This window comes from Panthera pardus, unplaced genomic scaffold (genome assembly GCF_024362965.1).
Source record: "Panthera pardus isolate Hobbes unplaced genomic scaffold, ASM2436296v1 HiC_scaffold_20, whole genome shotgun sequence".
In the NCBI taxonomy this organism is placed as follows: Eukaryota; Metazoa; Chordata; class Mammalia; order Carnivora; family Felidae; genus Panthera; species Panthera pardus.
This window is the reverse complement of record NW_026526766.1, coordinates 88,162,347-88,220,235: the sequence shown is the minus strand read 5'-3', so window position 1 is coordinate 88,220,235 and position 57,889 is coordinate 88,162,347. Positions and strand designations below refer to the sequence as shown.

Sequence of the window (57,889 nt, the reverse complement as noted above, 5' to 3'; positions counted from 1 at the left end):
CAGGATGTGGGTGGTGATCCCATCTGTGTGGGGGTGGTGATCCCAGCTAAACGAGTTGCAAGGTTCTATCTGAGGAGGAGTGTGCAGGGAAGCCCAAAGTCAAGACAGGAGGTGAGAGGAGACACTAAGAGAATTTGAAACCACAGACGCTGGCAACTCCAGCAAATATGACATAGTCTCACTCGTAGGCAGACTCACGTACTCCTTACTCTGCAAGCCTATTTACCTCTGTTCCTATTCTCTGCTACAGCGGGTTTGGCTCTCAACAGCAAAAAAATCACAAGGCATGCCAAAAGGCAAAAACAAAACGAGAAGACAAAACAAACAACAGACACAATCTGGAGAGACAAAACAATGATCAGAACCAGACTCAGGTATGACCCCAGTTCCAGAATGATCGGACAAGGAACTGAAAATAACTATGATTAATATGTTGAGCACTCTAGTAGAAAAAGTGGGCAAAGGGGAGAACAGATACGCATGTAAGGAGAGAGATGGGAACTCTAAGAAAGAAACGAAAGGAAATGCTAGAAATTAAAAACACCAGAAGGGCGCCTGGGTGGCTCAGTCGGTTAAGCGTCTGACTTCGGTTCAGGTCATGATCTCACAGTTTGTGAGTTCGAGCCCTGCATGGGGCTCTCTGCTGTCAGCACAGCACCTGCTTGGGATCCTCTGTCTCCCTCTCTCTGTTCCTCCTCCCCCCGCTCTCTCTTGCACACGCATGCTCTCTCCCTCTCTCAAAAATACGTAAACATTAAAAAAAAAAAAGCCACTGTAACAGAAATGAAAAATGCCTTTGGCGGGCTCATCAGTAAGCTGGCTGTGGTGGGGGAACGAATCAGGGAGCTTAAATATGTGTTGATAGAAACTTACCAAACGGAAGTGCAAAGAGCAAAGAAAAATGAAAGACACAACAAGATAGCCAAGAACCGTGGGACAATTAAAAGGTGTAACAGATGCGAAATTGCAGTCCCGGAAGGAAAAGAAAGAGCGATGGGGCAGAAGGAATATCTGATGTGATAATCCTGGCCACGGCGAGGTGGTCTGTCTGCTGGAGCCTTGCCTGGCATCTGAGTCTGGAACTCGGTAATGAACCTTGTGGTATGATTTTGCTGGAGGCCCGTATTCAAAGCGCAGTCCAGAGTTAGAACATCCCTCATCAGGAACGTGACCAGCGACGGCATAGCCAGATGGAAATGGGTCGTGAGCTATTAAGTAGCACAAGTCAACATGTTGTGGGCCTACAATGGGTTAAATTACGATTTATAGATCGGTTGTTCTCATGAATATACACGCAAAAATTCCAAAGAAAAATGTTAGCAATTCAATCCAATGATATACAAGAAACACTGATAACAGATTGTGACCAAGTGAGGTTTATTCTAGGAATGCAAGGCTAGTTTAATATTGAACAATCACTGTAATTTGCTATATTAATATTAAAAAAGGAGATGAATCATAGGATGATTTCTTTAGATGCAGAAAAAGCATTTGAAAAATCTGGCCCCCAGTCATGATAAAACAGAAACAGAAAGGAACTCCCTTATCTGATAAAAAGTGTGTATAACAAATGGACAGCAAACATAATTAATGGCGAATTATTAAAAGTGTTCCCGCCGAGATTACGGATGAGACCAGCCAGGATGCCCTGTCCCTACTACTTTTGCTGAACTATGTACTGGAGGCTTTGGACAGGGCAGTGAAACAATCGATTTTTTTTTTTAATTTTTTTTTTAACATTTATTTATTTTTGAGACAGAGAGAGACACAGCATGAATGGGGGAGGGGCAGAGAGAGAGGGAGACACAGAATCAGAAGCAGGCTCCAGGCTCTGAGCCATCAGCCCAGAGCCCGACGCGGGGCTCGAACCCGCGGACCGCGAGATAGTGACCTGAGCTGAAGTCGGACGCTCAACCGACTGAGCCACCCAGGCGCCCCAATCGATTTTTTTTAAATGGCACAAAGATTGGAAAGGAAAAAATAACACCGCTGTTATTCGTGAATGACATGATTTAGAACAAAGAAAATCCAAACGAATCTACAAGCTATTAGACTTAATAAGGAATTCAAACAAAGTCATTGGAATCCAGGTCAATACATTTAAAAACGACTTTTCTAAAACCAGCGACAAAGAAATGAAAAGTGACATGTAAAAAGTACCATTTTCTAGGACCCTGATCACTTAGGGAGGTGGTTTTGTGGTAGAGTTTTTTTTCTTACGGTCTAATTAATTACTAAGCAGTATCCTTTCAATTATGATAGTTGCCTGTCTACACGGATGAAAACACTGCAAAAAGAAAAAAAAAAGTACCACTTATTTATTTGTTTATTTTTGAGAGAGAGTGTGAGCAGGGGAGGGACAGAGAGAGGGGGACAGAGGATCCCAAGCAGGCTCTGGTCTGACAGCAGAGAGCCCAATGTGGGGCTCGGAACTGTAAACCGGGAGATCACGACCTGAGCTGAAGTCACTCAACCGACCGAGCCGCCCACGCGCCCCCCCCCCCCCCTTGTCATCCTTCTCCCATCCGACTCCCCCGCAGTGAACTGAAGGTACGCGGATTTCTGGAGTGTCGTGGGAACTCAACAGAGTGGCCACAGTGAGTACAGCTGGGACAGTTTGGGGCCCAGGTCCCTGCTTCCCAGGGGGTCCCGATTAGAGAATCTGAGGCAAGAGGGCCAGACACAAAGGATCAAACTCCTTCTCGGTGTGCCTGAAATAGGATTGCCTTGAACATCAGCTTTCAGGCCAGAATGGAGCCGCCTTGATCCACACCCCCGCGCGCTGGCCAGCCCACACGTCTGTGACACACGGCGATGTGTGTGTGTGTGTGTGTGTGTTTGGGTGGGTGGGTGGGGTCCCGGCTTCTCCCAGAGTTGCCTCACCTGCCCACGAAGGCCGCTCTTTCCTAACGGCCTGGCCGCCATGGCTTTGGGGGACCAACAAACTTGATCTGGGGGTCCTAGGATCCTGGGGGAGACCGGGAGAGCCCAGAAGAAGCCAGAGAGAGGGTCAGTAGCGAGGCCGATGCCTTTTTCGGATCGCACAGTCAGCCCCTGGCACTCGCCGCGGAACGGGAAAAGCCACCGGAGCAGAGGTCCAGGACTCAGTCATTACCACGAGCTGCCATGTTTTGAGTGCTCATCACGAAGCAGATGTCAAGTGCTGTACATACTTGTCATCGAATCCTAACTCAGCCCCTGACCAGGTGGATAGTTCTCATCCCCACGCTGCAGTTGAGGGAGCTGGGGGCACGGAGTGCTGAATAATTCTGGCCACAGCGTTTCACCCACCGGTACGTAACCGTGTTTAATGCGTGTTTCCGTTCAAAGACACCTTATCTGGGGGCGCCCGGCTGGCTCTGTCGGTTAAGCGTCCGGCTCTGGATCTCGGCTCAGGTCACGATCTCACGGTCCGTGCGTCTGAGGCCCGCGTCGGGCTCTGTGCTGACCGTGTGGAACCTGCTTGGGATTCTCTCTCGTCTCCCTCTCTCTCTCTGTTCCTCCCCGGCTTGTGCGCTCTCTCAAAACGAAAATAAGCAAACTTCATAAAACAGTAAAGACCCTTATTTGGGGCGCCCGGCTGGCTCGGCCGGAGGAGCGCGTGACGCTTGAGCTTGGGGTCGTGAGTTCAAGCCCCACGTTGGGGTGTAGAGATTAAATGAAATAATTAGGTATAAAAAAAATGAAGACCCCTTATTTCATATGTATTGTCGGTTCATTGACACCGACTGCCTGCTTGTACTTAGGGCTACTGGACGGCACCGTGCTCAGGGCCATTTTCAGCACAGGAAGCACAAACGTTGCAAAACCGTGGCACTGAATAGACCGCCAGACGGACACTTGCCTACAGCCCCAGAGCCGTGACGGGCAGGCAGCGCGTTGCCTCTGTTTCCCTCGGCGAGAGACCCGTGCGTCGCGCAACTCCGATTGTATTTTTTTGGCCGAGGACATCCACGGAAGCGCGGTGGGTGTTCATCTGGAGATTATACACAACCGTTGGTGAGCAGGGGCATTCGTAAATGCGGAACGGAAGACAACGGGTGGCTGTAAGGGCCTCACAGGGCCTGGCCCACGGTCGGCGCTCAACGCTAACTTTCCCGGCCGCTCCCCCACCGTCTTGGCTGCCTTGCTTGGCGGTCCTGACGCTCCTGGGGGCTCTCGAATGCAGCCCTGGATGAGCACAGCATAGAACTTGGCACAGAACCGGCCCCTCCACTTGTCTGAACGAGGGCAGATCATCTGGATGACCGCTCAAGTCACGCGGAGCCCTCGGCTGTGAAACGGGAAGAACCCCCCTGTCTACCCTCCAAGACGTGGAGACCTTCATCCGTCTCCTCTGGGAAGGGACCAGAACTCCCTTGCCAGATGCTGCCAGAAGTCCCTCGGGACAAAGGCCAGCAAGGAGCTTCGTTGTTACGGGGGTTCCTCGACTTCCCCTTCCACCCCATGCCAGGCACGGACCCAGGGCCAGCACCCCCTGCGGAACTGAGTGTCAAGCCACTTTCTGGCCATTAATCTCTAAGAGTCTGTTAGGACCATTTGCATTAGCCTGTCTAAAAAAAAAAACCAAACAAACCCGGCTGGGTCCCCGGGGACCAGAAGTGGGGCTCGGAAAACTGTGCCACCGCAGCCGGCTGGGAGCTGAGGCTCCGTGGCGTCCAAACGCCCTCGTGGGCCGGGTCCTGTCTCATGCCATCTGGGCCCCAGCCAACCCGACTGTGGGGGCCGCAGGGCACCACGGACGGTCACCCCTGAAAAGGGACACTGAAAAGACGGCACCCCCCCCCCCCCCACCCGCTGAGAGGGCAGGGACGTCGATGGAGCACGCTGCCGGGAGCACTCCCCACCCCCAGCCCAAACTCTCGGGTCGTTCGGTAACAGCCCAGCCCGGTCCTTGAACACTGCCCTCGGGAGGCGGGCCGAGGCCAAGTCCGGGGGCGTGTGGTGGTGGGTGGGAGACGGGGGGGGGGGGGGGGGGGGGCAGGGTTCTGGAGTCAGACTGGGCACCCGCCCCACCCCCGCCTCCCCAAACCCAGACTGTCCTTTCAGTGATGACCATGCAGCTTTCTTAATGGAACACAATCGCTGAACTTGGTACATTTCAAGCACTTTGGCCTTCCTTCCAGGACACCAGACAGCTGATGAAAACCATCTTCTGTGGGCGCCATGTTAATGAAGGGCCAAATTTCATATGCTTGCAAACTTTCCCCCCTGCCTCCTGCTGTACTATACCCCGCCTTCCCCCGCTTCAATAAAAGTTTGCATCAGAGACAGAGAGAGAGAGAGAGAGAGAGAGAGAGAGAGATTTCCATAATTTATAGTATGGGCATTTCACTGGGGACGAACGCTAATCTGTACTTACCGATACATTTAAGAAAATGCATCCTCCCGCAAGCCTGCACCATTTACGACTCTTGGCACGAACCGCAATGCTCAGTCTTCAATTAAGGGACACCTTAGGGTTCATTATCACACAATCGCTCCCTGTGAACCATGCCAAATGCTGTTTTGGCACAGAGCTTGGAAGATGAATTAGAAGGAAGTCTTCTCTGTAATGCCCTCTCCCCAATTCCCATTCCCATCATCAGCGTTTATGCCCTCCTCCTGCCCGCCCCTCCTTCTTTCCAAGTGGCTTTTACTATTCAATTTCTCAACGTCAAACTCGATTCTCTAGAGGTGTAGTTAAAGATGCCACATCTTTTTGTCTTCCGGCTCTCAACAGGCCTCCGCACGGCTGCCGTCCACACCCCTTTTCGGCCTCGAGGAGCCACAGATGCTTTCCCCCCCCCCCTCCTCTTAGAGCTCGGGGTGAAGAGAAAAGGGACCCACACTGGAAACGCACGCACCCCCCACCACACCGAGGGTTCTCTACACGGGGTGCTCGCAGCACCGGGCGTCTACACGAGGCAATGACTCACATGTAAAGCTAGCGGCCGTGGGAGGGTGTTTTCAAATATTAAAAGTCGGGAGCTGTGTCCAGAGCCCGTTGCTTTAACTGACCGGAAAGGAAAGGAGGGAAGGAGAAAGCGGAGTACAAGGCTCCTCTGTCTTCCTCAGTCCCCTCTAGAGCGGGGCCCGCACGGTCACGCCCTGTCCTGAAACACAGGGCCCTCCGTGACTCGTGACTCGAACCTGTGGGTAAGGACCCTCCCCGCCCCCGCTTTTGTTTCCTTAACGGGAACACGGAAAGAAGGCTGGGGCTTTCCGGGTCTCCCAGCCCCCGGTATCCCTCGGCCGGGCAGCCTAGGACAGCGTGGAAGGCAGGCCAAGGGCACCGGGCCCAGAGCAGCCCTGACGTCCCCGGCCTGGCCGCCCCGCGTGCCCGGGAGGGGTGTGGGGAGGCGGGCGGGCGGAGGGAGGCTGTGTGCCGACTCGGTTTCGGGAAGCGTGCTGATCTGGCTGCAGAGCTGGTCCCAACCTCCCTCCGATGAATCTTCCGGCTCCGCTTAGCCTGACAGCCGTGAGGAAACTCGCTATTGACGTCTCGGTGTCACAGCCACCACCCCCCCCTTCCCCCCCCCCCCCGGCCAGATGGGACAGGTAAGAGGGGCTGGTGGTGATCGAGGCTGTCCCGTCAGACCGTCCGCTCCTGTGAAGCCTTTAAAATAAAATGAGCTGAACGAGCCGGGCCCCAGCTAAGTCGGGCTGATGTTCGCGCAGGACGAGCGGGCTACGAACTGCAAGAATCTTCGCTCGATTTTATGGCCGGGGGCGGGGGGCAGGGGGGCAGGGGGGCAGGGGGGCAGGGGGCAGAACGAGCGAGAGGAAAGCGAACAGACTAAAAATACTTCGCCCACAAGACGTCTTGTGGAAATTTTATTATATAGAGTGTAAAATGAATTGTCAGTCAAATAAAAAGAACACTTTTTTTTTAAACAACATGCATAACATTTTCCAATTGCCTTTTTTTTAATAGTTAGACATTTCAAGCATTATAAGGAAAATAAGGAGAAAAAAAACAGAGACTGTAACGTCGGTACATTTCAAACGGAATGTCCCTCAGATCAATGAAAAATGCAAGGAAAAACAGCTTCGATTCCGTTTTTCTTTCCTTTAAAAATACATGTTATCTGTACAAGATACACTACAGTAAACGTCGGAGATCATATTATCCCTTTTATTAAATCAAAATCATTTAATTCATATTGTGGTTAATACTAGATTTATTTATTCATCTAGTTAATTTGACAAATATTAAGAAAATATCTCAAAGAAAAAAGGAAGGAAACACCTTGGAATTAAAAAATAGTTACTACATTTTTATGCGGTTTAATGTTCCACAGTGTTTGTTAAAAGTTATATCGGATTTCTTTTTAATATTAAAAATAACAGTATTTATATTTCTGAGAGAAGAGAGAAAGGTTTTTCGTTTGTTTTTAAAACCAGCTTGGAGGTCTTAGATACACAGCTGCAATTGTAATGGAGACACGAAAAAAACCGTATGCTAAACACAAGAACACGTTTTTATATTACCCCTTTAGCACTCTAGAAATTATACAAACCCTATAAAACGCCCCCTCCCAATCCCTGTTGGACAGCAATACAATTCTCTGTCTCAATTCAGAATTCACATAATTAATTACAATACATAATAGTTCAGTTTTTTTAAAAAATGCAGTAAAACCAGACAGCCAAGATACGAGAAATTAGAAGTCAAACATTTAATGAATTTACACATTTAAGAATATTTAAATACTGTTTAAAAATTTTTAAAAGAATTTGTTACATACCACCTAAGATTTCCAAGCCACTTTCTGTCGCAACAGAAAAAAAAACCCAAAAAACTGTAAATAAAAAGACGCGCGACGAAACGAAACGAAACGAAACGAAACGAAAACACACCGTGTTGAAATGTCACTGCTCTGAGGCACATTCTGGTGCCTGAATTTGCAGGCACTGCTCCAAAAAGAATCCCAGAGCTTACACGTTTGAAATAACAAACAAGAACAATGAAACAGAAATTATCAGCAATTTTTAGTAACGAATTTTTCCCGATTTTTAGAAAAGTCCTGTTAATCTAAATATAGTGTTTCACAGAACAAAACAAAGTTCTTCATCAAAAGGTTTGCAAATCTATAAACCTCTGTTACAAACGGGTTTTCGCTCACAATGATTTCGGGGAGAAAAGCACTGCGGGCCGCCGTCCTACTGCTCCTGGGGAAGGAAGGGGACAGAAGTTGGTCTGTGAGGCCACCTCTCATGTCCTCGTCTCTGTCGGCAGGGGGTGACAGGTCACCCTCCCCCCTCTGGCCCCTCAACAGGCGTGGACACACACACACACACACACACACGAGCCAATGGCTCTGCGTCTCCCCGGGGCCCCGCGTCATGGGACCTGGCCCAGACAAACCCTCTCCTGAACAGGAGGTCCTGGGCGGCTCTCCAAGCAAGGGACACCGCGGCGTGGGGCAGGGGAGCGGGCGCGAGAGAGCTGTCCTCGGCCACCCATCAGCCCCGTCCCCTGTCTCCGCGGGGCCCCGGGCACAGAGGGCCAATTTTGGCGGTGAGATGACCGGCGAGCTTTGGGCCCGGGGCCTGTGGTGACCGACACGCCGTCCACAGGGACCTGGCTGGCGTCGGGTCACCTGAGAAATGCTCTGTGGGAGGATCTCGCCACGTTCCCCACGTTAATAAGAAACCGGTTTCCGGCCTCTGACCGGACGAGAGCCGAGCGGGTTTCCGCGCGGGATGAAGGCCGGGCGCCCTGCCCTGTCCGGCCGGCAGACGCCGCGGACTCGCCCTCCTGCCGCCCGCCCCTCACCGCTGGCCGGGGCCAAGGGTGACAGTGAGGCCACGCCGCCCTCTTCAAGGACCGTGACGCCAAGCCCGCCCCGGGTCCTCCGTCTGGGCGCCCTCCCCGACAGCTGGGGAAGCCGAGTGCCATTCGGCACCGGGCGTGAGGCGCCTTCCTCCCAGGGGGCGCCCAGCCAACCCCTCCCCCGCTGGCCCAAACCCGCTCTCTCCGGGGCGAGGAGGGGGCCGGCGTGGCCGTGGCCGGGCGCACACCCGGGCTCCGGGGAAAGGGGCCAGCGACGCACCTGGCTGTGGGCCTGAGCCTGTCCTAACGTCTGCCCGTAGAAAGCGACCTGCTGTCTGTAGTATTCGGCCCAGGCCATCGTGTAGTCCGGCGGGGAGCTGGCCGGAGGGGCAGCGCTGGCGGCGTGACCTGACCGACAGAGGAGAGAACAGGGGTGACCGGGGGCGGGCACGTGGCGGGGGGAGGTCGGGGACACTGCCCTTGGAGGGGTCCCTTCCCAAAGGCTCGGGGGCGGCCGGAACAAGCGCTGGACGTCGGCGGGGCCGGGGCGGTCGGGCGCGGCCCGCGTGCCTGTTGCAAGAAGGTGCCATTAGCCTCGTGCTCCTGGCCCTGCTCCGCCCCTACGGGACCCTCCTGTCTGTCTTCTCTCCAGAATCAACTTCTCTGCATGTCTGCCTGCCCCGTCGGCTGCCAGTGCCAGAGAGAGAGACAGAGAGAGACGGAGAGAGAGGGAGACAGAGAGGGAGAGAGGCGGGAAGAGGGAAAGGAGTGGAAGTACCTGGCTTGGGTGTGGGGTGCGCCTGTGCGGAGGGGCCGATCCCACCAGGGCTGGAAACACAGGCCCACGTATGTCTGGGAGTCTAGACTCGGGAGGTCTGGGGAAGACGGGGCATCTGGCCTTTCAGCAGGTGCTTGGGGTGCCGATAACCTCCCCGACCCCCCATCGAAGTCCCTGGAAGGGCTATCCACCTGGTGGTGATCCCAAACCAGGGATCCGGACCCTGGTCCAGAGACCAGGGCGAACGTCTCCTCAGCGGCCTCTGACCTGAGCTGCTCCAACCAGCAGGTAATACCCTTCGAAGTCAAGGCCCGTGAGCCGTCTTCCCCGACAGCCACTGTGGCTCGGCAGTTTCAGAATACATACAGAGGATGTCGCACGAGTTTTCAATGAGTTATTTGGGGGCTTTTCTGGTTGCTGTTCCCAAATCTCTTCCTTCTCTCGTTAAAAAGATGGGTTTTGCTTCTGGCACAGCTAAGAAAATGCGCTTCCTCGAGGCGGGAGGCCAGCACCTCAACACCCCCTCCAATTTTAGACTCCCGCCCTGAGTTTTGTTCCTCCTCTTCCCCACCCGGAAACGACCAGAAAAAGCCGGTCACGGAAGAGGACGCCTGGCTGCTCTGAGTCCTGGCCAAGTGGTTCCAAAGGGGGTGGCCGAGGCAGGGACAGCCGGCCCTGAGCCGTCCTCAGGCCCTGTGGCATCCAGAAGGGGTTGGGGGGCGGGGGGGACGTCTCCTCTGACAGACACACAGGGACCCGGGGAGACAAAGGCAGGACTGAGATCGAGTCACACAGGGAAAGCGTTGAAGAACAAAGGTGACGGGGAGGCACGGCCGACGAAGCCTAAGGCGTGGGGCCTCTGGGCCCAGGGGTCTGCTTGCTCGGAAGGCCGTCTCACTCACTCTGTTTTTTGTAATAGTCTTCCCAGGCCTTGCTGTAGTCGGGCTGGCTGTTCTGCGGCTGGCTCTGCTGGCCTGTGCGGAGAACACAAAGGGTCAGGCCCCTGGCGCCGGGCCCTGCTCTGCGCTCGCTCCAGGCCCCGCGGCCTGGGAAGGCGGCAGCAGGCTGGCCGCAGGGACAGGCCGATGGGCGGACGGGTGTGGCTACGGTCCCCGTAAGGGTGGGGCCGGGCGGGACCGGCCTGGACCCTTCGGGTGGAGATCCGAGCTGCAGGGAGCCCCGGGGCCCCGGGCGACTGTGTCTGAGGCTCCCCGAATCGGCCTTCAAACGGGACAGAAGAACCAAGTGGTGCTGCCCACACCCTTCCCCTGGCCCTTCTGTTCGAGAACTGGCGGCTTTCACCCTGGACGAACAGAGTGCGGGGAAAACGGCCCAGAGACTGCCGCGGGGAGGACGGGAAGACGAGGGCCACACGGCAGAGGGGCCGAGGGCCACCCCGTGCGCCTGATCCCAGTCTAGCTTCGCGCCTTTCGGGGACAGGAGCGGAGCGGGAGAGGGGGCGTGGGGGGTCGCGTCCAGTGCACTCCCCGGGGTGTGTGCTCGGTGTGCTGCCGGCTGCGAGGGCCGGGCTGCGGAACAGGGTGGCAGTGGCCAGCCCTGGGCGTGGAGGGACGAGAAGCCTGGAGCGGGGCGACAAGTCGGGGCCTTCCTTTCTGCCGAGGTCAGGGCTGGCTTTCGAGTCACCTGCTAAGACCCCCGCAGCGTCCTGTTTTCTGTCACCATTGCAGTTGGCGGCCGGCAGGCAGCACGTGCCATGGTGCCCACGTTCACGGCAAAGTGTCTTCCCCTCGACTTAATTTACTGCATCTGAGGAGGGGTGGGGGCGGGGCCGGGGCAGTCTGTGTGTGGGGCTCGGGAAGAAGTGAGGTGGGGGGAACGGAGGGGAGAAGACCACCCCCATCCTCCCGGTGGGGCAGGAAGGGACTCCGGACGAGGCTGGGATTGGAACGAGGCAGTTTCGGAGGCCGGCGGGGGGTGGGGTGAGGTGGGGGGGCACCAAGGGCTCCTCCGTCAGACCCAGAGGGCTGGCAACGGCAAAGGCTGGGAACGGCAGCAGGAAGCCAGGCCCCGACGGTGCTTTCTTGGACTCGTCCCGCGTGCCTCTGCCAAGCCCTCCTGGCCAACCTGGGCCGAGGCGGGCGGCCGGGCTGGGCCTCCGCGGAACCGGGGCCCCAGGGTCAGCTCCCCTCCGGAGGGACGCCGTGGCCCCTGTCACTTGCCCCGAGTCTAGGACTTTCTCAGAGTCTCGGTCCTCGACACTGGGGCAAACGTGAACCCGACCCGGGTCACCTCTTGTCCTGAGGGCCCTAAAGCTGACCGGCACAGAAGGAAAGAAAACGGGAAGAGGCTCTGGGACAAAGCGGGCACCGTGAAACCCGGGCCCGGCGGGCACCAGGCGGGGCGCACGAGGCGCACGAGTCGGCGGGACAATTCTCTACGGTATCCTGCGCGTTTGAGACGCTTCACAAATACTGCGGAAGAAAAGGAACAACAGAGGGCAAGCGTGCCTTCTCAGACCTCCGGGGTACAGTGGGAATGCAGTCTAAACCCTTCGTGCCACAGACGACCAGGCGGGGGCCCAGAGAAGGGGACCGTGCGGAGGGCCACCCCGAGTCGGCTCCCACGCGGGCTTGTCCAGCCGCGCCCGGGGGGGCAGGAGGGGAGCCCAGAACACGGGCTCGGACCCTCGGGGGCAGAGCCGCAAGGACCTCGTGCACACACACCGCACGACGCTTTCCAAACACAGGCGGCCGCTTCAGAGGGCCCCACATCTAAAGGTGAGCTTTTTGTCTCGTTCTTGTTTTCGAAGGCTGTACCATCAATAAAACCCGAGAGCGACTCATGAGGCCACGTGGGGGCCGGAGGGCGGGCTGCGGGGACCCTCCTCTTACAATCAGCTGTCGGGAGAGGCATCACCCGGCACAGCTCATTCTCCGGCAAGTCCAGGAGGTAGAAAGAACAGCCCTTCTAAGACCGCGCTGGAGACAAGGAGGGGAGACGGTCACCGTGGGGAGCCACCGTGGGGAGTGGGCGGGGAGCCCCGAAAGCGGGCACAGCCTGGGGGAGAAAGGAGGGCAGGGCCAGGCCCAACCCCCAGGCCTTCCTGCCCCGGTGGTGGGAGCAGAGCGGACAGGAGTGCGGCCCTGAGAAGGACAGAGCAGAAGAGAAAGGCAGCCCTGAGAGGTGGACGGGAGGGAGCCAGCCGCTCAGCCGGGCAGCCGCTGAGACCCACACACACCCCGTCTTCCGCAGGGCCTGCCGGCGGCTCCCCAGCCCGCGTGTCAGACACACCAGCCCCTCGGCCTCCGCGCGGCGTGCACGGTCCCGCCTCCTCCCGAGTCACTTACTTGGGACCTGCTGGGTGGGCTGTTGCCACGCCTGGTAGGTGCTGCCCCATCCCTGGGTCAGGAAGGCCGGAGGACCGCTGGGAAGACGAGAGGGTCATTCGTCCCAGAGCAGGTCACACCCCCTCCTCCTGGCCTGGGGCCCCCTCCCGCCACGCCGGCCTCGCCCTCGCCCTTCACTGCTCCCCCGCCCCCTACTGTCAGTGGCCGGGGACCCAGTGCCACCCGTCCCGACGGAGCGAGAAGTCACCCACCTCACAGGGGTGCTGGGGGGGTTTCCGTTCACCTTAGCAGCGATGCTGGGGAAGCAGGCCGAGCTCCTCGGAGGAAAAGCACTGCAAGAAAGTGAAGAATAAATGAACACAGTGCCTGAGGGCCTGGGCCGGGAGGCCCTCCGCCTCCAGGAAGGCCTCCGGGAAGGCTCTCACCCCGGGACCGCTCAGCGGGCTATGAACAGGCTAGACACAGAGGGGCCAGCGGACAGGGCCAAAGGGATGGGACCTGCCCACACCCAGAACCTCAGGCTAGTGGCTGGCCCTCCCTGGAAGCAGCTGGAAAGAGAGCCTCTTGAGGCAGAGACCGACGTAAGACTCACTGTTGATGAGGCGCCGGGGGCGGCTGGCTGAACGGGCTCTGTCCGAAGGCTCCGGGTGCTCCCAGACTGGTCCCCTGTCATGGGCACAGAGGGAGCTCTCACTGCCTGTGGGCCGCACCTCCGCCCTCTGCCCAGGCCCACCCCGAGGCAAACTACCGCTTTCGGGGAGACGGAGCCGAGGGAGGTCAAGACACCCTATGACGCTCACTAGCCTTGCTTCCCCACAGTGGACTTTTTCTGCAGAAACGGCTTCTGCCCCGTGGAGTGACCGATACCACACGCAGCCAACGCTGGCACCACCACAACGGCCCTAGCGTGTCACCCTGGGGGTCGGGACCAACCTGCTTGACTCTCCCGTCAATTTAGGCTGGCCCATGGCTCTTTCTGCCATTCTACGTCCCCTTTGAGGTGAGCAGTGGCCAATCTGTCCTCCATCAACACTCCCTTTCTTTATCTGCTTTGAGGCGCCTGAAACTAAAGCCAGAGTCAATGAACGCTGCCTGCAGGGCCGGCCGCCAGGGCCAGGCCCGCGGGAGTCGGGGCAGCGCCGGGGGGAAGGCTGCTGCCCGGGCTGCTCATCTAAGCCTGTGGGGCGCACGGCTCTGGGCCTGAGCTGCTGAGCTGTGGGGGCCTTGGGGAGACCTGCCAGAGGGCTTCCTTCCTCGCCTGGCACCCCCCCGCCCCCGCCCCGGGCCCCGACCTTCCCCGCCCCCCCGTGGCAAAGCGGGAGGGGTGGCCCTCACGGCACGCGAGGGCCGGAAGGCACAGGAAGTACGAGCTTCTGGGGGAGGACAGGTACCCGGGACGTCCCAAAAGGAAACCCGGCTCTCGTCACGCCAGGTAGGGAGAACCGTGTACGTACACCGACTTTCTCATCTATGAGATGTCTGGCCACCTCGATCTGCTGAGGGACGCCCCTGATGGTGAACACTCGCAGGCTGGGGTCGGTGCTGGGGGGGGGGTTCCGCTGGAGCTCCACGTGCGCTCCCGACTGCTGATTTATGCTTTTGATGTTCTCACCTCCTGCGGGCAGGTGGACACAAGACACAAGGATAAGTGGCAGTGGGGGCAGAGCCGGACATTCTGGAGGATTCCGCCGTGGAGAGGAGGGAAGGGCGGGGCCCGCGCCCCAGCCGTCGCCGGGGAGAGAAGCGCCCTCGGTTTACTCCGAACCGGTTCTGACGAGCACCAGGGCCCTCTCGTCTGCAAAACCGGACCCGTGAGCGAAGCTGGTCCTTCCCTCCGAGCCAGGCTGAAGCAGACACCGCGGGGCGCCCGGGGCCCCTGGATGCACACGAGGGAGCTCGGCCCTCCCAGGCCCAGGGAAGGCACCCCATCCTGCTCGTACAATGGGGGCCCCCTCAGCCCCGGCGTGGGCCGCCTCGCTGCAGTTCTCCCCCCGCCACAGGGCAAACAGACGGCCTCCGGCTCCAACAATGCCTGGAGCCCACTCGGGCGTCCAACGTCCCATCTTGTCACTTCTCGGGTCCCTGCCTCCTCCGTGGGCGGGGGCGGGGGGGGGGGAGGTCTAGACAGAGAGGCAGCCGAGATGGGGGTCACAGGGGCCTGGGTGGAGCGGGGTAATGAAAATTTAGTTGGACTCTTTGAAAAACCCGTGAGAGTTCCAGTCTCTTAATGAGATTTGCGTAACAAAGGCTCCAGCAGTGTCACAATGGTGTGATTCTTCTTTAGAAATTTCACAGAACTTACAGATCAGTCCTGCTCCATTGGGGGGGGTGGGGGGGGGCGCACAGAGTATGAGGAAAATTGGGAGCAGAGTTTTGCAAATATTAGAGAAAGACAGTCTGGAAAATCTGGTGCAGGAGACCAGAGAGCCCCAAGTGATCAAAAGCAAAGACTGAAGGCCAGTCTGTGTCGCTCCACCCAGCCCGGAGTCACAACCAACCTCAGGTGACGTCTGTCATTTCATGGCGACACGTCCACCACCCTTCCTGCGCTGCAACCGGCCCCCTAGCCCGCTGCTGGGGCGCCTAGCGAGCGAGTAGACAAGGAGGGGTTCCCAAGAGCAGGCCCAGCCTGTGTCTTATCTCGTCCTCGACGGGACGCTGTGGGGCCAGGAAGCAAAGACGGAGCCGGGGTCCCACCAGGCTTCCTGAAGGCGGGCACCACAGGAAGGAGACCAGGAGGCCGACGGCCTTCGGAGAGAGAGCCTGGTGCGGATCGGCTGGTGCCGTGTGTCAGTTTAGCTGAGGGTGGGCTTCGGTTTAAAAGCAAATGCAAAAGCACTCAGCAGACCAGCGGGTCGGGACGTGCACGTGAAGTTCTGCTACAGCTCCAGAAAAGCGTCCCTGCGTTTTCCCCCTCGAGCAAAGGGCACTGACCAACGTGGAAGTCACAGCAAGCCTGCCCACAGCGGCTCCCCCGGCCCCCGGGGTAGAAGCGAGCCCCTCCCAGCCCTGGAACTGCCGCCCTCCACTCCCAGGTCGTGAATTTATTTTCTCTGCACCATGACACGTGAACAGCTTTGCCAGTCCTGGGCAAAGTGTTTCTGGGGCGCAACAAAGAGCAAAAAGAACGGGCCGAGGCCCTGAGTCCCCCCCGGACGCCGCGGGGTTCTCGGGTTCTGGAGGTAAGAGCACAAAGTGTGCGTGTGTCTGAGGCCGAGCCCAGACCGGCTGTCCTCCGCCGGGCCCCGGAGCAGCGGCCCTGCAGGCCCCGATCCCAGAGGCCCGGGCAGCACGCTCGGAAGGTGAAGAGGCACCACAAAACCGCACGGGGCCGGAAGGAGTTAATTTAAGTTCACCTTCCTTCAAAATGAGGTCACCAGCTTGGCACATGGTGGCTGTCTACAGACGCATTCGGCAGCCTGTCCATTCTTCCACCTGATGGGGGGCAGAAGCGACCCACCAGCGGCCCCCCGGCTGGACGTGAAATCGTAAAGCAATTAATCAAACCTGCTAAAAGGCCCGGCTGACAAGAGCAGGGCTGGCCACACTATCTGTCACCACTGCTGTATTTATCATGGAAATCCAGCAGGGGCCCCGGGAGGCGCAGCGTCTGTCCAAGGGCTGGAGCCGGGGGGTGGGGGGGGGTGGGGGGGAAGCTGGGCCTGGCTGCCTGTGGCTCCCTCTCCTGCCTCCCTCACTCACCCTCACCGCGCGCCTCTCCGAAGAAGGCGCGCCCCTCACACCCAGCCCCCGTGTGCGGTGTGCGTGGCGGGGAGAGAGACCCTGCTCACCGAACCCTGGGTTATCGAGGCTGCTGTCGGAGCCCCGGGACACAGGATCGGTCACCGCCTTGCACTGTTGTCACTTTCCTGCGGGAGTCGCCCAGCGGGACTCTGGCGGGGACACACGACGAGGGGCCGTTTGCCCGCAGCCAGGTTTCACGGACTCCGGGGAGCGGTCAGAGTAAAGGCAGCGAGATTGTGCCCGTCTAGAGGAGACGCACGGTCAAACCTCGCTGACAAAACGGTTCTCAAAGGGCACAGAAACCTAGATCTCATTCTCAATCTACGGGCACCTACTGGTTTTCATCTCGCAGCAGCCAGGCCGATGGTCCGGGGAGCGGCTCTGACTTAACACAGCATCTGGGCAGCTGACAATATCCACTAAACGCTCATCAGCACGTATCCCCTGCCGGGAAATTAAAACGAACCCACGCCGTTCCTGCCACCTCCGAAAGGTAAACAATCTAAGAGACGACGGGAGAAACATTTGGCAAGAGCACGCATACAAGCGCGTACGCACTGTTCACGGGCAGGGCTAAGCGCAGACTCCAGAAGGTGACCGAGAGGCTCAGGAGGGCGCGTGCAGGCGCACGAGCGCGCTAAGGCAGCCTCAGCTCCCCGTTGAAGACGTTCTCGGATCACGCGCCGTGAATCATTAGCACGTCTCCGACGGGTCAGGGAGGGCCGGGGGTCGCGGACACTGGAGAAGCCCTGGGGCGGAGCCTGTCTCTGCTTCCCCCACAGGTTGTCAAACGCGCACGTGCTGCCCCCGGCGAGGCTCCCCCGAGGGCCCACGGACGGTACCCTCACGGAGACACCTTCGCCGCCGCAGCGATGTCTCCCTGCTCTTCCTTCGCTCGCAGGGCAGGGTGGAGAGGGGCCACACCAGCCGCCAACAAGGGTTTCTCGCTAACACTCTCTACAAAGCCCAGAAACCACGATCCCGTCAGTTTTCTCTTCCCCTCCGCGGGGTGTCTGCTACTCACGGGAGACGGGCCGAAAACGTAAAACACCATCCTCCCGCGTGTCCACAGAGCCCAAGTGCCCACGCCCGCTAAGGACCGGAAGTGACACGCTTGTCGGACGGCAATCTTCACTTGAGCAACAATCTTAACCGTTCCTCTAAGTTCCTCGGAGGGAAGCGAATCGCGATCGGCAAACGCCGAGAGGCCCCTCGCGTGCGGGGCGACTCGCCCACAACCGGCGCCTGCTCTGCTGCCGGTGGGTCTTCCCCGCCGTCTGTCCACACACGGGAGCCAACGACTAGCTCTGCCCGTGTTCGTGAGAAGACACGACCCGGTCGGGTGCCCGCGGAAGGCAGCGGATGCCCCAGACCCGGCACGTTCGGTCGAGTGCGGCACACAGACCCGCCCGCGCGCTCTGGAGGGACCGTACGGGACCCGTCTGCTGTCGGAGACCCCGGTGCCTCCTCCTTACCTTTGCCGATGACGAGGCCGCACTTATCCGCCGGCACGGTGTACGTTATCTCCTGGACGCCCCCGGGGGCACCCACGCTCCAGTCGCCACGGCCACGGCCTCGTCCTCTGGCCACCGCGAGGCCTCCGAAGCCATCTCTTTCCTGGGAGGGAAGCAAAGCTCGAGTGACGATTTCTGCCACTGCCACCGGGACCACTTTTCATCTCCGGGGAGGAGGCGAAGTGACGGGATGGAATCAACGCCACGCATTACAACCTGAGCACCTTTCCACGTTTCAGATTCTGAAGTGCTCTCTTAAAGCCGGAATTAACACCAATCACAGGCGCGTTCAGGGAGGACGTGTGCAGCCTAACGGCGGCTACATAAACGGCCCTGAACCATCCAACTACAACAGGCAGTCAGACATAAACTCCGGTGTCTGAGGCCCAGCGCCCCTCTGCTGGGCAGTCTTTGGGACTGGGCCCTACAGTCCAGGTATCAGGGGCCAGTTTTCTCCTTCACGCCGAGGCCGAGAGAACAAGCCACGCGGCTGGGCCCGTGGTTTGGGGGCGGAGCGGCCTCTGACTCCTTCTCACGCCGCACCCTCAGGAGAGAGCACATCCCTCAGCCAACACCCTACGCCAACACCCAGCAGAAGGTTCCTTTCCCTCGGGGGCAGCCAATCTCATCGGAGGTCCTGGTCCTCTGAGTCACTCTGGAGCTGCAGCATTTAAAATCTTCTCTATCTGGTTTGGTTTTTAACGTTTATTTTTGAGAGACAGAGAGGGAGAGAGCGAGCGAGCAAGCGGGGGAGGGGGAGAGAGGGAGACACAGAACCCTAAGCGGGCTCCAGGCTCTGAGCCGTCAGCACAGAGCCCGGCACGGGGCTCGAGCCCACGAACCATGAGGTCACGACCTAAGCTGAAGTCGGGCGCTTAACCGACTGAGCCAGCCAGGCACCCCCTCGTCTTCTTTATCCGTTGAGGGCAAACCTGGTCCAGCTGAGAGCTCCCTCACGGAAGGGAGAAGCTGAACAGATGTTGGACACAGCGGACAAACGTTCGGCAAGACCTGCCTCTGCTGACAAAGAGTAAACTGAGCATTCACCCAGAATCTAAACCAGCAGAAAGCGGAGATGACTGGAGTGCCTTTTTCCCTGCGCTCGGCTATTATGAGTCGCAAACAGTGAGTAAATGTGGCGATTTTAGGGACGGACGTTAAACGCGTGCCCGCTCGCACACACACGCGCGTGCACGTACACACAGAGCCAACTCCCCGGCAGGTATCAGATTCTCGGAGGTGCCGCTTGCGCCTCCGCAGCTCCGGGTCCGTAGACGCTTCTCTGCTAAAAAGGATGCTGGGCTCACGGAGGGATTCTCTTCTGAGTTCATCTGATCCTAAGAATCGCCCGTAACTCCAGAGGAAGCCCAAGCCCCTCTCCGGGGTGTGCTGACTCGGGGAGTCTGGGGAGGGGGCTATAAACCCGTAACTTCAGCACGGACGCTTGACGGCTTGGGGGACCCCGTGGGCGGCGCGGCCCGACGCGCACCCCTCGGTCTGCGGGGGAGAGGACGCGGCCCAGGGGGATGCGGGGACAGGTCCCAGCTCGCGCGGCGCACAGCAGAGCTGGGGCTGTGGTGTCCGATCCCGTGCTCCTCTCTTCGGCTCTAGGTGTTTTGAAATTTCCCTCAGGGGACACGCCGACCCAGCTCGGCCACAGCGACTCCCAGGGCACTTCACCACCGGGGTGCGGGTGGAGATGTTAACGGCGTCACACACGCCTGCTCACGTCCCCGAGACAGAGACGTGCGCGGAATCCAGGGCCTCAAGGCAGCCCGAAGACCTGGGGGGTCCTGAAGTGCTTTCTGAAGCGAAGATTGGAGCTCGCCGAATAGTCCTGTGCCCAGTGCACCCGATGGCTGGAAACCTGGCGACCTGCACTGTACTTGTCGAGATAGTTCCCACAGCCAGGAACTTACCGAATGAACAAAAGCTAGATCCTGGGACAATAAAGTCAGGAGAGCGAGAAGCTGGCACCAAAAAAACGGGAAGGCAGGAAAAGGGCTGATGCACAGAGGCCGCCGGCTGTGCCCCCAGAGGCAGGCCACCGACAAGAGACCTGGGTTCCAGAATGTGACCGAGGGGGCGCGACTGCTCTGTGGTGCTGTCCCGAGACCCTGGGTGGCACTACCAGCTTTTGCAGGGGACACATCCCAACTCCAGAGAGCCGGACTCACCTGGGCTGTAAGAATAAGCTCGTTGATGACGTGTGCTGCGTGCTGACACCGATCTGGGGGCCCCATGACTTGGGCGGCTCTCTCCGGACTAACACCATCGTCTGCCGAACAAAGGGAGAGACGGGGTTAGAAAAAGCCCAGATGTAACTTGGAAACAAAGGATGACTTACAATCCCTGTTCCTACCAGATGTGCAGAGAAACGTACGTGTCTACCTCTTTTCACACCGCCTATGCCAACACTCACTTCTCATGCAGTTCCAGCCATTTGATTATTATTTTTAATCTTTTTCTTTATTTGTGAGAGAGAGTGGGGGTGGGGCAGAGAGAGGGAGGGAGAGGAGAGAACCTGAAGCAGGCTCTGTGCTGTCAGTGCAAAGCCCAATACGGGGCTCGAACCCACACACCGTGAGATCATGACCAGAGCCGAAGCTGGACACTCAACGGACTGAGCCACCCAGGCGCCCCAAGCTATAGCCATTTTAAAAAGATATCACTACAGAAACAAAAAGCAACTAACGTGAAAGAAAGCAGAGTTGAGGTATGGCAACGTTTCCAAAAATCAGCACACTGCAATGTTTTCCCATCTTCAGGGCAATTAAGACAATGTAAATAATTTTGCTCCTGAAGGCAAATCTGTAACATTTAAGGAACTGTCTGTCCTTCGTTTTAAGACATTAGTCCTTTTTCAAATGGTTTTACCTTTAGATGATGAAGTCAAAATAACAGATTTTTTTTTTTTTTTTTTTTTGAAGTCTTTACTTGACCAAATGGAAAGGTGGAAACGCCATGAGGGCCCAGAGAAAGCTGGACTGGTATTTTGGTAACAGAATAGAGGAGGGGGGCGCAGAGAGAACACACACAGGAGCTTAAGTACAGAGTCCTTGTCTCGTTAAGCGCGTTTATAATGCTTCGCGGCACTAAGGGTTTTTGAGAGTCATCAAAACCAACCTGGTTTGAACTGAATCCTCACCCCGGCATCGTTCTGAATCTTTTTGATCATCTCCCCATTTCTTCCTATTACAATCCCAACAGCAAACCTCGGCACAGACACCTGAGAGCACAGGGAAACAGAACCTGATCAGCTCTGTCTGCAAATCGGTTGTTTCTTAAAGGGTACATTAAAAAAGGAAAAAAGAAAAAGAAAAGAAAGAACAGACAACTTGATTTTGACTGTAGTGCCTTCCTGGAAATGATATAACGCAGCACGTTTCTCCCTCTTAGGAAAAGGAAAAATACCATGGTTGACGATGGCATTCCTACCTCTTAAGTATATTCGATCGAAATAGTTACAAAAATGAAGCAAAACAAGATAAACCTTATAAAAAAAAAGGTTAAAAATGGCAACCTTATCTTCCCAATTCTCTGAAATAAGCACAAATGTACCGTGCACAATGATTATACTAACGGTCCGTGAAACGTTTTCCTGCCCTTCATTCTTTTGTCCGGTGAAATATACAGAACACAGTCTTTATCATCGTAACCATTCATAAGTATACAGTTCAGTGGCATTAAACACTTGCAACGTTACGCACCCATCACCGGTCTCTATATCCCCCAAACCTTTTCATCGCTGTCCCCCAGAACACCGTATTCTATTGAATGGAGACTCCTTCCGTCAGCCCTGGTCACCTCTCCTCTCCATTCTGCCTCTATGCACTCGCCCACTCTAGGCACCTCGCGGAAGCGGAATCACACGGTATTCATCCTTTTGTATCTGGCTTATCCTGCTAAGCATGACGTTTGCAAGGTCCACCCACGGGGCTGTGGATCTCAAGATTTCATTCGAAAGGAAAGCTTTTCATCCCGTTCTTCCAAGCCAGGCTTCCAGGTCTGATACATCACGACGCAGAGCACTGAGAAAATCTGGGCTCTGGTCCTCACCTGGGCAGCAGGAAAACCTCACAACCCAGAGGAATGGCCCATTTCCCTGCAATGCAGGACGGCTGCTATGCCCCCCACCGCCTGGCTCCTCCCCCTACGGCTGGGTCCTTCCTCACACCAGCCCCGGCTGCCAAGATGAGATCAAAGCGTGGCCTACGATCCGAAAGCTGGGCCCAAAGCTAGGCCCGTTTGCCCGGGAACTAACTAACCAGCCGGCCGGTCAACCATACCTCTATGCTGCCTCCTCCCACGCGGGCGTTGAAGTCACCGCGGACGCCTCGGAAGTCAGCTTGGTCCTTCTCCCGGATGATCTCCAACACCATTTCTCTTGCTTGCTGTGTGAACACAGAGCAGAGGCATTACGGAAAACAAAACCCTAAGGAAAGACACGACACCAGGGGAAATTTCAAGATCAGACCCTGTTAAGTTGGGCTGAAAGACCCGGAAGGCGCTTGGCCGTGGGACAGCTCCCTTCTTGCATTACAACACGAGACCGGGGAAGGCTAGTGAGGGTCACACCGATCAGATCGTAGGTGATGTGTTCCTTACGTTGCCCAAGATACCCACACGGACCAGGGCCCACCCTCTTTTAAGCCACAGTCGGATCAGCACATTTGCACTGGGTCAGAGCTGAAGACGGCCCTGAGGCATTTTGGCACACTGTCTCTTTTGGAGAGCTCTGTGTGCAGGTTCCACGGAAAAGAAGACATTACAAGGCACCCCATCACAGAGAAGCAGCAGGGACATAAAGGGAAAAGGCCAGCCCAGGGAGCCCGGAAAGACCTTCTAGTACCCAGAGATCAAATACCCCAAATACCCCAAATACAGGCAAGACTGCCTCCCAGGCCTGGCAATCCTGGAGGCACGTCCTTCCTCTCCCCACAAACGCACTGAAGCCCAGCCGGCCGGCCCACACCAGTCCCAGCCCCACAGGAATCTGCACTAAGCACCAGCCGTGCAGAACAGCTCAAGGTCATGTGGGAGCCCACACCGCACCCTGGTTCTGGAAAACCCAAACCAAACCAAAAAGTCCCAAAATAGCGATTAAAGTCTTCTGACATTTGGAGAAATCGGGAGTACGGACAGGCTGTAAGAGGAGGTTGGGGACTGCTGTTCTTTTCTTAGGCCTGGTTTTGCGGAAGTTAGTTCTCAGGAGAGACATGTTCAGGATCTACGGGTGGACAGTCTTGACGCCTGCCACTAACTTACAACTGGCGAGGAAGACGTAAGTGAATAAATAACACACGCACAGACACAAGTGTGGTAAAATGACAGGCAGGATGGGGCTACACAGGTGCTCACTCTTCTCTCTTTTCAACGTGTCTGTAAGCTTGAAGTTTCTCATGATAAAAAGTTGGGGAGGATATGGGGCGCCTGGGTGGCTCAGTCGGTTAAGTGTCCAACTTCGACTCAGGTCATGATCTCGCGGTTTGTGAGTTCGAGCCCCACGTCGGGCTCCCTACTGACAGCTCGGAGCCTGGAGCCTGCTTCGGATTGATTCTGTGTCCCCCTCTCTCTCCGCCCCACCCCTGCTTGTGCTCTGTCTTCTGTGCTCTGTCTCTTTCAAAAATGAGCAAACATTAAAAAAAAATAAAACTTTTTTTAAAATTGGGGAGGGGTACCTGGGTGGCTCAGGCAGTTGAGCATACGACTTCAGCTCAGGTCATGATCTCGAGGCTCATGGCTTTGAGCCCCGCGTCGGGCTCTGTGCTGACCGCTCAGAGCCTGGAGCCTGCTTCAGATTCTGTGTCTCCCTCTCTCTCTGCCCCTCCCCCACTCACACTCCATCTCTCAAAAATAAATAAGAATATTAAAAAAAATTTTTTTTTAAGTTGGGGACAGAAAACAAATGAACAATAATTTATACTAAATATAGCAAACAGACAATTTTCAAATAAAAAAATAGTAAAAACCTGTTGTAGTTATTTTCCTGCAGATTTCTGAAGCGTTAACAAAATAAGCTCTTTGCTCTGGTATTCTTTACATAAAAGAACCAGAAGTTCCAACAGAGAAGGCAAGCCCACCAGCAAGCAACTGAAGAGGTGAAAAGCCCTGGGAGGAAAGGCCCCTGGGGGACCTGGGCCCACCTGAAGGGTGTAAAGGGCTGTGTCCCTGACTGGAGCCTACGGAAAGAGACCGTTTTAATCACTGGCCCTCAATCCTGTTTTAAAACCATTATTTTACAGGGGCTCCTGAGTGGCTCGGTCGATTAAGCAACCGACCTCCGTTCAGGTCACGATCCATGGTTTGTGGGTTCAAGCCCCGCATCAGGCTCTCTGCTGTCAGCACAGACCCCGCTTCAGATCCTCTGTCTCCCTCTCTCTCTGCCCCTCCCCTGCTCGCGCACACACTCAGGCTCTCTCAAAAATAAATAGGTGAAGGGGATTAAGAGGCACGAACTTGCAGTTATGAAATAAATAAGTCACGGAGTTGAGGAGTACAGCATAGGGGGTCCAGTCGATAATGCTGTAATAACCCTGTATGGTGACGGTTATGGACGGTAAGCACATTCATATCGTAACGTCTACAATTTCACAATATGTCGAGTCGCCATGTTGCACCCCTGAAACTGACATGGTATCGTAGGTCAACTACAATAAATACGTAAATAAACACGCACACACGTACATATAATGCTGGGGGGGGCGGGGAGAGTCGGGGTGGGGGGATATTTTGCCAGAGACTGGTAACGTCCACTGGACCAAAGCCCCAAGACTCCGACAGAGCAACAGCTGTTGCTGACAGACCAGCTCGCCAGGTGCGTCACCCAGGAGCTCCTCTAAGTGCGGCAAAGGCGAGGCACGCTGCAGCGGGCAGGAAAAGAACCTTCGCATCGCACGGGAACAGACACGTCCCCACGCCCGCAGCCCACTCGCATCCCTGCCGACAGCAAGAGGGACGGTGGAGCCGCCCCTTCAGCTCAGGTCATGACGGTTTCCAGCTAAGCCCCTCCCTGCTTTCGGAAATGGGCTGCCCTCTGTGGCTAGGAGCTCAGGGCACAGGACACTTGCTACGAGGACACACACGTGCCCGTGGGGTGCTCACCTCTTGCCTGAGCTGGAGGCCTTGCAAAACGGGCCGAGAGAGAACGAGCGAGGAAGAGCCAAACAGAGCCCGCACCCGAGGGGACCCACAGGCCACCACGTGGAAAACTGCATCCGATCGGTGCAACAAAACCATCTTCGTTTATGGGTAAGTGTCCGTGACCACAGCCACCATCCTCATGGGGCACTTGGGCTCTCAAAATATGGCCAGCGTAAATGAGGAGCTCAATCATTGAATCCGAGTTCATTTAAATGGCCGCCTGTGGCCGGTGGCTCTGGTGTAGGCAGTACAACCCCCGAACCCCCTTCCACCATCACACCTGGTTTGGGACGACGGCTGACCTTAAATAAGGGACCATCCAGTTTTCGAACCTCCCGAATGATGTAAAAGTCCTACACGTCCTACCAGGTGATACCCCCACACCCGGGGCCTGCCCGATTCACGGTGTCTTTCCTACCTGTACTTTGAACGGGTCCCCGGTGATGCGGAGAGGCTTGTCTGCTCCCGTAGGCAACGGGCCGTCCTGGATCATGACCATTTTCACACCGGTCCGCTCCTGTGGGGGCAGCACGCAGTATGGCCCTCACCGCCACGAAGGAGAATGCAGTGCCGCACGAGAAGCAGGGCTGGGCCACGTCCCACCCACCACGAGGCGCTGTCCCCCGAGGATGCCGGCATACAGGCCATGCCAGAGAGCCTCCAAGTGCGAGACGGAAAACCGGTTCCCCCAACCCTCCTCCTTTCCTGGTCCCCAGAAGATCCCAGTTTAGTGAGCAATTTTTATGTAGTGCCCAGCGCGGACGTCCTCTCGCTGGGGCTGGTGCGCAGCTCTGAGAAGCGGGTGCGACCGTTTCTCTCGTTCACTGCTGGGCGGGCTCTGACAGCAAGTCGCCGGGGCCTCCAGAGCGGGAGGGAGGGAGCAGCAGGTGGGTTCCGGCTTCCAGGGCTCTGGAGCCCACGCACAAGCGTGCCACCTGTCCGGGGCCCGGGCCACGAGAGGGCACCCACGGCGGACCAGGACCCCTGACCTGCCACTTCGAAAGCCCAAGAGTTCAGAAATAAAAGTCTGCTCCTAACTCATTTGGCAGCAAAGCCAGCCTGAGGTCACGGAAGCCTATTTCTAGACCCTTCCCTCACTGAGCGTGACCGTCATTGTGTTTGGCTATGGAAACAGGCATCGGATTACAGGGTGCGGTCCCGGAACTTGCCGGGGGTGTTCGATTCCGAAACACGTTTGGCTCCCCAGGTCTCTGATGGGGGGTTCTGGAACAGAAGCAGCTAACATCCACAGAGCATCTGCTCAGTAGCAGGCTCTGGGCTGGGGTCTTAAACATAAAATCACGAGTATTATTTCAGCTTCTTGACAACAGTGAGGCAGGCACTTCCCCGCCTTTACGGACGAGGACTCCCGAGTCCTCGAGATACACAGAAACGTATTTAAGATCACACAGGTAACGAGGGGGCGTACGGCTGGCTAAGAGCCCCAGCTCTGGACACGGTCTTTTCATCTGAGATGTGGTCATCTGGTGGTAAAATCCTAGCAGAGCGTCACTGCCCCAAGGCCGTGGTAGGTTCGGGGGGCGGGGCGGGGGGCGGGGGAGCCGCAGGACTCGGCATCACAGCGGGCCTCAGGCCTGGCCAGGGTAAACGTTCAGAAAAGCATCTGTCCGGCGAGGCTGGAAGGTCTGTTTAAGCACCGCTGTGCTAAGGGCTCACCTACCTGCAGCTGCTTTATTGTTTCCCCTCCTTTGCCGATGACCAGACCCACTTTAGACGCGGGGATAAGAATTTCCTGGATGGTGCTATTGCCGTCTATGTCGTTATGAAAGCCAGGTCCATTCCGACAGCGATCCACAATCTGCCCCAGGAGCCGTTTGGCTTGTCTTTGGGCGGGAAGAGAATCACAAGAGAAGGAGCATTAAATGAATGCGCTAGGCACCCACGAAGGGGAAACGGCACCGGGGGGAAGAACACGAGGGAGTCAAGGCAGCCCTCCATCCAGCTCCAGCTCCTGCCCCCACAACCCGGGAGGTCTCTGCCATCCGCCACGCTACTGGGCTGGAATTTAAAAGCGACCCACACCGCACGCCAGTGTTCCAACACAGCCCCTTCCAGCCTGCCCTCCGCTCGTGCTGCTGTCTGGCATTCACTTCACACACGTGTCTCGTCTCCTATCAGAAATGTCAGCCGCTATGGGGGCAGAGACCACCTTTGCTCCCTCTGGTCCCCAGTCCGGCATGACGCTTCCCCCAGAGTAGACACTCGGGAGGACACTGGTTAAATATGGGCAGGAGAGAGCAGCGAGAGACGAGACGGGAGGAAAGAAAGCAAGGGTTAGTAATCACCACCCGAATTCCCAGACTCCAAAGGTCTTCCCCCTAACCAACCTGCTCTACGACTTTTTTTTTTTTTTAATCTTTTTTTATTTTTGAGAGAGAGAGACAGAGTGTGAGTGGGGGCGGGGCAGAGACAGAGGGAGATGCAGAATGGGAAGCAGGCTCCAGGATCCGAGCCGTCAGCACAGAGCCCGACGCGGTGCCCGAACCCATGAACCGTGAGATCGTGACCCGAGCCGAAGTCGGACGCTCAACCGACTGAGCCCCCCAGGCGCCCCATCTACGACTTTTGAGCAAAGACCATGAACCGCCAGTCTGGTGTCGAGGGGTGGGAGAGGGAGGAGGCAGGACGCCGGTGCGGCTGCGGAGTCACAAACGCCTGCTCTGAGCTTTTCTGGCTGGATTTTCAGGACCCTGCTTTTCCCTGCGATGCTGCCTGGTGCCGGTTTATCTGGAGGCGGGGGAGGGAAACCGCAGTGTTCAAACGGTACCACCCAACCCACCGAGGCCACCTGACGGGGCAACTGCCTTTTCTGCACCAGAATCTCCCCTGGCTGCCTTTTGTTTTGTTTTCACTGTTTATTCTTTAAACCACCACGTACAACCTATTTTTTGGTTCCTCCAATAGGGAAGAATTCAGCTACTACACAGGCTGGCTGTACTGTCCTGAAGTTACAATCCTGTTACCCCGAAGGCCTGGGGAGAAGAGACGCAGAACGGTTAGAAGAGTAAGGTGGGAAACAGATGTTGCCTCTGGGAGTCCTGAGCCTCTGTGTGCAGAATCGGCCTGCGGGTCTTCTCAGCTTAGCGGCTTTTTAGTATTTTGCTAGTGTGCTAAATTAACCTGTGTTGGAAGAAAAATGCCGTGACTCCAGCAAAACCATCCCGCGTGCCCTAGAATGCACACCTGCCGGCAATCTTTATTCTGGTTCACTGCTTGCAATGCGACGGCAGAACAAGAGAATTTAAACTCATCTGGACTCCCGGAGAAATGGAGACGATGAAACAGCCCTGTCTTTTGAGCCAGACATAATCTCGGCACCCCTGTCCCCAGGTGCAACGCTACTCAGTGGATGGAAAGAGGGAAGCGAGCAGACTGGAAGTTAGTACCTCCCTGTCCCCTAGGAGGCTGTCGGATCGACGAGGCCTGCCTCTGATACGAGGCTCGGAGCTCGGGTGGCCCAGGGGCGGCAAGCAACGTCAGGTGGTTGCAAGGGCCCCGAAAGCCAAGATGCCCTCTGATCAGCGCATACAGCCCCCCCGAGTGGAGCCACGGCCACCGAGAGTCAATTCGTTTGGTTCGCAAGTGTCAGAAGGGCAGGGGGACCGGCCCAGGCAAAAGACCTGGTGCCGGCATGTCCCCCTGGTTCCCGAAGTGACGGGCTCACGAACGCAGACCTGCTCGGGCAAAGGAGACAGCGCCAAGGAAGAAGAAGGTCGACTAGAGCATTCGGGTGGGGTGAGCGCACGCTCTTAAGGAACCTGGTGTAGGAAGGAGATGTTAGGACAGCCGCCGGAAACTGTGGAATTGGACCGAAACGCGCTACCGCGTGCGTTCAACAGGAAACTCCCCTGGCGTGGCAGCCTCCCGGACCCTTCTCCGCAGGAGCGCCTGCTGTCGTGGCCGGGCCGCGGCACAGATCCACCGTGCTCAGTGACAGTTTGGCCCTTCCGTTTCTCCCCACGTGGGGAAGGAAGAAGAAGAGTACAAGGAAAAAGTAAATAAAATAAACTTACTCAATACTTTCTGGGGTTCCGGTAAGTACACAGGGCCTCTCTGGAATCCCAGAACTCTCTATAAGAAGAACCAAGAAGAGGAGGTGTGTTGGTGGGCGCCAGGCCGCTGTGCGCCTTTGCCCCACGTACAGACTGCCTCTCTGGGCTGGCTCCTACGCCGGCCCCACAGAAGCCCGGGCCCCAGAAAAAGACGGTCTGCTTCCGCCCGCGGGCAGAACGGTAAGCTGGGAGTGCCACCCTAGGTTCTCAAAGTCGAAACAAGTTCTGCAGGGGAAGTGGGAGGACATGGCAGAGGTGGCCGAGTGGGCCCTAATGACCAGTCCTGCTTCACTTCGGACCCGTCTCCGTGCCAAGGAGGGCCTGAGCCCCGTAACCCGCTCTTCCTCAGTTTCTCCGCTCGCAGAGCGGCTTCAGGTCGCCTGTTCCCAAGCGGCCCGGTGGCTCCCTAGCGAGGGATTTAACGGTCTGCACCTCCGGATGATCTCACCGCGACTGCAAGGCTACCCTGAGACGTCGGGGGCATCTCCGTGGAACTAGTTCCGGGCCATGTGACCACACAGGAAAAGCTTGCTTTCCAACACCACACAATGCTTTACTTTATTCCTAAAAAAAAGCTGCCTCTCAAAATTCTCACTCAAAAAAAAAAAAAAAAAAAAAAAAAAAAAAAAAGGACAACTAACACCAATTGCTGCCCTCAGGACACTGTAATATGTATCTTTTCAGTGGATAACACCTTCTCTAGCGCACTGTCCTCCTCCAAAGCCCCTCCTCCACTATGGAAAGAGAACAAATGCAAATTCGTCGTTAGACCTATTAATAAAAACGCTTCTTCCGCAATCTGTCTCTCTCCATGTCGCATGGTCGAAACGGACCCAGCTGGGGAGGGTCCTGGACTGCGTTTAACACATGCTCATTTAGCCAGAACCCCCAGCTGGCCAGGGCGGGTCCCACTGCAGGGGAGCTGGTGGGCAGACCCCAGGAGTGATCCCAGAGCCCCAGCACTCTTCCGGGCCCCGCCGTCTGGCATAACATCCTGGTGCAGAAAACAGAGATCCTAGGGCAGCAGGCGTCTGGCAGGGGCCACGAGGAGCCACGGAACTGCGGAGGGCCTCGTGTCTGGGCCTGCTTTTGCCCTGGTTTTTCTGGTTCTCATCTGGGAGTCCGGCTCCAAAAGTACAAGGAAAACAGCAATCCCATATACTTACCCAGGCCCCCAAACTTCTAAGTAACGAGCAAAGGTAATGAATCTGGGCAACTTGGCAAAACACTGATTTCTACCAAACTGAGATCTACGAAAAAAAGAAGCCTTACCTGAAGCAATCTGAATTTTGCAACCAGATTCTGCTTGAATCCGTGAAATCTGCTCACCTCCCCTGCCGATAACTGAAACAGATTGAACAAGGTCAGAACGTGCCCCCCCATTCCATCTTTAGCCATGCATGAATGACTTAATTAACTCAGCAAACATTTACACTTGGCTCGCAGCACTACAAATCAGGGTGGCCTTGGTGAGCCCGTGGAAAGAAATCACAGGTGAAACACAGCAGACAAATGCAGGGTGCTCCAGCTGAACTGTAGAGAGGGGTGCGGTGGGGAGGAGGGCAGGGGTGGGGGTGGCAAGGGAGGGACCCACGAATCTCTCTCAGCCTGGAGAGAGACCCACAGCACTTCGGGGCTCTGGGGGACACATTGTGCAAAGCATTCTACCACCGTGACAGTCTCACTGCAAGGTTAATCAGGGCAAGTAGATAATGCGGATACTTACTAAATCCAACCATTTTATCAGGCACTTTGAATTCTTCTGTTATTACTGCCCTAAAAACAAAGAACATTTTGGAAAAACATATAGAATAAAGAAACTCACAGCCATTTTAGGTTTTCCCCAAATTTCCCGTATGGGCAACGCTGGAAGACAGAGACTTAAAATGAACCGTGCCGACTGGGCCACCAAGGCCACAGCCCTCGAGAAAAGAGCGTCGTCTGATGGACCCTCTCCGGTCAATCACTTCTCGAAAAGACCCAAGCCTCCTCTTTCCTTGTGTCAGAGGAAGAAACCTCTGATTTTTCACGAAACCGTCAACTCTCCTAACAACTGCCTTTTCTTCTCAGTACTGCCTAACACTTAAACATTCTTTGGGGCTTGCGGAGTGAGTTTAGCTTTCTCTTCTGGTCTCCTTTCTAGATACAGATATTCAACATCTCTTCAACATTCCCCGTTTCCCAATCTTTTTCTTGTTTTCTGGCCTCCCTCTAATTTATCTGATGTTTAGGGTGAGATACTCCCAGTGGAACCAGCATCCAACAGAGGCCTAATCAGTGCTGACCAGGATGGAATAATCAGGTGCTTCTGTCAAACGCTATCCCGTCCTTTACGTGTTGGGTTGTTTTTCACTTTTTTTTTTTTTTAAAACAACTACTGTGCTGGTTCTTTCAAACAAACCTTCCGATTTGCCATATAGTGTATTGCGGACAATATCCAATTTGCCCGACGCCCCAGAAAGCAATCAAATCTAAACATTTACCTTAGGAGGATGCTAAATGCAAGTAGTTTAAAAAGAAAAAAGGGTAATAAGCATTTTTAAACGTCTCTCGCACAGCTGGATTTTTACCCATCACGGAAAGGATCGAATAAAATGCACGTTTTTAGGGCAAGTGTGGCACTTGGAAGGAACTCAATAGCGTAAGTAGCACTTGCCAGCGTGTCAGTCTGAGGAGAGCTAACAGCCTTCGCCTCCCAGAGCTCACCTCCCCCGGTTTATACGTGTGCAGGGATCCTCTCTGGCTCTTGGGGTACTTACTGGAGCTCAGCCCGAAATCAGGCAATTCCAGCTTCCTAAATCAGTAAACCGCGGACAAAAACGCCAAGCCTCGGCGGGCCCAACACATCCGGAAAGAGGCACGGGGTCCCCGTGGGAAGGGTTTCCTGGCTGGGGTGGAGGGTGACGGTGCTCCCATACGTGCAGCCACGAGACTGCGGCTCGTGTGCATGGCACCTGCTGTCTATTCCCAACAGGGGTTACTGGGGAATTTACTGACGGGGTTCAACGCTATCGTAACACAAATTGTCGCAAAACTCAGGCAGGTCCTCCGCCCTCAGGACGGTGAGAGCAGACCCTCTTTGAGGAAGAAGTGTGTGAAGAGGGGCTGGCTGCTCAGGGCTCCCTGGAGACAAAGCTCCATCTGACTTGCGGGCCCGAAGCTTGTCTAATGCACAAGGTACGGACGTCTTGGAAAGTAAAATTCTGACTAATTAAGGCTTTATAGGAGAGTGACGTTTGATACGAACGACGTCGTTTAAATTATTTTAGTTCATTAAAAAACAAAGCAAACCAGTAACACAGCAACACCCAGGCTAAATCTTCTGGTTGACTGGTGCCTGAGGATTTCTAGAAAGCCCCCACCATTTGTGCAGCACACAAGAGGACAGAGCTGTATCGCTGCTGGTGAAAACGAAGGCTAATGTGTTACAGTAACTGATGCGCAGCACAGAATTTCCCCCGTGAGGAAAGAGACGCTGTCCCAGGCTTTCCTGTGTATTTCATGCTTTTTAAAGGATAACGTTGTGACTGCAAACACTGCACCTTACAGAGACTGGTCTGTTTAAAGCCCAGGGGGCTTTGTATCTCTCTAAATCCCCAGTCTGTAAGGGAAGGCTATGAAGGTAAACTGAGGCAGGGGATCACATGGGCACCTCTCCAAGGTTCTCTGGCAAGTCCCTGCTGCAAGGGCACGGGGTGGGCCCTGGGCTTCTGCCCTCCCAGGCCTTGCGAATCACAAGCTTTATCCTGCGAAAGCCCAGTGACTCACACTTCTTCGGGACGCGTTTGCTCAGATGAAGACGTTAAGGGTTCTCAAAACACGGGGAGAGCCGTCCAATCAGGATGGGAAATTTCACAGTCTCTCCTTTTAAATTAGAAGTAGGTGGACAGAGAAAAAAAGCAGCTCCCACATCCTAGAGGTCTATTAAGTTTACATACGATAGTGGCTGATTTTTAATACTCCCTGTTCATTTATCCCTCGAGCTTCCAGTGTCTGGGAAAGGACTATTAAAAAAAAAAAACCAAAAAAAAAAAACCCTTGAGCCTTAAAGAAATCTAGCTCCTGGTTTTTCACACTCTCAACCTCTGACTTGCTAACACTCTGGTACAGATGGTGGGATCAATAAACAATTAGAAATGATCAATAAATAATAAAACATAACCCACTGCTTACCTTTGATGTACCAAGGCCCCTAACTGGTTACCTACTGTGGCCAAGAGAAAGAGAAAAGAAAAATCAAAGCATTAGCACGGATAAACTAACTGCATCCTTACACAAGTCCTTCCCATCTCGGGGGCGGGGGGCGGGGGGGGCGGGAAAAAAAGGCAGCAGAAAGAAAGCAAACAGTAATTTAGGCTCAGGGGCTGCAACGAACGCGTTACATGATACGAAACAGGAGGGGACGTCTTGATCAACACGGTCTCTAACCCAGTGTCCAGCTGAACGCAGGATAAGAAATTGATCTGTGTGTCCACATGCTGAGAGGCCTGGGAGAAAATCCCGCTCGCCTAAATCCCTCTCCCTTCCCACCTCCCTCCTGCTCGGGATCCAAACTCAATGTAAAGATAGTGCGGGTTCCCTCTTTCTCTTTTTCAAACAAATGAGAAGATTTACCCTCCGAGCCCGGGAGCATTGTTAAGGACGGCTCCACGGCAGCTGTGGTCACTGAGACCGTGCACATATGTTCCCGCCGGCCACGGGGCGTCCCCCCACCCCACCCCACCCCGCAATTCTCCCCGCCCTCCCGAAAACATACACATCTCAGGGAGAGGAGCTGGCGTTTCCCCCCCTCGGGCCTCTTCGTTAACCCACCGCCACAGTCCACACGTCGTGGACGCGAAGACCGGGCAAGTGTCTGTCCGGCCCGTTTCACAGAGACAGTGGTACCAAACGGCCCTTACTATGAAAACCCACTCTGCAATCACAGTCCCACAAAACCACTTTGGCCACGCTTTCCGTTCCAGCTTCCCCTCTTTCAGCTACTGACGAGCGGCTCCCTCGCCAGCCATCAGCAAAAAGGAATCCGTGGTGTCTCTCTTTTGGAAAACGCGGCCCGGGAAACACGGTCAGCAGACACGGAAAGAGTACGAATCCTGAACATATTCCAAGGAACCGAACGGACCTTACGATGTGCTGGCGAGACATTCAAAAATAGGTCTCTGGGGAGAGTGGTGCGGGGGACAGACAGGAGGGAAGTGGGGAAGGGTCCGTCACATCAGCTTCAGAACAAAGAGGGAACTAGTCTGACATCTCGAGTCCATGGCTCCCAATTGCTTTTTTTTTCTGCGTGAACTTAACCCTGTCCTTCTGACTGGACAGGAGCTGGTCATAAGAAGACAGAGGAAAAGAAACCAGGTCGTGATATGTACTTTTTAAATGTTTGTTTATGCGGGAGCACAAGCGGGGGAGGGGCAGAGAGGGAGGGGGACAGAAGATCTGAAGCAGGCTCTGGGCTCTTAGCTGTCAGCACAGAGCCCGACGCGGGGTTCGAACTCACAAACCGTGAGATCGTGCCCTGAGCTGAAGTCGGACGCTCAACCGACTGGGCCCCCCAGGTGCCCCCTCAGGTCATAGTTTAGAAGAAGAAGAAAAAACATAAAGAAACAATGTTAGCAAAAAGTAAACGACGAGGCTACCAAGTCAATATCGTATCTCTTCCGGATCGATGGCAAGATAATGGTTTGCAGCCAAAATATTGACACAATAAACCATTAATCTGCTTATCTCAGGGATAAGAGAATTGTTTTTCATTGAATCTTAAAATTCTCGTTTTGCATTTCCAGTTTGAATATGACAAATGCTCTCTCTCACTTGGGATGGGCAGTGCTCACGATTCCCAGCAACATGGAGACTGGACAGTTACAACCTTGGGCAAGGAACCCCCATCACGCACTCAGCCCCTGGGTGTCGCGAGAGAGGAACGTCCGTCATGGAAGGCAGTGGGTCTGAAATAAACAGGCTGAAGAAGAATAAAGAAGAACGCCCACAAAAGAGTGCCCATGAGTTTGGCTACCTGTCCCTCCTCAAGGGTCCAGCTCGGTCTCTCTGCTCACTGTCAGAATTCCTCTCAGGGACAAAGAATAACATACACTGAACACAGGGACACTGAAGACTAAGATGGCTTGAAATGCCAAGAACGCAGAGAGATGCTTAGTTCCCAAACAGGACAACACAGCTGGGCCCTGGCTCCTGGCCCGCTGTGCTGTTTGGTAAGAGATGTTCAAAAGGCGGATGATCTTCAGAGATTTGGGCCCGAAAAGCCACAGAAACAGGGTAAAGGGCAACGCCACCGTAAAGAACTTCATGAGGTTCACGAGAACGTTCAGGAGGCTCTTGGTCAAAAGCCATTTAAAATTTTGTGCCTGTCACAAATAAAGGAAATTCCTCTTGTCGGTAAGGTTATGTGTCACAGGTGTTGCACACGTGCACACACACACACACACACACTACGGCCATATGCCTTGCTGACAAAGGGGAGGCATTTGCAAAGATTGAAACCAGAAGCACACACACCATCATCCCAGAGACATGGATGAGAGCCACACTGAAGAGTGAGATCAGGGGTGTCTGGGTGGCTCAGTCGGTTGAGCGTCCGACTTCGGCTCAGGTCACGATCAGGTCTCGTGGTTCTTGAGTTCGAGCCCCGCATCGGGTTCTGTGCTGACAGCTAAGAGCCCGGAGCCTGCTTCAAATTCTGTCTCTCTCTCTTTCTCTCTGCCCCTCCCTCCGCCACTCAGGCACACACGCACGCGCTCTCTCTCTCTCAAAAATAAACATTGAAAAAAATTTTAAAGAAAAAAAATGAAATCAATTTCCAATCTGGACTCAACTCGAGTTGGACTCTTAGGAAGGACACACAGCCCCCTTCCTCCATGCAAATACCGCAGTCTTAGGCTGAAACACACGATTTAAAGTTTCGGTTCCTGCAGAAACATTCCCATTTGAAGCCTCAAAATGAAAACCAGCAGTTAGATCAGGGACGCTAGGCACTCACACAGCAGCCTGGTAACATCTGACTCCAGGAACGGGGCGGGGGGGGGGGGGGGGGCGGGCTTCTCTTGGTCTTCATGATGAAAGTGGGGGGGAGTCAAATAAAGGAGGCTTGCGGGAACACCTATCAAGTTCAATTCAATAGTAACTACAGTCATTTTACTGTAAAAAAGGCAAAATACTGCATACCATCAGTTCTACTTCCTGTTAATGGTGCGTGCTGGCCAACAACGCTTCATCTCTCCTCCAGAGTTCAGCTCAGCCCCATTCCGGCATGTGTGCACGCACACACACACACACACACACACACACACACACACACACTCATGCACACACAGTGTGGCTCTCATCTACTCTGGCACCCCGCATAATGGGAAGCCATCTGGGCTAGGGGAAAATGAGCTCCCCCATAGAAAAGATTCACGCCACGATATAAGAAATTCTTTCTAAAGAGTAGTAATACTCTGCCAATTTCAATAATGATCTTTGAAGAAAAATAAGGCACCGGACACATTCCCGCCCCGCCCCCCTGCCACGAGGAGAAAACCGTCTTCCTTTCTCTTCTCCGAAAGAAATGCTACCAACCCTCACTGTGGAACATGCCCAACTTTTCAATATGGATGCATTTTAACAGCCGACCCCCATTCCCGAGGAACAGCAGCACCCACGTCCTCCTCGCAGGTGCGCAGAGCAGCAGACCAGAGGCGGGGGAGCGGGTCGGCCAGGACAGAAAACATCAGCACCTTTTATATAACTGACCAAACAAATAAATAAACCAAACCTTCTTCTGCAGATTTGGGAAACAATCCTGCACCCGTGCCTGGATTCCCTGTGACTCTGACCGATGCCCTTCCAGGCCTCGGCTCCCGTCTGTGATGCCTGCGGTCAGCTGCAGGGATTTCTCCCATTTTCAAAGCGTTTTTAAAACACTTTTCTCCCAAGGGCAGCACAAAGGCTTCCCGTGTTCTAAGGAGGCAACTCTCCCCAGCCAGGGCCACAAAACACAGACAGGCTGAGGTCAGCTGAAAGTCCCTAGGCAAGTAATCCCTCAGGACTTTTTGCAAATTGTCATTTGTAAAAGGTGAGAGCGAACCCAAGCTCCTCTCAATAAGGGCGCCCTCACTTGCAAGCTAATATGCTTTGGGGAGCGGGCTCTTGTAGGTGCCTCACCCGCTGAGCCCACTCAGGCCTACAAGAGCCCAGGGGGGCAGGTGCTTTCTCAGTAGGCCCCGTCTACTGACAGAAGGTGAAGGGCCCAGGTCAGGGTCTGTGCTCCCGAAGCTGTACTCCAGGTCAGGCCTCTCTGGCCCAGGCACTGGGCCAGTCCCAGGGTAACACGGTGCACCAGGCCACCTTGGCCCTCAAGAAGCAGAGTCTTAGGAGGGCAGGAGAAAGCTCTGGGTGAGCAGTAACCTGACCTCGTCTCCAAGCCTGTGGGGGTGCCGGGAACCCCACCCGCACCCCTCCACAGTCCAAGCACCTACCCGCTGCCTGACCCAAGGAAAAACAAGTCTGTGATACATGTTTGTAGCACTAGGCCTTATTTTCGTTTAAACCGGTGGCCATGAACTCAATATTGGGGATCACGAGCAGCTTTGTTAGAAACGAAGATAAAAAAACAGCGTATGATATACAGTAAGGGTACATATCCCATAAAGCCTTTTATTTCGGCTACACGGGTTTTAACGTGCGTGTGCTAACCGGTTCGGATGGAAATAGTGTGAGCAGTGTTTTACAAGTTCAAAAATAACTTGTTATAATCCTTAGGATAACCTCACGAGGTGAGTATCGTCTCCATCTCACAGGTGAGGAAACAGAGGCTCGGAGAGGCTGGGCAACCTGCCCAAACTCACACAGTTAACAAACGGCAGAACTGGGATTCACACCCTACTCTCCCACTTTGGAACTCCCCTTTGCAGGCGTGCCCCATCATGGCACAGGAGACAGAGATTCAGGTTCAAGTCCTCCTTCCGGCACTTCTGGGGCATCTGCCCCGGGGCAAACCGCTTCCCCGGACATCGGTATCCTTATCTATACGAAAGGGAATTCAGGCTTCAGGGTTCCTTCCAGGAGCGATCTTTTCTTGTTCTATACAGGGGCCTCCCCACCCCGCCATCTCCAAACCCTGGCCATCACTCATCTATTCTCCATCCCAGAAGCGTTACATAAATGGGACCACACGGTATGCAACCTTTTGGGATCAGCTTCCTTCATCCAGCTGAATTACCTGGAGATTCATCCAGGCTGCCGAGTGTATGAAGAGTTTATTCCTTTCACTGCTGAGGAGCGTTCCGTGGTACGGATGTGCCATTTTGTTAACCATTCACCTGCTGAAGGAAATCTGAGCTGTTACGAATAAAGCCGCGACAGGTTTTTGTCTCTGGAGGACAAACTGGTGTAGCTGTGTGCTGAATGACAATGTGCGTGCTTAGTTCTGCACGTTTTCTCAAGAGGCTGGGCCATCAGACGTGCTTTTAAAAGCTCCTTGGGTGGTTCTTGCACCCGGCCAGGGTAGAGGGCCAGTCTGGGTCACCCGTTTCCTAGAAGGATTTTGAACAGCTATAAATCCCCTTTCAACTTGACGTCTAAAATCCTGTGTATGAGCTTCGGTCGTCGACGCCACAGATTCATTCATTCCTGTGGACGATGTTGATCTACTGTGTCGTATCCAGTCGGCTAAGCCAACTGTCGAACCAGCCAGACCATACTTTGCCAGGAAAGAAAACAAGTCTCACTTCCTCTTTCCAGCTCACACATACATGTTTTTATGCACCCATATGACTACCACTCACTTCTCGATTCCAATCCTAAAACGGGTGGATGAATGGAGGGGAGGAGGGGACCGCCTGAGCCTCTGCCGGAAGTTGCTACCTGAATAGAACCAAAATCAGATGCTTCCCCGTCAGTATGTCTTAGGAGGATTCTCGTGCTTTGTCGCCCTGGGAATCCCCGTCCAGAAATCTGGACTCCTGCCTCTTGAGGCACCCGGGGACGGTGACGTGCCTCCGTAAACCGAGGGGAAATGTGACCGGGGACACGGAAAGGAGAAGGGCACGGGGTGTCCGGCGCAGACACAATTCTCAGAGGGGTGCGTTTTAGGGAAGAGGGTGCACACGAGGGGAGGAGCTGGGAAGGACTCCCTGAGGGCCACCCCCGCCCACCTCACCCGGGGGAGTCTTCACTCCCCCTGCTGGAAGACCAACCACCACTGGACACTCTTGATCCCCACCCCGCCCCCCAGGCCTCAGGCACTACGGGGGAGCGTGGGCTTTGGGGACAGTGCGAGCGGGCGTGTCTGAGATTCAGTTTCTCTCTTTCCAAAGCAGACACCCCGGTCCCCCGCGGGCTCCTGCCAGAGGCGGTGCGGGCCGTGCACAGTGGCCCACACGCCCATGCCCCCCGGCAGCAGGAACCCTGGGCCTCCCCGCGCCCCAGCACTGACTGCCGCCTCTCATCCCTCTTCCTGCTCGCCAAGTCTGGGTTTGAACAGATCTTTCCTCCTCAGTCTTGTTTCTTCCTCCTCTTTGTCCTGGGCCACACGTGCAAACACAAAACTCAGCCAGGGCCACAGAGATGCTCCGTCTCAAGTCTTCCTGTAAGTGGTTCATGTGAGAGCACACCCAAAAATTCTGCCTTCGCACCCCAAGAACACCAGCATGATAACGTGAGAAAGTATGGCACTGGGGACGCCCGGATGGCTTAGCCCGTTAAGCGTCTGACTCTTCATTTCGGCTCAGGTCATGATCTCATGGGTCATGAGTTCGAACCCCACGTCGGGCTCTGTACTGACAGTGTGCAGCCTGCTGGGGATTCTCCCTCTCCCCCTCTCTCTCTCTGCCCCTCCCCTGCTCTCACGCGCGCTCTCTCTAAATACATAAATAAGCTTAACAAAAAAGAAAAAGTACAGTACTATCTAGGATTGTACATAAACCTCAAAGACACCGAGGGCCCGAGGGCCAGCTGCACAGCCATGCTCCTGGACATCCAGAGCTACTTTTAAGCTCTGATGGCAGAGCTGAGTAGGTGGGACAGAGCCCATATGGCTTGAAAGTCTAAAGCAATTTACCGGATGGTCCTTTTGGGGGAAAAGAAAAAAAATATTTAACTTTGAAAGAATAAACATCTTACGGACTGTGGGATCATGAGCTGATCGAGAGCCGGATGCTGAACCGACTGAGCTACGCAGGCACCCCCTCCCCGAATGGTCCTTTAAGAAAAGTTACGCCAACCCCCGATCCTGAGTAAATCTGCACCTCTCAAATCTCTTAGCTAATACTACTCTCTTCGATGTGGAGCTTGCTTTCCGTAAAATGTTCTAAGTGCTCACCTTGGACCTGAAAAGGAAGAAGTGAAGCATCACGTGTTTTATCCACCAACTACATAAGGGAGGTGAGGAAGAAAGAGTCCATGATCGTAGCCTGCAGAGGTCGGCAGGAGAAGCGCCTGGTGTCTGCAGACGTGTGCCCTGGGGAGGGGACACCGGTTTAGGACTTCAGAGCAGTGTGACGGGTGTGTGGAAAGGGGGAAGCAGGGAGAGGGGAGGGAGGGGAACAGGGGCCCAGAGAAGATAAAGAAGCTAGGGAGCACCTGGCGAGGCACTGAAGGGAGTCAAAACGGGTCCCTGGGAGGATGTCCCATCGCTTCCGAGACCCAGAGACCCAAGGACTGACCGGGACTTGGATAAGGTAAAGATTCCTCACTAAGGTAAAGCGCTGGGAGGGGGGATGGGTTTCAGGAAGAGCGAAGACAAGAGACAGGACCTGCAGCGAGGATGGGCGAGGATGGGCAAGGATGGGAAGCCGTAGAGGGGCAGGCAGGGGAGGGCGGGACCCCCTGGGTAGCGGAAGCGAGGAGTGGAACTGGTCAGACTGGCTCCAGCCAAGTGGGGGGGGGGGGAGCGCGCAGGTAGCAGGGAGAAGGCACTGGATAGAAAAGCTGTCACACAGAGAGCAGCAGGAAGAGTCCCGAGCTGGCAGGGTGCACCTGCCAGAAACTAGGAGGTGTGGGTGCTGACTGAAGATGTGCAGAGGTACGATGACCTGAGCCTGACCTGAGCCGAGCGGAGGGCAGGCTCTGGAAGCCAGGCTCCGACCCCTCTGGAGTGGGCTCACGCAGCGGTGGCCCGACAAGCTCAAACCGCCCTGGACACAACTGCCCCGGTCCCTTCCTACAACAAGACCAAGTCTCGTCCCTTAGTTGACTTGTTTTCGGGCTCCTATGCATACACCTGTTTGCAAATCTCAAGGCCCTGCCTAAACCTTCTGCCGAGGCTCTCTGCCTGACTTCCGGGTTGAAGCACTTTTAAACACGCCCAAGTAACACCTCCAAAAGCCTCTAGGGGACTGAGCTTTAACCCCCCAAAGGTTAAAGAACCCGGCCTCCCGGGAAAGGTAGAGGGTTCATGTTGCCAAAGAAGTGACCTGGTGAACTTCTGTCCAAAAAAAAAAAAAAAAAAAAAAAAATCAAGCCAAACCAAACATACAAAAAACTGCAAGCAAGCCCTTTGGAAATCTTTGTTGCTCAGAAAAAAAAAAAAAAGTGTGGCAATTCCTGCTCGGTGTTCGTCTCTGCTCTCCTACACTCTCGTCGCACAGATGGCACAACCATGACCCTTCGAGAAAGCTGTCCGGTCACCACGAACATCACCTTCCCTGACGGGTCCTGTTCGTTCACCGAACTTATTTATCCAAGAGAAGAGAACTGGCCTAGTGACCTTGCCACCCTCGTCAGAAGACAATCTCGGCGTGCTCTGAACCTGCCCCCAACTCCCAGAGTTCTCTCTAACCCCAACAGCAAATGCCACAGGTGGAGAGCTGAGCTGGAGGAAAACAATTGGCCTAATTCTGTTGTTTGGAAGGTGCTCAGCAGAAGAGGATTAACTATCAAGCCGTCCTGCCCAATGTAAAAAGCCTGGGGGAAGTTTCTGGTTCTTCACACACAGTGTGTTACGTAAGACAGACAGCTGGCCCGATACGGGAAGGTTCGTCCCTACTGTAACCAGGCTTCGTGTTCAGAAAGAAGAAGAAGAGAAACCGTGTTTTCTGATTCCAAGGACTCAATCCCGCAAAGGCAGACACGGAAAAACTTACCGTCCTCAAAACAAGAAGTGACCTTACACAGCGGCAGCATCCAAGTGAGATTCTGGACCCACCAGCTACACCTGCCTGTTCTTCATCAACAAACTCAGCAGCTTTTACAAATTTCTTTGAAACGGGTGTCCAGCGGGTTAACAGGAGAAGAAAGTCTGCCAGGGGACAGTGGTTTCATTTGCAAATACCTCGGCGCTCTTTATGCAAAGGACACAGTGACTGCCTACTCTGTGCACACAGTTTGCACTTCCCCACCACGTGGCGGGTGCAGGCAAGGCAGAGCGCGGTGAAGGGTATTGATCGTGATTTCTGGAAACAGTGGGCCAGGGAGACTGGACTGTCCATTACTGGGGCGTGTGCTCAGAGCCAGACAACTCAGTTTTATTTTTGTATTGACGTCCTGTAAGAAGTGAAGCACGATTGCCCTGAGAAGGGAAAATGGTTACTTCGCATTAGAGCTTTTCACGAAGGCGAAACTGCAGAAAATGCAATCAGTCATATTTGGTCTAAGAAATCACTGGCACCAGCCAAACAAGATCACAGGGGACCGTTTTGGAGCAGCCATTTAAAATGGTCACCGGGCGCCTGGGTGGCTCAGTCGGTTGAGCGTCCGACTTCGGCTCAGGTCACGATCTCGCAGTTCATGGGTTCGAGACCCGCGTCGGGCTCTGTGCTGTCAGTTCAGAGCCTGCAGCCTGCTTCGGAGTCTGTGTCTCCCTCTCCCTGCCCCTCCCCCGCTCACACTCTCTCTCTCTCACAAAAATAAACATAAAAAAAATTTTTTTTAAATGGTCACCTAGGGGGCGCCTGGGTGGCTCAGTCGGTTGAGCGTCCGACTTCGGCTCAGGTCACGATCTCGCGGTCCGTGAGTTCGAGCCCCGCGTCGGGCTCTGTCCCAACAGCTCAGAGCCTGGAGCCTGTTTCGGATTCTGTGTCTCCCTCTCTCTCTGCCCCTCCCCCGTTCATGCTCTGTCTCTCTCTGTCCCAAAAATAAATAAACGTTAAAAAAAATTAAAAAAATAAAATAAAATAAATAAATGGTCACCTAGTTCCAATGGGGTAGACCTTGCCTGGGTGTATATTCATAAACAGTATCTTGGGGTGCCTCGGTGGCTTAGTCAGTCAAGTGTCTCTCCTGATTTTGGCACAGGTCATGATCTCACAGTTTGTGGGTTCAAGCCCCACATTGGGCTCTGCACTGGCAGTGTGGGGGCCTGCTTGCAATTCTTGCTCTCTCCCTCTCTCCCTGCGTCTCCCCCACTCGCATGCTCTTTCTCTCTCAAAATTAAGTAAACTTTAAAAAACAAAAACACGGGGCGCCTGCATGGCTTAGTCGGCTGAGTGTCCGACTTCAGCTCAGGTCATGATCTCACGGTTCGGGAGTTCAAACCCCACAATGAGCTCTGTGCTGACGGTGCAGAGCCTGCTTGGGATCCTCTCTCTCCCTCTCTCTGTTCCTCCCCCACTCGTGCTCTCCTTCTCAAAATAAACTTAAAAAAAAAAAACCACAAAGAAGTTTAAGCAGAAAGGAACTTTTACACCAAAATGAGCCACAGCCCCCTTATAAAGTTCCCAGCGTGAACCTATCCAATTATTCCAAAAAGGTTACCAACGTAACCTTTAGATGTTTAACACCTAAAAACGATGGCTGATGGGCACCGAGGAGGGCACCTGTTGGGATGAGCACTGGGTGTTGTATGGAAACCAATATGACAATAAATTACATTTAATAAAAATAAATAGGTAAATAAATAACAACAATGGCAATCTCCCCTTTTGGAAGACACTGGAGAAATCAGTCACACCAAATTACTTTTTCTACATACATCAAAACACGCTTCTTTTTTGGAAAAGGAAATTGCTCTGTATATACTATTGAACACCTTGATTTTTTTCCACCTAATAAGACAACGTAGAAGTAAGTGCATACACACGGTTGGGTAGGCAGGCAGACCGACAGAAGGCCAGAGAAGACACTGGCTGACCCACTGCGTGCATATTCGTGTACAACCTAGTAAACTTCGGACTCCCTCTTCCAGTCCTACTTTGCAGGACGCCCAAGTTCTCGGAACAAACCCATCTGATAGATACTCTTCGCGGAGGTGCCGGGGGACAGGCACTTCCACGTTGGTCTCAAACTCTTTGGGGGGGCTGAAGTGGGGTACAGAACCAAACCACCAAATAACACAGGAATGAATGAGAGATGGGTGCTTCTAGAGAGAGCCTGTCAAACATGGGAACGGTGAGAAAGGGAGCCGACCGAAGCAAGGTCACCCCCTCCCCCGCCCCCACCTTCTCTTTCCCTAAGGTCAGGATGTAGCCACAGGCTTCCTGAGAGTCGGGCATCGAATCTTAGCTTCTCTTTGGAGAAGAGTGGGAGCTTCAACCCCCACGCGCGTGTCTGAAGCACGATGGGCCACGTCAAACAAAACTCTCGGATCAGCCGAGTGACTTCCGAACCGACGCGCAAAGGCCTCGTCTTTACCTCCGAGCCCAGCTGTAAGCACTCTTGCATCGTCAGGGCGAGTAAGAGCTCAGGTGCGGGAGAGTCGCGGAGAAACATCCACCCCGGTCGGTCGTGGAAATGGCCGACACGCGGCTCCAGCTAAGCGGCAGGTTCGCTACCACCTGAAAGGCAAAGACGTTTCCCCGCAACTTACCTCCGTCATCCAAGGGCCGTTTCTGGACTCCGTATCCATACACTGAGGGGTCCACTAGAGGTGTGGAATTATTCAAGTGAGGAATTGAATCAATTTTAGCAGCGATCTACAGAGAGAATCAGATTTAAAGACTCAGTAACAAATCCGGGCTCCGTTTGAGGGAGAAAGACGAGAGAGCTCTCTTCAAAGGCCTGTGTTACCCCGCTTCTCCCCCTGACCTAGATTAGCACGAGGCAGCGTCGCCGAGGACACTTTTCATTGCTAACCGAGTCTTCTTTCGGCCTCAATAACAACGTGTCTTTAGCAGTAAAATACTTTTGAACATCAGTCTTCTACAAATCAGTATTTCTAAGCCATCCCTTGAAATACAGGTACACTGCATTTGAAGAAAACAGGCAGGCCACCGCCATGAAGAACTGTTCCAAAGGTTTTATTTATCGCAGGATTCCCTTAAGAAATCAATTCCCCGGTACTATTTAAAAGGCTGTGTCTGCTCAAACATGACCGCGCGTTAGGAAAACATCCATCCCATAACTTGAACGCCTGTTAAGTGATGATGTCATCTCTGCAGACATAGAACAGCAAGCCCCTCCCCACTGGGCGTGTCCGAGTAGGGGGGAGGGCGGAACACGGCTATCTGTCCCAACTACCTCAGAAGGATTCCTGCGCTGGACCGAGCGAGAGACCTCGGAGAGCGATTTCGATTTTTAATATTATCAGTTAAAAGAAAAAAAAATGATCATACAGCTATTGAAGTGTTTCTCCCCAGAAACAAACGCTGCGCAGAAAGTTCTGCCTACTTTGTTCTCGTTGGAAAGTTCAACGGGATCTCCCTGATCAATCAGCTCTTTATCGTGTCATCAAAGGAATATTTGCAGCCACTGCTCTCGATGTTAGTCCCTGAGTTAAGCTCAAGAAGTAGGGGTGGACCAAGGGGCAGACGGAAGGGCTGTCCCACAGAGCGGGTCTTCGGTGGGAGCTCTGGGCTTGTCCCGATGTGCCCAGCTTCTGCGACCGACATGAATGAGTTGAAACAAACAAAAAACCAAAGGCAAGCGTGACACTGAAACCCCAAGGCAGGGCTCGGATGTCAGGGATCCAGGGGTCAGGTCTCTCCCTCTGGCTTCCTAGCCCTGTGGTGTTGGGCAAGCCCCTCTCCCCTCTGCAGGGGATCCTTTGGATGTACCACCACCAGCTGCACCCTTTGGGGCAAGCTACCAACACACTCTCAGCACAAAGGAGCTTTGTATGCTAGAAAGCACTTCACAGCACGGCTGTTAAAATAAGGCAACTTGTCCAACAAATGCCGAGTGCCTACTATGTGCGGGGCTCTGTTCCGGGCACTGGGTTCCTGTGGTCAACGAGAATAACCAGGCCCCTACTCTGTGTCAGCAGTCAGTGGGGAGTGACAAGGTCTGCGAGCTGACCAGGAATCGATCATTTCAGCTGGTGATAAGCATTATACTAATAAGAAAAGATAGTGAATTGTGCTAATGAGAAGATAAGTGCTTAGGAGAGCTGCTTGAAACACGGTGATCGGGGAAGGCTGCTCTGATCTCTTTAGATCACGGGATCTAAGGCCTATCTGATGAGCAGTTGGCTATACAAAAATCTGAGGAAGAGCATTCCAGGCAGAGAAAACAGCCTGTACAAAGGCCCTGAGGCAGGAGCCAGCCTGCCTGGCAGGTATGAGTGTAGAAGAGAGAGAGGTCAAGGTCACTAGAGAAGAAAGAACTGGACGTGTTCCAAGACACAGGCAAGGGCCGGTTCGCCAGGGCTTGGATTTTACAGGAAGGGTGACAGAAAGCAACCGCAAGGCTGAGTAGGAGAAGTAGCACGCTGATTTACGTTTTCAAAAGATCCCCTTGACAAGGAAGACAGCGTCTAAGGAGACAGGAGTGAGAAGATCATCCAGGAGATATTCTAGGTCAGGGGTCAGCAAAGCATGGCTGGCGAACCACCTGCTTTTGTAAAGAAAGTTTTACTGGAATACAGCCGCGTGCATTCCGCGTTGAGGAACTGAGCGGAGACCGTGTGGCGTACGATGCCCGTATATATCATTTACTGTTTGGACCTTTAAAGGGAAAAGTCTGCCGGCCCCTGTCTAGGCTAGAGATGATGGCACCCTGGATGAGCGCTTGCTTAAAAACAGTATTATAAATAACTGATTACAATACTAAGACCTGCTGCTAGAAACCCAACCTCCTATATCCAAGAGGCCATTTGCTATCAAACGAAACACTGTACAAACCTTGCCTCTACCACGGACTCGGACTCGCAATCTTGCTTTCCGTATTTGTTTTGGATAAGCTTGTGGAGGTTGGCTACTTAAGATCCAAATGTTACTTTGAACGACCCAGCTGGCAAAACAGGTGGATTAAAAGGCGAGGACACTGCAGTGGCTGGTGCCCCAAGGAGACTCTTGCATGTGCCATGATAAACCGAGTGGCAAATGACTGACGTGGGGGTTTTGGGGATTACTGGCCCGGTTGCTTTCACAGATGGCCCCAAGTGCTCCCGGTAGACAGTGAAGATGACCCCAAAACACAAAGAAAGGGGGACAAGGGCTCATGATTCTCAGTGGAGTCCCCCAACAGCATGCATGTCAAATCACTCCCAAACACAGAACCCCAAAACATAAACTCGACACATTAGGCACGTTCCCTGCTCCTTTGGGAGGACACTCTCAGCTTCCAGATCTTTTCCCTCCCTTCCAAAGTAGCTAGAGTGTGTTCCTGAGTCTTTGGCCTTCCTTATAATTTCTACGGTTAGGTTTCACATGTTGCCGGAATGTCATTTTTTCCCAAAGCCGATACGCTAAAAATGTTACAATAGTTTCCTGTTCCTGAATTTGATTAAAGGCTGAGGCTCTCAGATTTGTTCTTAAGTCATGTTTACTTCAGTTATCTATAATTTGGGAAATTTCCACTAAGAGAAAAGCAGTACAGAATACTGGTTAAGAGGGGTAGCCCTGAAGTCAATGGGCTGCACTTGAACTCTTGGTTAAACAATGTTAAACAGGAGTTTGACAATACAAGATACAATTATATCACTGACAAGACGTTGTAGATATAACAACATTCTATAAAGAGACAAGGAACTCTTTCCTTCATACAAGTGCAACCTTGTTTCAAGAAATGATTTTACATGTCCACTAAAATAAGGAGTTAAAACTTAGTGTTTACTTATGTGCCGGGTACTTTGCAAAGACCATTTTAAATTTGCTACCTCATTTGTTCCTCTCCCCGATTCTCTAGGAGGCTGGCAGGATTTCCATTTTAAAACAAGGAAAAGCGAGGCTCAGAGAAGCTGAATGCTCTGCCCAAAGTCACACATCTCATAAGCGGAGGCACCGTATTTAAGCCTGGCCTGCCCAGCTCTAGTCTGTGCTATCGACCACAGCGCTGGGCACCCCCCTTTGTCCGCCTAAGACTTTCTCAAGTATTTCTCACTTCCCAAGGACCTGAGACCTAATGATTTCCAGGGCACGAAGCTGAAGCAGTTCCTCACGTCGTAACGGACCGTTGACCAGTAGCTGCTTAAGGGAGGTGAGGTACATTCTCAGCTAATACTGGTGCTGGCCAGAATATAAGAGAGTCACTGAAGCCAGGATATTCCAACAAAACCAAGGCCAGTCCGGAGCTTATCAGAGAGCCTGACCTTGAGGGGACTTTGCTACTGATTGTTTTTACCACTCGACCCCCTTCTCCCCTCTTTTGGAGGGAGGCAAGGAGGAAAATCAGTTATCTTGCTACACGTGCTATTGGAGGCACCGTTATAGATGAGACACTAATCAACGTCACACATGTGACCCCGACTCTGAATAGTTAGCGGCAATGAGGAGAGGGGGAGCGCTGAACTAGGAGGCAGTCAAGAGTCCTGGTTTTCCAGCCAGCTCTTCCAGGGTACGACCCCCAACGGCCTTGCTCCTTGGGGGTACTCACCTGTAAAATGCACGGACAGACTAAACCAGTGTTTTCCTAAGAGAAAGAGGTACACAGGCATATTTGGGAGACGCACAGATAAATGTTTTTAAACTTCTGTATATACATATTTCTTAGTTACCTTCCATGCATGGCAAAGTTTTTCACTTCTGCCAGTGATTAAGTTTCCTTTTAGAAATATTTTAAGTAAGTCTGAATTTTAAAAAGATTTAAAAATATTAAGTAAACACCGAGGGGGTCAGCGTTGTGGCGAAAATCATGAAGGCGATATGCAAATCATTAAACTTAGGAATCAGCCATTAATCATCCCCAGGGCACACGTCTGCGGCTAAAATTCTCTGACAAGGCTCATAATCCAAGTAGCTCGCCTTGTAAACCCAAACGGGAAGCCGTGACTATCTCCACTTCACAAGGAAAACATTACACCGACCAGGAACAGACAAAGGCACCTGAAGACCCAGTCATCCACACACCGTGTCCGTGCTACAGCCGCTGCTGATGGTCACGGACCCAGCAAGCACAGGCTGCAAGCTCCCGCCACCTGCCAGGGAGCAGGAACCCAACTTGCCTCCCGGGAACCCCTGCTCCACGGTCCCGAGTGACCCCGCCCAGACCCTGAGAAGACGTGGGCTGGACCGAAAGCCGCTGCTTCCCACAGCAAGAAGAAACGGCGTGTCACCCAGGCAGCGGAGCCCAATGGCTAAGACCAAGTCCCAGACGGCAGGTTCTGGAGTCAGGGTGTGCAGGGTCAAGTCCCAGTGGCACTTCCCACGACCCAAGAGGGTCCCAAGGAGAGCAGCAGGTGTCTCAGACTTATCGCCTGCTAAGTGCCTGATGGTGCCCCCGTTCCGTCTTCACGGGGACCTTACACGGTAGCTACTCTTCTCCTTATCGTGGGATCGGGAGCGTCTACCCGTTAACTGTATCCACCGGGATAATGAAATAACAATGTAAAGCACCCAGGACAACGCCAGGCCCGTGGTAAGAAATAAGAAGTGTTTACTTTTGTATTTTATTGAATAATAATAATAATAATAATAATAATAATATAGAGAAGGACACGGATCGTAAGTTTACAGCTCGTTGAACGTCCACTTCCTAAAATGCCTGTGGACTAGGGTCAAGATCAAGACACAGAACATTTCCGGCACCCCTGAGGTCTGCCTCATTACCTCCTTCCGTCACTACCCACCCCTGCCTCCCAAGGGGGACCTCCTAACGTCTAATATTAGCTATTAAAAAAAATTATCACAACCATCAAAGACCTCCATTTTCCAGACGAAGAAACTAAGACTTAAAGAAGTTACATTGTGTGTCCAGTCACTAAGCTGGCGAGTGGCAGAACCAGAACCTGAACTCACACGGTCTGAATCCGAAGTCTTAACGGGCACTTCAGGTCCAGCAGCAGCCCCTTACCCACGGGGGATACATCCCAAGACTCTGGAGGCCTGAAACCACAGGCAGCACCCAACCCCACGTATATCCTTTTTCCCTTTACATATGTGCCTGTGATAATAAAGTTGACCTTACAAGTTACGTACGGTAAGAGATGAACGATAACTAAAAGGAAAATAGAACTGTATAATATACTGTAAAAAAAAAAAAAAAGTTATGTGAACGTGGTGTATCTCGTACTGAACCGCTCTACTTGTGGTGACACGAGGTGGGTGACAGAGGCGTTGTGGAGCAGCGTTAGGCTACTACTGACCTGACAACGTGTCAGGAGGACCGTTCGCTTCTGGACTGTGATGGACCAAGGGTGACTGAAACTCTGGAAAGCAAAACCGCAGATGGGGGGGGGGGGGGCTACTGTACTACCCCCTGGGGTTTTGCGACCATCAAATGAGAGAACGTATATGGAAGTCCTTGCCTGGCATCCAGCGCGACAGGGGCTCCATGAATGCTGGCCATTGTTGTCATGAGACGGGGCCCCAGCTGATCCTGCCCTATTTACTAGCATTAACCAAAACAAGGAATTCTATAGGCCAAATAAGGTACAGCACTTCGTGGTGGCTTTCCTGACAACCTCATGCCACCCACGTTGGGGCAGAATGGAATACTCCCCTCTCTGTGTCTGCAAAGCACTTTATAAACTACCTTTGAATAATGTAACTCACTGACGAAGTTATTGGTTCTATGGTCTCCCCACTATAGGGAGCTCTTGGAACAGACTTGTCTCAAGCTTCTTAGTACCGCCAGGACAAAGGTTTTTTAACTGAGAACTTCAGGGCTTGGCTTTAGAGAATTCACGAACCTCCTGAAATTACACACAAAACTATTTAAACATTGCTGTGGTGAGGTTCAAAGTTTTCAAGAGTCTTAAAAAGGCCCCTGCTCCCAGAAGTTAAAGCACAACTCCCCTGATGCATAGCAAAGTGCTCGCCACATGGACGGTACCCCTCCAAGCCTTGCTAAATTTAAAGCAGATCTGGAGAAGCCCACTGGTAGCCACGATGCGAAGACGACCAGGCGAAGCTCTAAGCTGAAATAACGCTCCAGCTGGACCCTCCAGCGCAGGCCCTAAAGAGGGTAGGTCCGTTCCCCTTCTACCCTACGTCCCAGTGAATTCCACCAGCATCCTTCGATGCTTTGTTCAGATTCTGAAGTCTCAGAGATGGAAAATTAGCCAGCTACCTCTGTGAAGGAACCAAGCCCTTAGAATGCAGAAAATGGGGGTCCAAGAACGACGGCATTAACTCTTTGTGTGCCTTTGAGAAAACTGCTTCGTTTTCCTTTGGCTCGTTATTGTCAAATACACGAGGAGAATGAGAACCCTCGTCCCGGCTTGCTCACTTCACTTGCTCACGGGCAGGACTGAGCCCACAAGAAGACGAAACCAGCCGCAAGCTGTCGTATCTTTGTGCTGGCCCAGCATCCAGGCAAGAGGCCCATGGAGTCAGCAGATCCTCCAATAATGGCAGGCAATTCGAATCACATCACTACTTCTATTAACACTACTCCGTCTTGCAAGTGATTTGCTATCATCTGGTGTGAGGATGAAAGTATAGTCAATGTCTCCAAGAGAAGTACCAACTATTCTTTCCCAAGTGTCTGTATAAGAAAACTCCAAATGCGACACAGTTTCGAGAGGTGATTCTTAACAGAATAAAAGGGTTGCACAGGAAAGCTGGGGAGAAGGGGAGTCTGAATAGGTGCCCAATACAACATAATACAAAGCAAAAGAACCCAAAGATATGATCAATTTTTGTTCAGCCCCAGCTAGATGTCAGCTCTCTGAACGTTCGCAGGCTTGAAGCAACTATTGAGATTATGTAGCTTAACGTTTCCTGAAATGTGATCTGTAGAATATGACTTGGTTTTATGAAAAGAAAGTATGAAACTACATTAACTTCAGGATATTTACAACGCACACCCCGAACTCTTGTAGGACTTAATACACACAAGCGTATTAAAGGTTCGGAGAAATCTGGCATTAAAAAGTCAATTCACCTTTACTTAACCCTGTATTCCCCAAATGTTATCTGTCCGTGACCCCTTTCCCATGGAAGATCTACGAACAGCCTGTAGATCAAATGTTGGGAATGGCTGGCCCAGCATGAGGTCATATAGCTACTTGCGGGAGACCCAGGTCTCCTAAATCTCCATACACAATTCTTTCCATTAGAAATTTCAAATAAAGGGGGCGCCTGGGTGGCTCAGTCAGTTAGGTGTCCGGCTTTGGCTCAGGTCATGATCTCGCGGCTTGTGAGTTCGAGCCCCACGTCGGGCTCTGTGCTGACAGCTCGAGCCTGGAGCCTGCTTCAGATTCTGTGCCTCCCTCTCTCTGCCCAACCCACTCTCATTCTGTTTCTGTCTCTCTCAAAAATAAACAAACAAACAAACAAAAATCTCAAATAAAGGTGTGCCTGGGTGGCTCAGTCGGTTAAGCTCAGTTAAGTCCGACTTTGGCTCAGGTCATGATCTCACGGTTCGTGGGTTCGAGCCCTACGTCGGGGTCTGTGCTGACAGCTCGGAGCCTGGAGCCTGCTTCGGATTCTGTGTCTCCCTCTCTCTCTGCACCTCCCCTGCTCATGCTCTGTCTCTCTCTCAAAAACAAATAACAAAGACATTTAAGAAAAAAAAAGTCTTTCCTTTAAAAGAAAAAAAGCAATTTCAAATAAAAACCAGAGATGGACTCACAATTTGGAAAGGGATGAGGAGAAAACAACTTGTTGACTAGGCATCCCAATGGCAACCCAGAGAGCCAATGCCCCGTGTGAAAGGGCAGCTGCTACTCGGCTCCTGCTGAGTACTGCCATTCCAGAATGTGGGAGCAGTGTGGCCAGATTTTTTTCCAGAAAAGCTAGAAACTCAAGTTTTACTGGACGTCATTCTAGTTTCTAAGTGTTGGCATTGTGTAGGTGAAACAAAGCGTGCCTGCAGGCCCCCTGTGAGCCTTCTCCAGCCCGTGGGCCACCGGCTTGGGAACTCTGGTCTAGGCAAATTTGTATCTACAGAACAAATGGGACTCTGGAAGAAACCAAAGTTTGATGATACATTTGGGCTATCAGATTTTAAGAGAAAGGTAAAGAAGTCTCCGTTGAAAACGAGAAAAACCTTAGAAACATACAGTGGAACGCAGTGTGCATTTACTATTTACTTTACAATAGCAAACGGGAAATTCAGAGCTTCCGTGAAAGCAGTGACCCAAATAGATGGTCACATCACCAAAACCCTTGAACAAGGTCTCACTCTTTACAGGGTACTCTACTGGGTCCCACCAAAGATACAGCAACAGGGTTTGAGGGAGCAAAAATGAACGCACCTTCAGTCGTCAGTCCCTGGTGACTGAGGGACCTGAGCTACGCAAACTGGGCGTGTGTGAGACAGTCTCGGCGGAGTCCGGCTTAAATCGATGGAGACGCCACACACTTGCCGTGAGTCAGAAACATCACACGTTAAGGAAGCAGAGGCAGTCTCTCTCTGGGAGTGACCAGGGGCCAATGAACAAAGGCTCTGTCTTTTAATGGCGGATGCACATTCTCGTAAAGGCAACGCAGCGCCAGATCTTCTGCTGAGGCTCAAAGTGTGAGACAGCAGCACGGCATGGCATCTTCCGGAGGACCAAGGAAATTCTGAGGCCCCAACCCAATGAACCTTTCCCCCCAAAAAGTACTGTAAAGAACAGGCGCCAGGCCTACGGAACTGTCCAAAAGGCTGCTTTCTTACTGGTTCTGCATCGGCTCAGTCCCGATCGTTAGGGCGCAGAACCGTCATGGTGCTCAACCCCGACAGGCTCCGATCACACTGTATTCAGGCGAACGGGACAGCCGCGGAGTTATGCAACACACAGCACTGACTGCGTCTAGGTCGACACAGGAGCTTAAAGTCCCGAAAAGCACCAGCCGTCAGGCAAGAGAACTTCTAGTCGGGTGATGACCGACAGACAGCTGGCCCAACCTGGGGAAGGCGGCTGGGAACCTGCGACACACTGTGGCGGTCACACTGTCCTGTGAACAAGCAAACGTGTGCGCCAGATGGCGGAGGCTACCGGATCCCCAGGAGCAGGGGGCTTTGGGGAAGTATTTTCGCTCTTAGAAAAAACCAACCAAACAGAAGGGATTCGTATCTAGTTATCCATCATCTCCACGAAGACGTCTGGGAGCCCAGACAGTCAGGGTGAAAACGCAGTGTGGCTGCAGGGCAGGATGGCCGAGCCTGGTGTGGCTCTGGGTCCACCTCCCACCCTTACGAGGACCCTACTCTCTCTAAACGAGTTTTAGATCTTTAGTCTTAGATCTTCATCAACGGGACCGAGTCAGACCGCGCTTGGACACGCGGATACTTCCCTTCAGAACGGTCGTACGCTATTAACTCACTGCTGGGGAAAATTTTAAATTTTACACAACTTCAGAGACTCCCTTTTGATCGAGGAATACCGTGTTCACAGTGAACTAACAGTAACAAGGGGCTGGTCCCCTCTGTTGGAAAGAGTCCAGAGGATACGCAGGAGGCTTCAAGATGCCAGGCAGGAAGCTGAGTGGGTTTAGGTACTGGACTCCACAAACCAGACTTAATAGAAACAGGAGGTTCAAATCCCAGCAGGGCCAATTTGGACTTTATTGTGGTTTTCTAGATAAAGTGAGCACAAGACAGCTTACTCCTCCCTGACAAACTAGCGAGGGCTTTATAGACCGTTGCCGGTGTTTATGAGGGCATGTCAGGGGGCGAGGGGGTGGAGGGAAGCTGCACAATCATTTAAATAAATAAGTACACTGTCTTTTATTTCCAGTTACTGGAGAGAAAAAAAGCACATCTCTGCAACATGCCGTGTATACAATGAAGTAGAACCATCATCAACCAGATGCCCAAATAACAGGAGACCCTTTGAGGTAAGCTCTTCTATAAAGCACACAACAGGACGCCTGGGTGGCTCAGTCGGTGGAGCGGCCGACTTCGGCTCAGGTCACGATCTCGTGGTTCGCGAGTTCAAGCCCCACATCGGGCTCTGTGCTGACCGCTCAGAGCCTGGAGCCTGCTTCCGATTCTGGGCCTCCCTCTCTCTCTGCCCCTCCCCTGCTCACGCTCAGTCTCTCTTTCTCTCTCTCTCTCTCTCAAAAATAAATAAAAACATTTTTAAAAAATAATAAAAAATAAATAAAGCACACAACAGTTTCAATTTCTCACATTCCATTCTTGCTCAATGCGAATCTGGAAATAAACCTAAAATTACCCACAAACCTGTTTTTTTTCTTTAGATTTTTAAAGGCCATCAAATCCTTGGAGATAGTATCGACCTCCAGCTGTTAATACTCAGAAGTAATACACTTACAGCACTGTCTCCATTGGGCTTATTACTGCTCCAGTCAATGGCGCATTTCAGAGCTGGGAACATTTCCAATGAAGTTCTCTTTGCTAGTAGGAAACACCACTGCTTCAACAATCCACATTAGGTCAGCATTTAACAGAGGGTCTCCCTCCCTCTTGAGCAGGTTGTCCAAGAATACGAGTTCAACCACTGGCTCAAGAGGAGCAGAAAGTCTTCTCAATGGTTCAAAATTCATTTTATGTTCAACTACAGGCCTTCTGTAAACTGAGGATCTGAGCTCTTTAGGGTAGTGACTATAATTCTTCCTGGATACAGAGGGCCACCAGGTCGAGTGTCACATAGCAGCCACAAAACGAAAGCCATTACATTATTAGTAGCCAGTGAGAAACAAAGTTCAGGACCCTGTACTGTAGAGGAGAGCAGTGCAACACGCCGGCAAGCAGAGTGGTGGAAGGGGAGCTGGATGGCATCCATTACAGCCACCGGTTGGCTCTGAAGTCTAAGTAGGGTGGATACTCACTACTGTACTGGTTGATGCCTAGGCAGTAAGTAACAAGCCATCAGACACAATTTTAGGTGGAACCACAGGTTTGGAAAGTGCTGGGATCCAATATGTCTATAGGAGCATCGGTATTAAAATGAAAAGTCAGTATCGGGGACACAGGTAGGGTTCCCGCCCCTGGAATACCGGAAAGAGATGTAAAGACCGTATCTTCAAGCGACCAAGTGGAGACCTTCTTCTAATACAATGAGTCCTGTGGCTTTTCTGTTAGGAATCAAGCAGTAATTAGTTACAGCCCAACTTTTACACTGTCAGTTAGTTATGCCTACAATTAAATAGGAAGAGACGATGACTGTAACACACTCAGCAGAAACGGTTTAGGTGTCAGAGCTAACCTGTAAGATTTACACACGATACAAGGACACGTTTTGCTCTAAGCACCCTGCCGGAAGCCAGAGTATTCCTGGCAGGTCCCATATTCGCTCTCCAGGGAAGCCCGCAATCTCTTAAAACCCAGCTTAGTTAACTCTGGCAAAATGCACGACATTGTCAGATGGTAAAGTTTCACCGTTGGGATGAGTCCATCTCACATTCTCCCCGAGAGAGAGGAAAACTACTGCCCGTAAGGGATTACTTCTACGTCTTGGGGACCACCCACACCTATTTAACATCCTCCTCTCTCCCCTCTCCAAGAGCAACTTCAAAAGTAAAGTACCCTCGAATTCCTTCCACTCCAGTCTTGGAATACAGGAAGTCCGAAGACGATGTTTTCCAAGTTTTAAGAAGCTACAGGGCCCGAGACGGCCGCTCTGTGTCTATACCCGGGTCCTCACCGGGAGCTCCCCAGCCCCCTTCCCCTCGCGAACCCCAGAAGCCCACGCTGGATGCCCTGCAGGCCCAGCCCGGGCGCGGGGGCGCGATGGGGCCAAGCGACCCCGGCAAACCGTTTCCCAGCGGCTGCACCTAGGAGAGCCGCCCGACAGGCTGGGCCCGGGCGTCGCGGTGGCGCTTCCTCCCTCCGCTTCCCCGGCTGCCGGCGCCCCAAGAAAAGGCCGAGCTCGGCTGAGGCGTCAGCCCAGGCTGCCTCCCGCCCCCAGGCCCGACCCCCTCCTCCCAATCGGGCCCGGCCCGGCCCCGCCTCGGGCTCTCGTGCTCCCTCCAGCCGGCCCCGCCCGTACCTGCCGGACCCGGTGCAGGGCGTCCACGAAGCCCTCGGCTTTCATCCCCACCGGAGCGCTCTGCCCCTGCACCAGCTCCGCCATTACCGCCCCCGCCGCCGCCGCCGCCGCTCAGCTCCCCCGTCCGGCCTCCAGCTCCGCTTGGGGACCCGTAGCCGGAAAGGGAAAGTCGCCCCACTTCCGGCGGAAGGGAAGCCGGGACGCTGGAAGCGAGAGGAGCCGTGTCTGTGGGGGGGCGGGGCCAGGGCACGTGATCCCAGCCCGGCCGGAAGTGGGGGCGGGGCCGCGGGCGCGGGGGCGTGTCCAGCGCCGGGGGCGGCAGCGGTCTGGCCTCGAGGAACGGGGAGCTGTTCCCAGACCGGATTTGGGCCAGGCCCGTCGCTGATGTCGTGACAGGCCCTTGAGGCTCGGGTGGGGCCCGAGGTGTCCGGCTCTCGGC

The 57,889-nt window shown here is 53.7% G+C and overlaps 1 protein-coding gene across 4 annotated transcripts; it reads right to left on the bottom strand.

Annotated features, from left to right (window-relative positions):
• Nucleotides 1-6,785: 6,785 nt before the first annotated feature.
• On the bottom strand, nt 6,786-57,615 carry FUBP3 (far upstream element binding protein 3). Of its 4 annotated transcripts, none has more exons than XM_053908432.1 (19): nt 57,451-57,615; nt 45,058-45,163; nt 33,492-33,525; nt 31,045-31,094; nt 30,591-30,662; nt 29,280-29,337; nt 26,927-27,089; nt 25,664-25,762; nt 22,371-22,496; nt 21,229-21,331; nt 20,280-20,380; nt 18,064-18,205; nt 14,299-14,459; nt 13,437-13,510; nt 13,096-13,176; nt 12,845-12,921; nt 10,439-10,510; nt 9,039-9,166; nt 6,786-8,154 (listed from the first exon to the last, which is right to left on the bottom strand). In XM_053908432.1, exons 1-19 carry the CDS (start codon nt 57,532-57,534, stop codon nt 8,146-8,148), a joined length of 1,740 nt encoding a protein of 579 aa, XP_053764407.1. In that variant the 5' UTR covers nt 57,535-57,615; the 3' UTR covers nt 6,786-8,145. The 4 variants fall into 4 exon arrangements, with proteins under 4 accessions (XP_053764407.1, XP_053764408.1, XP_053764409.1 ...); XM_053908433.1 differs by having other exon boundaries at nt 33,492-33,522; XM_053908434.1 differs by having other exon boundaries at nt 22,392-22,496; nt 57,451-57,613.
• Nucleotides 57,616-57,889: the final 274 nt, after the last annotated feature.

Bases quoted from the DNA above. Each gene is read 5' to 3' on its own strand.
- FUBP3 (XM_053908432.1), bottom strand. From the start codon at position 57,534: ATGGCGGAGCTGGTGCAGGGGCAGAGCGCTCCGGTGGGGATGAAAGCC. The intron at 31,095-33,491 runs GTAAGCAGTGGG...CTTTGTTTTTAG, and splicing joins GGGGCCTTGGTACATCAAAG to GGCAGTAATAACAGAAGAAT. The intron at 14,460-18,063 runs GTAAGGAGGAGG...ACCTGCCCGCAG, and splicing joins CGGCCTCGTCATCGGCAAAG to GAGGTGAGAACATCAAAAGC.